The sequence below is a fragment of the Nicotiana tomentosiformis genome, chromosome 11 (assembly GCF_000390325.3).
Source record: "Nicotiana tomentosiformis chromosome 11, ASM39032v3, whole genome shotgun sequence".
NCBI classification, from domain to species: domain Eukaryota; kingdom Viridiplantae; phylum Streptophyta; class Magnoliopsida; order Solanales; family Solanaceae; genus Nicotiana; species Nicotiana tomentosiformis.
Window position 1 is genome coordinate 86217967 of NC_090822.1, and position 72089 is coordinate 86290055.

The 72089-nt window shown below is 38.8% G+C and overlaps 2 protein-coding genes across 2 annotated transcripts; one reads left to right on the top strand and one right to left on the bottom strand.

The window, feature by feature from the left end:
* Window positions 1–33782: 33782 nt before the first annotated feature.
* Window positions 33783–34804, bottom strand: LOC138901787 (uncharacterized). Its single transcript, XM_070189579.1, has 2 exons — window positions 34547–34804; window positions 33783–34430 (listed from the first exon to the last, which is right to left on the bottom strand). The coding sequence occupies exons 1-2, from the start codon at window positions 34802–34804 to the stop codon at window positions 33783–33785; spliced, it is 906 nt and encodes a 301-aa protein (XP_070045680.1).
* A 14552-nt stretch (window positions 34805–49356) lies between these two features.
* Window positions 49357–49911, top strand: LOC138901788 (uncharacterized). Its single transcript, XM_070189580.1, has one exon. It carries the CDS (start codon window positions 49357–49359, stop codon window positions 49909–49911), a length of 555 nt encoding a protein of 184 aa, XP_070045681.1.
* The last annotated feature ends 22178 nt before the right edge of the window (window positions 49912–72089 follow it).

The following is a 72089-nucleotide window of genomic DNA, read 5'->3' on the forward strand; positions in this document are numbered from 1 at the left end:
AGAGGTGGAGACCCAGCCGTTGTTATATTTATTTTATGGTATGGTGGAGGTCGTTACATCAGATGGTGTTATTATAGGTACGGCCTCGATTTAAAATAAAGGAATAATTACCTTAACTTGATTCGGTTCTGAGTATCAAGACGAGTCCTCCTATTGTGCTCCACTTATGAGTGAGCTTCGTAATTCTATAATCTACTTATGTGTTTAATTCTGTTGGGAGGTTTTATGGAGATAACTACACCTATCATTCCATGATGGACTCTAATAAGATCTGTGAGGCTAAAGGTGCCTTTCTCGTACTTATTTCGGTATGTTTAGATGTATTTCCGGATAAGTAATTACAAATTATGAATTATATGCCCTACCGGTGTGGGGTTCATTATGTGTTGTGATTTTGTTTAACGAAAGTTATTTAAAAGGAGAAAATGGAAAGTTTCGATAGGCAAGATGTGCATATTACTTGTGATTCAGAACTGAAGCTGAGGTCCTCGTATTTTAAAATAAATTGATATGTTTAAACCGGGCTATGAGCTGCGGTGGAAGTTATATAAGGACGAGATCCTTGTGATAAAAATTCTTGTGTTTAAATTCTCCCTTGTGAAATTAAATTTGTACTATAGTACTAATAGGGAGTCATGCCTGCTAGGCTTATTTAAAATAATTTGTATGAAATTCTTTGTGCATACTTGCCAAATTCATGGTGTAATATTGAGTTGTAACCTACGAGGTAGGTGCCCGCCCAGGTGGCGTTAAATGTGACTCGTTAGTTCGGGTAAATAATTATGAGGTCTTCATGCCTCGCATCTCGTTATTAGTATTGTGAAGGTTTGAAACGACATTTTTGTTAACATGAAGTTAATTGACGATTCTGTAATTGATTATGAACAACTATTAAGACCATATTGACCCAGAAGGGTGCCCCATTTAGATGGTCAGACGAGTGTGAGTTGAGCTTTCAGAAGCTCAAGACCGCTTTGACTACAATGTTAGTGTTGGTATTACCCACAGGTTCAGGATCGTATACGGTATATTGTGACGCCTCTCACATTGGGCTTAGTGCAGTATTAATGCAAGATGGCAAGGTAATTGCATATGCGTCGTGGCAATTAAAAGTTCACGAGAAGAATTATCATGTTCATGACTGAGAATTGGCAGCCATTGTTCATGCGCTGAAGATTTGGAAGCATTACCTCTACGGTGTCTCATGTGAGGTATTTACTGATCATCGTATCTTTCAGTATCTGTTCAAACAAAAGGATCTTAATTTGAGGCAGAGAAGATGGTTGGAGTCGTTGAAAGACTATGATATCACCATTTTGTATCACCCCGGAAAAGCCAATGTGGTGGCCGATGCTTGAGTAGAAAGGTTGTGAGTATGGGCAATCTTGCGTATATTCCGGTTGGTGAGAGGCCATTAGCTGCAGATGTTCAGACTTTGGCTAATCAGTTCGTGAGGTTAGATGTTTCAGAACCCAGTCGGGTTCTAGCTTGCACAGTCGCTCGGTCTTCTTTATATGAGCTCATCAGAGAGAGGCAGTATGATGATCCTCATTTACTTGTCCTTAAGGGCACGGTGCGGCACGGTGATGCCAAACAGGTTGTTGTGGGGGAAGATGGAGTTCTGCGAATGCAGGATCGTATTTATGTGCCTAATATGGATGGGCTTCGTGAATTAATTCTTGAAAAGGCACACAGTTCTAGGTATTCTATTCATCTAGGTAATCCCAAAATGTATCAAGATTTACGGCAACATTATTAGTGGAGAAGAATGAAAAAGGATATAGTTGCATATGTAGCTCGGTGTCTGAATTGTCAGCAAGTTAAGTACGAGCATTAGAGACCTGGTGGTTTGCTTCAGAAGTTAGAAATTCATGAGTGGAAGTGGGAGCGTATCACTATGGATTTTGTTGTTGGGCTCCCATGGACTCAGAGAACATTTGATGCACTTTGGGTCATTGTGGACAGGTTGACCAAATCAGCACATTTCATTCAAGTGGCAGTTACCTATTCTTCAGAGAGGTTAGTTGAAATTTACATTCGTGAGATTGTCCGCCTTCACGGGGTGCCCGTGTCTATTATTTCAAATAGAGGTATGCAGTTTACCTCACATTTCTGGAGGGCTGTACAACGTGAGTTAGGCACGCGGGTGGAGTTGAGTACAGCATTCCATCCTCAAACGGACGGGCAGTCCGAGCGTACTATTCAGATCTTGGAGTATATGCTCCGCGCCTGTGTTATTGACTTTGGAGGTTCTTGATCAGTTCTTGCCATTTGCATAGTTTGCCTATAATAATAGCTACCAATCGAGCATTCAGATGGCTCCATATGAGGCATTATACGGAAGACGATGCCAATCGCCAGTTGGTTGGTTTGAACCGGGAGAGGCTCAGTTGTTGGGTACCGATTTGGTACAGGATGCCTTGGATAAGGTCAAGATTATTCAGGATCTACTTCGCACAGCTCAGTCTAGGCAAAAGAGCTATGACAACCGTAAAGTTTGTGATATTGCATTCATGGTTGGAGAAAGAATATTGCTTCGGGTATCGCCCATGAAGGGTGTTATGAGTTTTTGGGAAGAAGGGCAAGTTGAGCCCTAGAGATATCGGGCCATTTGAGATCCTCGAGAGAGTGGGGGAGGTAGCTTATAGACTCGCGTTGCCTCCAGGGTTATCCTCAATTCATCCGGTATTCCATGTGTCTATGCCCCGAAAATATCATGGTGACTCGTCCCACGTGTTAGATTTCAGCTCTGTCCACTTGGACACGGATTTGACTTACGAGGAGGAGCCAGTGGCAATTCTAGCCCGGCAAGTTCGCCAGTTGAGATCAAAGAGTTACCCTTTAGTACGAGTGTAGTGGAGAGGTCAGCCTATTGAGGCAGCTACTTGGGAGTCCGAGTCCAATATGCAGAGTAGATATCCCCACCTTTTTACCAGCCCAGGTACTTTTCTATGTCCGTTCGAGGACGAACTGTTGTTTTAGAGGTGGAGATTGTGATGACTCAAAAGGTCATCTTATGTTTTAGAACTCGAATCTGCGCTTTAAGCCTTAAAAATCTCATTTTTTTACCCTTCTCGATTTGCATGTGCAGTCCGGGCAGGTTTCCGAAAAGCTTTTATGTTGAAAACTAATGAAAATAAGAATTTTTTCCTTAAAAGTTGATTTTAGTTGACTTCAGTCAGTATTTTTAGTAAACGGGCCCGGATTTGTGATTTGACGGTCCTAGTGGGTCCGTATCGAATTATGGGACCTGGGCGTATGCCCGGAATCGAATTCGGAGGTCCCTAGCTCAAGTTATGAATTTTTGATGAAAATTAATAGTGTGAAAATTTATTTATTTTTAAGAATTGATTGATGTTTGGCATTGTTAGTACTGGGTCCGTATTTTGGTTCCAGAGTTCGATACAGGTTCATTATGATATTTAAGATATGTCTGAGAAATTTGGTGAGAAACGGAGTTGATTTGACGTGATTCGGGCCTTCGGTTGAGAAAATAGTAATTTTAAAGTGTTCTTGAGAATTTCATTCGATTTGGTGCTAAATTCGGAGTTCTAGGTGTTATTTTGGCGATTTGATCACTCGAGCAGGTCCGTATGATGTTTTTAGACTTGTGTGCATGTTTGGTTTGGAGACCTGAGGGCTCGGGTGAGTTTCGGATAGGCTACGGGGTGATTTGCACTTAGCAAATCTGAGATTTTTGCTGCAGCAGCTGTTCTGGTGTGCCCTTCTTCGCGTTCGCGTAGGTAGTATCGCAAACGCAAAAGGTAAAATGGGGCAGGGGAAATTTCTTCTTCGCGAACGTGAAGGACTGGTCGCGAACGCGAAGCGTTGGGGGTGGTACCCTTCGCGAACGCGATAGTTTAAGGGAACTGGGGGAGGGGGTCATATTCTTCTACACGAACGCGTCCACTGGGTCACAAACGCGAAGGCTTGGGGGGAGCTACCTTACGCGAACGCGTAGAAAGACTCGCGAATGCCTTAGGCCGCTGTGCATCGCGAACGTGACAGGCCTCTCGCGAATGCAATGAAGGCCTGTCCAGTGACTTAAAACAGACTCCAAACACGGGTTTAAGCCATTTCTTCAACATTTTTCAAGAACCAAATGGATAGAGGCGATTTTCAAGAGTCATTTTCTTCCCCAAAGTGTTGGTAAGTGATTCTAAACCATTTTCTTTCAATTACCCATTACATTTTATGAATTATCAACCTAAAATCTACAGTTTTCATGTTAGAATTAGGGGTTAGGGTAGAAACTAGGGATTTCGGGAATTTGGGGATTTAGACCTCAATTTGAGGTCGGATTCCAAAACCAATTATATATTCGGGCTCAGGGATGAATGGGTAAATGGATTTTGGTCTGAACCTCGGGTTTTGACCAAACGGGCCTGGGGTCGGTTTTTCGACGCTTTGGAGGAAAATTTGGAAAATTTTAATTTATGCAATATAATTGATTCCTTTAGCAATATTTGGTATTATTGAGTCATTTTTGAATAGATACGAGTGGTTTGGAGGTGAATTCCAAAGGAAAAGTTATGATTGAGAATTAAGTGGCCTTCGGAGCGAGGTAAGTGTTGTGTCTAACCCTGACTTGAGGGAATTAAGAACCTTAGATTACTTGTTAAGTGAAATTCATGCGAGCGGCGTATATGTGAGGTGATCATCACTTATGCGCCGCCAAATTACCTGTTTTCCATGTTTCTGTGTTTTCCTTATATTGTCTCATTCCTATGCCAAATTGCTACGTGTTATACTAGTGTTGTTCAGTTTATTGTTCTTATCATATTTACGGCTTTTCTGGTGATAATTAAGTTTTTATTTCAAAGTTGAGATTGATATTATGGAACCAAATGTTGAAGTATGGTTTGTACTTGTTATTTTATCTCCCTGTTGTTATTTATGCATTGTAATATGGTAAGGGAGAGTGTTAATGCACGAAGGGTGATGCCGTGCCATATTGTGAGTGTTAATGCACGAAGAGTGATATCGTGCCATGATATGAGAGTTAATGCACGAAGGGTGATGTCGTGCCATGATATGAGAGTTAATGCACGAAGGGTGATGCCGTGTCGTTTCTATAAATTTTATGGTGAGATTGAGTAAAAGCACGAAGGGTGATGCCGTGCATTTTTCCTTACTGTATTCACTATTCCTGCTGATTCAGGGTATATTGACTGCTCCGGTGATCATTTTGTTGTAGTTCTTTATCTTGTATTCCCCTCAGTATGTTTCCCCTCCCGAAATTTCCTGTTTAGTTATTCATTTTTGTTATTTGCATATACACTGTTAAATTGTACAGGTTGATTTTTAGGTGCCTTGCCTTAGCCTCATCACTACTTCGTCGAGGTTAGGCTCGACACTTACCAGTACATGTGGTCGGTTGTACTGATACTGCACTCTGCACTTTCTGTGCAAATTTTGATACCGGCTTGGGTTGATCGAGATTTTGCTATAGGTCCGCTGTCCGGAGACTCAAGGTAGATCTGTCAGTGTTCACAGACCTTGAAGTCCCCGCCTATCTTTTCTGTTCTACTGTTTCTTTTATTTAGACGGTTGTATTTCTTTCTGACTATTACTTGTAGCAAATTCTAGAATGCTCGTGAATTGTGACTCCAGATCCGGGTGGTAGTAATTAATACAGTTTTATGATATTTCACACTTATTATATTTCATCTTAGTTAATTATTGTTATTTACTGAATGGAAATAAGGAATTGCTTTAATGATTCTCTTACGTTGGCTTGCCTGGCAAGTGAAATGTTAGGCGCCATCACGGTCACGTCGGTGGAAAATTCCGGGTCGTGACAGATTGTCACCTTTTCCTTTCATGTTTTTATTTAGTTTCATATCTCCATTTGTTTCTACACCTAATTTCTTTTATTTAATAAAACCCATAATTTCAGAAAATAATAAAATAGATAATTAAGTTGATAGTTCACCGTTGGCTTGCCTAAAGGTGACATTGGGTGCTATCACGACCTATAGCGGGAATTGGGTCACGACAACTTGGTGTCAGAGCGCTAGGTTCACTTAGGTCTCACGAGTCACGAGTAAGTCTAGTAGAGTCTTGCATATCAATATAAAGACATCTGTACTTATCTTTGAGAGGCTACAAGACTGTTAGGAGAACTTCCCTTTCTTGATTCTTTGTCGTGCGATTTAATTTCGTTGAGGCTTATGCTTTCAATTCCATTATGATCATTCATATGCAATGTTGAGTATTCAATATTAGTTGGGCATCGATGAGTTCTGGAGATGCTACAGATATGGTGCAGAATAGTTTTCCCTGCGTTTACGGGCGGGCTACTATTATCTCTTTGTGGAGGGGTGTTTTGTCATTTCAGCCCTATGTTAGTGTTGCACATGGTTTTGAGGCTATGTACAGTGTATTGTGATGTTCATGTGTTAATATCATGCAGTGTAGGTGTATATGGTGGGGTGTCTACTTATGTGTCACGACAGTGAATGATTCAGGATGAGGATTATTCGGTTCATGATTTGGAGATTTGACATTTAATTCTAGCGGAAGAGAGGCAATTGGGATATGAATGTTTAGGCGTTGGTAGACAGAGTCGCGAGGTTGGATATTTCCAAACTTGGTGGAATTCTTGTTTATGTTGTGGTGTCATCGTCTTTGTTTAAACACATTAAGGTTCGTCGGTGTGATGGTTTACATTTGGTTGCCATTGGGGTGCGACATTGTGAAATGGTGTTGCACCCTATTTTAGACGAGTCAAAACAAGATTCAACTAGTGGTTTCCTTGTTGATGATAAATGAGAGTCGACACCTAATATTTAAAGGCATACTAGGGTACCTATTTAATTACTAGGATTATTTCTCTATTAGTTTGCTAACCAGTGAGATTTTGGGTAAGAGTTCTTATTCTTCTAAGGTGAAGGTATTAGGCACCCCTTAAAATCTACCCTAGGTAGCTCCATAGGACTTAGACTAGGTTTAAGGAATTAATTATCTATACTCTTCTTAATTAGTGCTTAAAGACATGGCTTATCGTATATGTAGTTAAAGCCTATTACTTGAAAGTAATATATGTAATTTTGAAAAGGGGGTATACATTTATAAAAGCCTTTAAGAAAATGCTTGTATCTATATAATTGAAAGAGTTTTGAAGTATGTATGTAATGTTTGTATTTGCAAGAAAAACTTGAGAGATAAGGCTAAGTTTTAAAACACTTGTCTTTTAAAATGGTGTACCCATTTATAATTCTAGTAAAGTAAAGGCGTTTGAAGAAATGGGCCTTAGGTATGCCTTGATTTTCAAACCTCGTGTTTTATTTTTTTAAAGAAAACCGTATGAAAACCTTGGCTTTGCAATAGCACTTATCCGGTTTTCTTTTGTAGAAAAGCTCAACTAAAAGACCAATTTCAGGTTCCAGTTCTTCTGATTTTGAAAAAGAAAAGGACTGTCGACCTTCGCAAAGGTTGTTTTAGTTTAAAAAGACTTCATAAAAAATCGTTAGCTAAGGTTGAGAGATGAATAGTATAACTGATTAACGAATTAGAATTATCTACTACTAAGTGTCACGACCCTAAACCAACCCGTCTTGATGGCGCCTATCATAGTACTAGGCAAGCCGACTATTCAGACATTTCCAACACTTTAAATATTTGAAAGATACTAAAACAGTTTAAACAAATAAAAATCTCTTAAAACATGATAGGAAATCACAATTCAATACATAATTCTTCCCAAAACCGGGGTGTCACTGAGTACATGAACATCTACGAATTAACAAGGTCTAGTACACTGTCTGGATGTAAAAATGGAATAGATAAACTGAAAGATAAGGGAGGAGAGTCAAGGTCTGTGAACGCCACGCAGCTACCTCGATGATCTCCGAAGGTCTGGCCTCTACATATCAACAACCGCCGAAACCGGAAGCACCTGGATCTGCACACGAGGTGTAGGGTGTAGCGTGAGTACAACCAACTCAATAAGTAACAAATCTAACCTTTGGGCTAAAAGCAGTGACAAGTCCAATTATTACGGTCCACTTTCAACATTAAACAGTACGAAAAGTTACAGAAAATATAACAATGATATCTCAGATATTTATATTCTACAAGTGAAGGTCCAAGAAATTTAGACATGCTTTCAAATTTCACAACAAAACTTAACACATAACAGGGTAGATCCAGCCCACATGCAAATAAAGCAGGGCAGATCCAGCCCAAATGCAAGTAAACAGGGCAGATCCAGCCAAAATGTCATGACTGCTAGCATTGCGCCCATTGTGGGCGTGCAGACTCCGGAGGGGCCGATCCAGCCCAAGCACTATAATAAGCCAAATCCTAGCATCAATAAATAAAGCTTGTTGCGGCGTGCAGCCCGATCCCATAAATATCACTCATAATAGGCCCTCGGCCCCACTCAGTCAATAACCTCTCCAGTCTCTCGGGCTCACCAAAATCATGATAATCCGCCCACAATGATGATATTATATAACATGTAAAGACAATAGAGACTGAAACATAATATGCAAGTTATAACTGTGACTGAGTACAAATTGACAGATTAAGCAATTAATTCTACAGCAAAGAACGACCACTGTGGGGCCCAATAGTACCATCATATAGCCTAAGCTGGGTTTCTAACATGACTGACAGCTCAATAGATCTAGCACATGGTGAAAATACGGGTAACAAATTGACAGATTAAGCAATTAGTTCTACAGCAAAGAACGACCACTGTGGGTCCTAATAGTACCATCATATAGCCTAAGCTGGATTTCTAACATGACTTACAGCTCAATAGATCTAGCACATGGTGAAAATACGGGTAACAACTAGATTTAACAACTATTCTGTTCCATGGAATCGACCAAGTCACAATTCTTACAGTACACGCCTACATGCCCGTCACATAGCATATGCTTCACCTCAAAACCCATCACATATTACAAAATTCGGGGTTTCACACCCTCAGAACCAAGCTTAGAAGTGGTACTTACCTCAAACCGTGCAACTCTCTACTCCAACATGCCCTTGCCTCGCGAATCGACCTCCAAATGCCTCGAATCTAGCCACAAATAGTTTGATACAATTAACACGGGCTAAAGGAATCAATTCCATAATAAAATACTAAGTTATTAATCAAAAGTCAAAAGTCGACTCAACAGCCGGCCCCCGGGCCCACGTCTCGGAATCCGATAAAAGTCACAAACCTCGAAAACCCATTCAACCACGAGTCCAGCCATATCAAATTTACCAAATTCCGACACCAAATCATCACCCAAATCCCCTAATTCCACCCTCCAAATCCCTAGACTCAAACTACCAAATTTTACCTTAAATACACACAAACTAGGTGGGAAATCCAATGGGGAAACAAGATTATTGCTTAAAAATGAACACAAGTGACTTACCTCAAGAAACCCCTCGAAAATCCTCTCAAAAATTGCCCAATTCCGAGCTTGAAATGTTAAAAATGAAGAAAAATCGCGAACCCTTGAATTTAAGGTTCTGTCCAGCCTTTTCGCTCCTGCGGAAACTTAACCGCATCTGCGGTTCCGCTTTTGCGTAAAATCCACCGCTTTTGCAGTCTTGCCAGGGCTCCACTGCCTCCGCTTCTGCGACCCCTCGTCCGTATATACAATCACGCAGTTGCGGAATTTCTCCCGCACCTGCGGCCACTGCCCCACTCTCTCCTTTCTGCTTCTACACTCACATGCTCACTTCTGTGAGTTCGCACCTATGATCAAAAATATGCAAGTGCGATTACACGAGCAGACCCCCAGCTTCAGCAATCATCCAAACTCCAAATTCGATCTGTTAACCATCCGAAATCAACCTGAGGCCCCCAAGACCTCAACCAATCATACCAACAAGTCCTAAAACACGATACGAACTTAGTCGAGCCCTCAAATCACCTCAAACAACATTAAAAACACGAATCGCTCCCCAATTCAAGCCTATTGAAACTAAGGAAATTCTAACTTCCACAAATGATGCCGAAACCTATCAAATCATATCCGATTGACCCTATATTTTGTACACAAGTCAAAAATAACACCACAGACCTATTCCAACTCCCGGAACTTCAATCCAAGCCCGGTAGCCACAAAGTCCACTCTCGGTCAAACTTCCAAATTTCCAACTTCTGCCATTTCAAGCCTAATTCCACTACGGACCTCCAAATCACAATCCGGACACGCTCCTAAGTTCAAAATCACACATCGGAGCTAACAGAATCATCAAAATTCCATTCCAGAGTTGTTTACACATAAGTCAACATCCGGTCAATATTTTCAACTTAAACTTCCAACCTTGAGACTATGTATCTCAATTCATTCCAAAATCTCTCCGGACCTGATCCAACTACCCCGACAAGTCACATAACAACTGTAAGGCAAAAATGAGAAGTAAATGGGGGTACAGGGCTACAACTCTCAAAATTATCGGTCGGGTCATTACACTAAGTTTAATACTTCTTTTAATCCTATGTTTTTAGGGCTTTGCTAGATTGTTCACATGATTCAAAGATATAAAGTAAAGTATTCAATCAAATATTGTAAGTGTTATATATATGTGGAAAATAACCCTAAACATAAATAAAGTAGTAGAGAAGAGAAATGGACTATGGTTTGGGTCTAAAGGAAAGTATGTCAGCAGGTAACGAGGACGGACAACAGCAGCTTCAGAATCCAAAAGGTGCGGGTATAGCACTTGGGCCTGAGTTCTTTGAGAACTCGGTAGGCCCAGTTTTAAATAAATGTACAAGAATACAAGAAAGTCATTAAATATGCTACCCAATATACATAATTATATATGAATAATACTAGTATGAGCCCAAGATAAATAATAACAATCAACAGTAATATAGAATATGAAAATTAGTATGGAGTCACAAATGGTAAAGCAGTTTACAATGAAAGCCTTTGTTTTCATTGAACACTAAACCTAAAGGGATTAATAAATGTCAATAACTTAGAGGCTAAGGGTAGAATTCCATTCATGGCCAAGGTACTCTTTGGATCCCTAGTACTTCAAAGTTCCCAAGGGTCTCAAGGCCCCGGGCAGTGCTTGTGTCAGGGAGAGTAGCTCAATCAAGAACTAAACTCTACTCCCAAATACTCCTAACTACTCACACTTACTCTTCTCTATAGGTTTAGGTGCTAATGAGGCACAGGGAAAAGAGCACTAGCAGATTACCTTAGAAACCCAGACACCTGAATCATATGTCTTTAGAGTAGAGTAGGTGCATGGTTCAAACTTATAGAAGTCCATGTTCATGACTACATCCTCTTAATAGTCTTTAATTAAATCAATCAATGATTTATCTTAACTAAATCTTAACTTCTAGTATATATATAGGTTAATTGTTTCAATTGAAACCTCTAAAGAGTATTAACCGAGATGCAAGCTAACAGTCCTGTTTCATTCTGAGCAAATGACATGATTACTTATTTATAAAAGCTCTTAGCTTCATACTAGTCTCATTGGAGAATAAAGCATACTACTATACTCAAATAGAACAAGTAGCAATAGAAGATTCATCTTATGTTCATAAGTTAAGCCTAGTTCATTTAAGTGAGCTTAGTGAAGTTCAGGGATAGTGAAGGCATGTACATGATGATGCAAGATAAGCAAAATTATTGAAGAACAAGATAAGTGCAAGGTATCTAAGAGAGCATCCACATGGTACATTTAGCAGGGGTCATACCATTACAAACATGATAAGGTGTTAACATTATGAAATCAGACTAACAATATCACTACATGAGCTTCAGAAAAGGGTAGGGTATCATTATATTAGGGATGTATTATGCATATCAAGTATCGGATTTTAGGTATGATGAAACTTATTTTCAGCACTTTAACACAACAGATGAAACATCAAAACATAAACATATCTTAACCAAACTTCATAGCTTAAGTTAAGTGTATGGCAACTATCAAAATACACACAAGGCTAGTGCAGGAATCCAATTAGTTTAGGACATAGTGTGATCACATAGTCATGGGGTTTAACAGAGAATCAATGACCCTCTAAGAGTTAATAGAATCACATAGACACATTAGAAAGAGGAAATTGGTTTAAATGTCATGAGCTAGTGTACCCAAACAAAGATGATAGTCTTGTCTTTAACACTAACCAAATTCATATCCATTTGAGTCTAGTTTATTAGGTGAATCACTTCAGATGCAAATAACACCCAAGGAAGATTAGTGTAGCAATCATGAAAATTCTAATAGGACATCATGGAAGCTTAAAGATAGCTATTAAGATTGTTTGAGGGTTCCCTGGTTGTCTTCAAAGTTTAACAGTAGATATAAGTAATCAGATGTTCATTAGGATTAACTAATCAATACATAGTTGTAATTTCAATCCCTTTAGGAGCTTATGATTCTAGAATCCATTAATAAGTTATATATAATTAAAAACACATAAAAATAGTCAGCCATAGCACATTATCAATAATATCATTTAGTAAAAGATAACAGAACAAATCATGCTTACAAATTCAAACGATCAAAAGAGGAGTAGAGTTGAGGTTTTACTGACCTCCTTTAGTGCAGCAAACCAAACAAAGACTTAGTTTAGTCGTTTAGAAGCTAAAGACTCAAACTTTAGATCAGTAGGTAAACTCAAAGCCATAAAGAGAGAGGAAATCAGAAATTAAGTAAGAACTTAGACTTTAATTGAAAATATCTAAATGTTATTGCATTGTGTATTGATTTTCTTCATATCATTAGGTGTTGTTAGGTGAGAGCCATTAAGGCTCGTATTTATAGTGCCTCAAGGTCTAGGGTTCCGGCAGGTTCAAAATGGATAGTGAAAGATGATGATAGGTTGATGATGCAAGCAAATCAAGTGAAAATCAAAGAAGCAGAGGTGAATAACAGTGATAGATTTTACCTGAGTGATGAGAGGATGGCTGCTTAAGATGAAGACCCATCGAGAAAACTCTATAACCTAAAGGTCACTGCGTTTGACCTCTGAGTAATGAATTCTCATGATGAAACTTCTACAAAGTTCCCTGCATGCTCCGATTTGAAAGGCCATAAGAGAAATTCAAACGAATTCAAGTTTCACGTTTTGGTCTATGATTTCATAATTGGGGCTTTTGAAATTTCATCGGTGAAATGGAAAGAAAGCAACAGGCTTCACGGCCTAGGGACAAGATGAGTGACCATGCATGCTAGATTTGAAAGAACAAAAAAGAGTCGAATCAATGCGTTTTGAGCTTAAGGTTTCAGAACTGGTCGTTTCAATTCCATTGATGAAAGAGGAAAATAGCAACAGGATTCGCAGATAGGAAGCAGATTGAGTGTTTGGGGTTCAATTTTTGTGACTTTGCACCGATTTGTGCAAGGTTCTATGATTAATGGCGGGAGAAGGGGATGGGAGAAAAGAGAGAGTTTCAGAAAAAAGGGGCAGTGGGGTCAAAGGCAAATGATTTAGGGTTAGGGGATTAGGGTGGTCATCTCTAGGGATAAAGTTAGGAGAAATTATTTGGGCCATTGGATCTATTGATCACCAGCCCTGAAAATCAACGTCTATGATTAAATCCGATGAGTGTTTTAAATTAAAGAGAAAATGGAGACGAATCATGAGCCGTTGATCTAAGGAACGGACGACTTAGATCAGTTGTGCTTCTTTTGTGTGTGCTGGAGACAGGTGACATGGCATGATTTCATTGGATCGGAGAGGAGGTCATGGATTGCCAAGTTGGAAGGAAATAGGGTATTTGGACTGGGTCAATTTCGGATTGGGCTTGATATTTGGGCTAAGATTGATCTAAATAATAACCACTTTAAGTTTAATTAAGAAATTACAATTGTAGCCCTTTATCTTTTTAACCCTTTTGAAATTAATTTAAATAAAATTAATTATTTTTAATAAAATATAGTAAAAACTATAATTATCAAATACACTACTAATTATTGTGATTAATTATTTGTAAAATACATTGTCATCTAAATTGTGACACTGATTTTGAATTATTAATATTGTAATATAATTAACTAGAAATTAAGGAAATAATTCATTAAATTAATTATAAAGCCTATGTGATGTACATAACGGTTATTTTAATAATCCTAAAATTGTAAGTATGATATATTTGTAATTACATAATACTAAATTATTAATTTTATTACTATTAATACTTAATTATTTTGTAAAATAGGTATTATTGATAAAAATATTTTCAAAATATTTATTGCAAATTATTAAGTATAAATAAATTAATTTTAAAAGGGAGGGTCAAAATTGATCGTCAATAGTTGCCCCTCTTTGACCGGTGATGATGAAAGAGTTTTCGGGCAAAGAAATCGATCAAAGGCCAATTTATTTTTCCGATCTCTGGCATACATTGCAGAAATAACATATGGGCATAAGTAAGATTACGAGTTGTAGGATTAGGAGTTAAGGAATATTCTGGGTGGATTTAGGGGAGTTAGGGCCGAATTCTGGGTTAGAATCGCTTACATACCTCGGGCTTAACGAGGATCAGGCCTTATGTAGTTCTGGAGTGAAGATCTTTTGGGGGCGATGCTCGTAGGAATTGCCCCAGTATCGTGTTATAACGATACTGTGATACGGAAGATTTGGTACCCATGATAGCTTCCGAATTGCGGCTTGATTTGAAAAAATTAAGGAATTAGAGTTCCAATGATCATATTTGAGTTTGAGCTCGGATCCTTGGCCTGTTTATGAGTCTGTTGTCCCTCATAGCGTTGTGGCTTGCTTTGCTGCTTAGAAGGAGTTCCATGTTGTGATATTTGCTCCTGCAAAAATGAAATACATACATACCCATATATTACAATGCATAATATGTTAAAATGTAATGTAAATGATGCATGAATGATGATGCCTAGCTGCCGGCTAGCCATTATTTGGGATTGGGATTATGGGATACTTGAATTTGACTCGATTGTTAGCCAGGTTGTGTATCATTCCATAGTTGTCAAAGAATTAAGTCTCCTCGTGTTAGGAGTGTCTCTGTGCTATGGGAGTAGTTGACTTGTAATGTAGAATGCATCTCCACTGGATGGGAGAAGTTGCATTAAAATGTAAGGTATCTTCGCATGATGGGAGCGATTGCATTGAAATGTAGAGTATCTCCGCACGATGGGAGTTTCTGACTTAAAAAATGTGCTCATGCCTGTAAGTTGCATGAGAAAAATGTCAAAACATTTGGAAAAACAATAAATAAATAAATAAGGAGCATGCCCAAGAGGTACTCTTAACTGTGAAACTAAATTGCGGTAGTCGATTGGCAGAACATTGGTGACGAGGTTTGTAGCTATCTATTCTAATCCCCGATGTGGAAGAGTGGCGGTGTGGATCGCTCCCGTTGGTGAAGCGAGCAGTTTTGCTATATACAGGACTTTTATTGGCGAAACTGACAACTCGATTTGTACATGGCGCTCCGATTGATTGAGCTGACGGTTTGCTATATACATGCTCTGGTTGGCGGTTCCAGCAGCTCATTATATACAACATGCTCTATTCAATTGAGCAGATGGTTTGGTATATACAATGTGCTCGGGTTGGCGAGGCCAGTGACTTGTTATATACAACATGCTCTGTTAAGTTGAGCAGACAGTTTTCTATATACAATATGCTCCGGTTGCATTCAGTTGAGCAGACGGTTTGCTATATACAATATGCTCCGGTAGCGTCGGTAGCCTGGTTTCGAAATACCTGCAAAGGATCTTAGAGTTAGTTTTAGTTGTATGTAAGGTAAAAATTTGAATAAGGAAATAGAGATGATAGTTATGAGAAAGTGGCAGATCCGTCATTTGCCCCAGAGTGTTCCAGCATTTCCATATGTCATGTTGGCCATGCATTCAAATAAAAATTCTTAGCAAGAGGGGGTGTTGGTTTGTGTCGACTGTAGTCTTGGCTTTGCCGCAGTCCTGATGAGGTCACACCATGAAGGTCATTAGGTGGAACGAATTATGACACTTCTAGAAAACATTTTGCAAATCTTTTATCTTATGGAAAATGTCGTTGTTCCGGATTATGACATGCCTAAGAAGTTCCTTAAACGCGAACGTTGATGTCGATCCTCCAAGATGCTTCTGATGACGTGGCTTCTTGCCAGTGTGATTGCATCCTAACCTAAACTAATGTGTTACAAAGGTTTTCCTCAAGTTATGACTGAACCCTTTCAAGTTACCTACGTATCCAAAATAGAATCAGGTCTGAACGTAGTTCGTGGGTATTGACAAAAGAGAGATATGATGATGATGATCGAGCCTGACTCTGGTAGCCTACGTATCCAAATGAAACCAGGTCAACCCATAGTTTGATTACAACATATGCAAAATGATGAGATTGGAAATGAAGTGGCCGAGTCTTAGACTACCTACATATCCAAATGGAATCAGGCCAGAACATAGTTCAATTACAAAAGATGACTGAATCCGATGAGGATTGCCTATGTATTCCTTCCAAAGGAAATCAAGTCGTGGCATAGTTCCAAATACATTAAAAATGGTATTCGGTTTTCCTATTACAACAGAAGGGGGGAAGAGAGATATCGGACCCTACGTGGGTTGCCTATGTATCCCTCCATGGGAAGTCAGGTCAAGCGTAGTTCTATTACAGCCAAAACCTAACTCTATTGTCTTCAAACATAGTATCTATTGATTGGGACTAAGTTGATAGGCTTCGTGCTGACTGTTCCGTCCATCTCTACCAAGATCAGAGCTTCTCCCGACAACACTCGGTGGACCACGTAAGGACCTTGATAATTTGGCGTAAAACTTTCCTTTGGCTTCTTCTTGATGAGGGAATATTTTCTTTAAAACTAATTTCCCCGATATAAACTTGTTAGGTTTCACCTTTTTATTAAATGCATTGGCCATCTTATTTTGATACAGCTGACCATAGAATATCACGTCCATCTTATTAAATGCATTGGCCGTCAATGAGCATGAGTTGCTCTTGCCTGACCCATATCCATTCTGCGTCGTCTAACTTGGCTTCTTGAATGACCCTTAAAGAGTGTATCTCGACCTCTGCAGGTATCACAACTTTAGTTCCATATACCAACATGTATGGCGTAGCCCCAATAGATGTCCTCATAGTGGTCTGATAACCCAGTAAGGTGAAGGATAATTTCTCGTGCCATTGACTATGATTTTCCACTATCTTTTGCAGAATCCTTTTGATGTTTTTGTTGGCTACTTTAACTGTTCCATTTATCTGCGATCTGTAGGCTGTAGAGCTATGGCGGACAATTCTGAACTTCTCACAAATTTCCCTCATGAGGCCACTATTGATATTGGTTGCATTATCAGTGATGATCGACTTGGGTATCCCAAACCGGCAGACTATGTTGTTACGGACGAAATCTGGCACTACTTTTTTTGTGACGACCTTGTATGTATATACTTCGACCCATTTGGTGAAGTAGTCAATTGCTACCAAGATAAAACGATGCCCATTTGATGCAGTAGGCTTTATAGATCTAATCAAGTCCATGCCCCAAGCAGCAAACGGCCAAGGCAAGCCCATTACATTCAACTCATTAGGCGAAACTCGGATGAAATCCCCATAGATCTAAAACCGGCGACACTTCTTCACATAGAGGATACTATCGCTTTCCATGGTCATCCAAAAGTATCCATCTCTTAATATCTTCGTGGCTACGGTGAAGCTGTTCATGTGGGGTTAGCACATTCTTGCATGTATTTCTTCTGAATGCTTGCTTCTGACTATTAGTAGCATTCTCTAAATATTCTCTTGATTCAAGGAATCTTTTGATGACGTAGTACCATGGCATACCATCTGGCTCTTCGTCTACATAAAAATAGTATGCATGTTGACCCTTGATCTCTATCTCGATATGGTCGATATAATTCTTATTCGGATGCTGGATCATGGATGACAAAGTGGCGAGAGCGTTGGCAAACTCGATCTGGATCATGGGAATGTGCTTGAACTCGATATTTGTGAACTTCTTGCATAGCTCCTTTACACAGTGTAGGTATGGAAGAATCTTGACATTATTGGTAGTCCATTCTCCTTGAACTTAATGTATTAACAGATCAGAATCTCCTAAGATCAGAAGCTCCTAAATGTTCATGTCAACCGCCATCCTGATCCCGAGGATGCATGCTTCGTACTCGGCCATATTATTGGTGCAATGGAACCTTATCTTTTCAAATGCTGGGTAATATTGTCCTGATTCTGAAATTAGGACTGCACCTTGGGTATGATTCTGCAATGTCTTCTCCAGCGAATAACATTTCTTCGTCTGGGAAGTACATAGTGAGCGGTTCATAGTCCTTTTCCACTGGATTTTTTGCAAGGTGAACATCTCAATCTTGTCCTTTGATGGCCTTCTATGTTATATACACAGTGATAGATTCGCTGAGAATAATCTTCCATTTTGCTAGTTTTCCTATAGACATCGGCTTCTAAAAGATATACTTGAGCAGGTCGAGCCAGGATATTAGATGTGTGGTGTATGCTGACATGTAATGCCTCAACTTCTGGGCTATCCAAGTCCGGGCGCATCATGTGTGCTCTATCAGAGTGTATTTGGACTCACATGGTGTGAAATTCTTGCTTAAGTAATAGATGGATTGCTCATTTCTTACGATCTCATCGTGTTGTCCCAATACGCATCCAAATGCATTTTCCAAGACCGATAGGTATAACAATAGTGGCTTCCCGGGGCTCGGGAGGAACCAACACTGGTGGATTTGACAAGTATTCTTTAATTTTGTTGAAGGCTTTCTGACACTCTTCTGTCCATTTTGTAGCAGCATCCTTCTTCAACATGTTGAAGATAGGTTCATAAATTACAGTGGACTGTCTATGAAATGGCTGATGTAACTCAGCCTACCAAGGAAACTCATCACATCCTTCTTGATCTTGGGTGGTGGCAACTCTTGAATGGCTTTAATCTTTGAAGGATCCAGTTCTATCTCTTTTCAGCTTATAATGAAACCTAGCAATTTCCCAGCAGGGACGCCGAATGTGCATTTTGCAGGGCTCAACTTTAAACTATACCTACAAAAATGTTCGAAAAACTTCTTCAGGTCGTCCAAATGTTCTGAACTCTTTCGGGACTTGATGATGACATCATCCATATATACCTCGATCTCGTTAAGAATCATGTCGTGAAAAAGAGTTTTCATGGCCCTCATTAACTAGCACCAGCATTTTTGATGTCGAATGGAATGACTCTATAGCAGTAATCTCCTCAAGGCGTAGTGAATGTCGTCTTTTCTTTATCTTCTTCGTGCACCAGGATCTGATGGTACCCGGCGAAACAATCCATGAATGACTGCAACTCATGCTTTGCACAGTTGTCAATGAGGATATGAATATTTGGTAAAGGGAAATCATTCTTTGAGTTGGCCTTGTTAAGATCTCGACAATCCAATCATATTTTGATTTTCCCATCCTTCTTTGGCACCGATACAATATTTTCCAACCATGCGTGATAATTAGTGACTCTTACTACGTTCGCCTCTATTTGCTTGGTTACTTCTTCTTTTATCTTCAAACTCAAATCCGGCTTGAACTTTTTGGGTTTTAGTTTGACTGGAGGTCTAGCAGGATCGGCAGGTAATTGATATGAAATTATGTCAGTGCTTAACTCAGGCATGTCGTCATACGAACATGCGAACACTTTGATGTACTGTCGGAGGAGCTCAACCAATTCTTCTTTCTACTCTGCTTCCAGATGGATGTTGATTTATGTTTCTTTCACGTCTTCTTCGTTTCCTAGGTTGACCACTTGTGTATCCTCAAGGTTAGGCTTTTTCTGGCTTTCCAGTTGTTCGATCTGTTGTGGTAGATTATTTGGCATCATGCTTTTGTTGTATTTCTCGTAATTTGGATCGCTTTGCTCGAGGGTTTCGTTACATGTCATAATCGCGGAATGCGGATTTTTATCTTTTTGATTACTGAAAAGAAAAACTAAGTATAAATGAAGCGATAAATAAGTTTGCAATAATTTTAAGAAAGTATTTCTTTTTATTTCATCAAAAGAGAAACGTCTGAGCATCCAAAGTGGCGAATGACAAAAAAGTACATACATGGTTCAAGCCTCAATTGACCATGTGCTCTTTTCAAAGGTTTTATAGTTCCACACTACCAAGACTCCCGGCAAACCAAAGATGGGCTCGCGGTCCAATTCTACAAGTCCTCTCTTGGTTCGGCATTATAGATGGTCGGTGTCTTGATATCAACTTTGTCACAGCATTCCTCGATCATGGTCACGAGCAGCCTTCCCATTCCATTGACGGTGTCGTCCTCTGGTGTTGAGCTCTGACCCGTACCCGAAACACGCTCTGGCATAAAAGCTTTCTTCCCGAAGATACTGGTACAAGTCTTCCCAGTCGGAGGTTGATACCTTATGTCGACTCTACCTTTCTACCCACTCAGCTCAATCGGCTCTGTTATCCTGTCTAACCGGGCTCCCAGCCCGGTTCCTGGTCTGTATCCGTACTTTATCATTTCTCTCATGGTTATCTTTGATCTATATGGTGACTGCATTCCCAGATTTTTCTCGGTCTCTTCTATTTCCGTGGTCTTCATGATCTCAACTACATGGAAAGTGACCCCGTCTAATCCTTCTATGAATGGAACTGCATGTTCCAGATAAGCTGATTGGCTTCATTCATGTTATGCCCCGCAGTATTACGTTGATATTATGCCCTGCAGTATTATATTACGACGATGTTACACCCTGTAGTATTATACGTAAAATTGTCGTAAGATAATTAACCTCAGTTCAAGGACAAGATTATTTGGAGATTATAAGCATTATGCTATTTCAAATAAGTGATGAATAAATTCGTGAAGATGAGAGGGTAAGCAAATCAAAGAAAATAAATTTTCGTCGAAGTTTGACATTTTGGGATAAAATACGGCCCGAGCTAAAATACCTAGTACTTATGGACTAGTACCATGCAAGGTACCACATGACCATGATAGTAAGGTGTGTTAAAAGTGAATAGTATTCTAGGTAATTTGAGATAATTCTTAATTATGTGGATAATTGTAGAGATTATTATAATATTAGGTGGATAAGTGTCTTTTAGGGATTGCCACATGGCATAGACTAAGCCAAAGTGGCAAAATGCATAAAATGAGTCATAAGGCAAAATGCCATCTTGTTTACACGTATAGATACTTGGTCTATCTATTAGTAAGTTATGGAATTTTTCTAAGACTAAGTAAAATGACATTCCAACATTATTAAGAGAGAAATAACAATGACCAACGTGAGATTCTCTGAAATACTACAAGGTACAGCGTGAAATTCTAATTCAAAGAAGGCCCGGTACAATCTTTCTCAAGAATATCATACGGATTATTCCCTACTTCGATTCTCTGTTACGTGTTTTCACAAAAGAGAATCGGTTCAGATATGTTAAAACTAAGCTCTTCCTTCATTTTGCATGATCTCGTAATTACACAAGTTTGATAACGAGGTATACAGAAACAATTCATGTTCCAGAGTTTACATATATTTTTCCTAGTCTTGTAAGTACAATATTCAATTGAGTATTTCTTCCTTCCAGTCAAGAGAGCAGAGAGTCTATATATACAGTATTACAGTATTTGCATTACCATCGAGCTATAATCGATGGGCAGGCCCCTATTGGGCAACCTCTGATCAGATTGTAGGATATATACCGAGCCTACTATGGCCGAGCGCCTATGAGCGAGCCCAGTTGGCCGAGATACAGAGCCTAGTATGGCCGAGCGCCTATGAGCGAGCCTACTACGGCAGAGAAGTTATATATATACCGAGCCTTATAAGGACTGACATCTATTTTACTTACAATATTGAGAGAGTTGAGTCGGTATCAGCAAGTAAGCATATCTTCAGATTATATTTGACTTTCGATTGCTTCCAATTGTTATATTATCAGTTCAGTTCAACTTTCAGTATATTGCCTTACATACTCGGTACGTTATTTCGTACTGACGTCCCTTTTCTAGGGGCGCTGCATTTCATGAGTGAAGGTTCAAACAGATAGACGGGTAGACCTCCTCATTAGGTGTTGCCCGAGTTCAGCTTGATCGGTAAGCTCCATACCCTTCATAGTTGCTGGGTCTAGAGCTTTATGTACATCTTGTATATATATGTATATATGTTATGAGTAGACTGTGGCCCTGTTCCGATCATAATATATCCATCAGTAGAGGCTTGTAGACATATCCTATCAGTTAGTGCAGTATGTTGGGCTTGTAGACCTTTTATGTATATTTTGTTAGTTTGCCAGTTGTAGTAGTTATGACGGCCTTGTCGGGCCAGCATTATATTGATGTTTAGTCAGCATTTACAATTGTCTTGCAATGTGGACCATGGTCAGAGTATGACATTATATGTTCAAAGTCCCTTAGTCGCAAGTTGGTATGCAAGGATAGGTGAGGGATCGGGTGCCGGTTCCCTCCCCCCCCCTCCTCAGGTTCGGGACATGACAGAAGTGGTATCAGAGCAGTTCTGTCCTAGGGAGTCTACAAGTCGTGTCTAGTAGAGTCTTGTTTATGGGTGTGTCTTGCACCGCACTTATAAGCAGGAGGCTACAGGGCATTTAGGGCTGTCACTATTTCTTCTTACTCTAGATCGTGTTGTAGAGCTCAGTTGTAAGAATTCAAACTATTAAACTCTAATTTATTCACAATAAGACGATACCTATATCTAGAAAGAAGGTTGGTAAGAGATATGAGCTATGGAAGTGTTGAGTCAGAGGAACTCGACTTTGCATCATGCTTATGATAAGTAAATGTGAGGTCTTCAACAGATCATGTATGTACTGAAAGGTATAAGCTTCTTGATAAGTATCCCTAAGGCAAAAATATATATCCACTCTTATGGTAAAAAGTAATGAAAGAATCAGAAGATACAAGTTTCAACAAATAAAAGAAGCAAGGTGAAGAAGGGTACGAGGTACCTAATTAGTAGAGATGAACATTATCTGCAATTCAGGAAGAGAGATATAAGCATTTTAAGTTACCTTCATCAATAACAGAGGTATGTACAATTGGCCGCACCCATCTCAGTTATGCCCTATGGGGGCTAACAGGTGTAGTTTAAGAAAAGGACGGAACGTCAGGATTCGGCTGGGGTTAGAGTAACCCAAAATGGTGAATGGATTATTTGTGTTAGTTGACATTTCCGAAGGATATTACAAATGTGCTAATAGATCTTCTTGTGAGACACCCAGATGGTGTACTCTAGAATATTATAATTAGATGTGAATACTAGCATGATCAAAAAAATTCATAAGATAGACACTGAAAGCCTAGAAGAGATAAATATTACCTTAGTGTGACTCCCGTCCCTAGTAGAGCGAGGACGTTGAGCAACCTGAAGAGCCGATGAATGAAGCAAGTGGAGCTAAAAGCAAAAGAAAGTCTTGTTAAAGTTTTCACAAGAAAGGGATGCAGAAATGTTAGCAGGGTAATGAGAAGAGAGATAAGGAAGAATTATGAGTAAGATGTGATACATGGATGACAACGGTACATCAAAAAGATGACGGTATTACCGGGTCCATAGCCAGGTGAAGGAAGAGACGAGAGGTGATAGGCCTTAAGAGAACAAAGGAGTATAGGCCATAAATTCATATCCTCATTTCGAGAAATAAGTTCGTGACTCTAACGTGATTACCAATAGGAAAAAGCTAGACCCCAAAATAATAGAAATCAGTATGGGCTGGTGAACAAGATAAACTAAATATGAATTAGGGATTTAGTGATTTGATAAAGGTCGACAGCATGAGAATTTCAGATTTCATTCCGGCAATAATAGAATGGACAACAGAAGAAGATTCATGAGAAATTCAAAGAATGGTCATTCAGGAAGACGCTTCTCTAAAGTAAGCAATGTGAGCAAAGTTAAGCTTAAGAGACTATATGTGCCAGTTATAATAATTGTCACCCTCGCGAGTAAGGAATTTCATTATCCTTAGTACAGAAGGATTACCGCAAGGAGAGTAAGGGTCATCGATGATGTGAAAGGATGCCAAAAGTGAAGAGGTAAAACATCTATAGGCAGATTGTTGTAGCTCCAACTCTTAGTACTCCCATAAAGGGGGGAATATGGAGTGACGTGATATTAAGTCAGAAGTAAGTGGTTCTAGTAACTATGGAATAGTAAAGAAAGAATGCGACAAAAGTAAGAAAGGGATGAAATTGCACTTATTCAAATCCTACAGATATGCTACGATTCCAGAACATTATGCAAACGCGACGTCAAGGAAAGAAAGTAAGGGTTTCTGTCTGGGATGTTATTGATAAATAAGGAGCCAGTGCGAGAGGTAAGTTAAGACAAAGGAAATAACCCAAGAAATATCACACGAAATATTGATATGAGAATGGGCCAACGAGTGGTTAGTAGTTTATTCGGGAAGAGCCTACTTATGGCTAGATAAGAGGATACAGATAAATGAATAGATCGTGCAAGATAAATAGAGTGAACCCCAACATGGGGAATCCAGCCTCGCAGTTATGACATTATAATACTTTAGATATATTCATATAGGAGTTGGGAAAGTTAAAAAGGTACCGTATGAGTGTTACAAAAATAAAAGAGAGTGCCACTAGGAAGAAAATCAAAATATCAGTTCAGAAGAGACCCTACAATCACAAGGGCATGGAGGTAAATAACTACGAATAAGTATAGGAAAGGAAGGACATCAGAAGGTCCGTCGAGTATACAATGTAATAAGCTCACAGCTTTACAAGAGTCAGAGAGTCCTCCCTAAGTACTACAATAAAAGACTAGCTAAGGAAAATAAGGACGAAGGCTTCAACCTAAACTTAGTGACCTAAAGAGGAAATGGTATTATAACAACAGTCTCAAAACAACATTGTATGCACTCCATAAGAAAGTGGCACTTACCGTGGCTAATGAATGAGGAGTAAAATCAGAAGTGATATTCAAGATCATATGAGTTGTATGGAATTTCAATATGTGTGGACACTAAGATAAGCTAAGTATGGACGCAACAAGGGGGCAGAAAATCCAGAAAAAGTAATAGTTTAGTTTAAAGAAAGCTAAGATGGAATGAAAGGAATTATTCGATCAATGATCCAGAGTTGGTTACGTTATGAACGGACTTAAGAGTTCGGAGTATTATCCATGCAACATATATGTTGACAATCATACAGCCGTTTAAAAGGAAGAATTGAGCCCGGGTCATAAACAAAGGATTGAATTGCTAAAGGATTGTATCATGGATATTCCATAGCGCCATGAAAGGCTAAAAGTAATAACTAACACCATGAGCCGCAGATCAGAAGATAGCTCAAGCCTACATAAAGGTTGATCAGAGGAAAGAGGAAACAAAAGAGTTACATCAACTAAGTAAATCCAGAGTTTGATTATTGAACCCAGAAAATTATGGACATGGTGATTGAGAACATTGCAGAATCACTCTTAATATCAGAGGTCCAGTTAGAAGAATACCAGCCTCATAAGAAGTTAGTATAAAGCTCTCATCGAATCATGTAAAAAGGTGCAAGGTTTATAATAGAAGTTCAAGTTGTGGATGTGAATTATACCTATATGAAAGGGAGGTCATGAAAGAGATAGAACATGTGATGCGAGACTTTAAGGTGAGTAAGGTAAAGGTGAACAACGTACGAGATACTCAAATGCAGAAGGTTGTGAATAGTCCATATTTTGGATAGAAGGCTAGAAGCGCGGGGATTCAATATCCAGGAATGATAGCGGCATCGTTAGTGGTATATCTTATAGCCTATGGTTTCGAAGTATCGAGAGGTCTAATTAAGAAAGTAAAAGAAGCGTTAGAGACGATGTGATGTCTCACTTGATATTCCAGAATAACACAAGGAAATCTATGGTGCAAGGAAGTTGAAGGAAGGCTGCGAATAGTATAAATGGATATGTATGGGTCACAAGCTAAAGCATGGTAGAGCAACAAGATTGTAGGAAGACAGGAGTAAGGATAAGAAAGGGCGAGTGAGAAGGTGACGAGACTGGATAAGCCCTCGGGATTAAACCCACGAAAATGTGAGAGAGGTGATGGGTTCTCTAAATTATATAAATCCCAGTATAGCCTGAATGAGCTCAAAGGAGTCTATGACTAGTAGCATTTAGAAGAACTGGAATGCTGACCTAGTAATAAAATGAGGGTGTAATTGTGACAGATAAAAGATGGCGTTTGGGCCTTTGATTGAATAATGATTTGAAGAAAAAAAAGGAGAAGGAGAAAAGATTTCGCGGACGGCACGAGATTAGAATACCCCCATAAGGTGAATCACATTGAGATACTATGAAATGCGATTATGGAAATCACTTCAAATATTTTTCGATGCAATGAAAGCCCTAGTGGCAAGGTATTACGTAAGAAGTTTCAAATTATCAGTGGTATATTGTAGATCAATATTGAGGCGAATCATAATGGATGGACAAAAATCACAAAGTATGAGCTGAGATTAGGTCGTCATTCTTAAGATGAACAGTAATGAGGAAGCATTAAAGGACTTAGATTTATACAAATGGGATAAGCAACAAGAGTAAGCTGGAATTTGGTAACAGACCTCAATAACAATAAATCGAAGTAAGAGTTATGGTATAGTATAGCCTACTTAGGTGTAGTAAAGCTAATGACACCCAGAGAGACATCTTGACATTATTTTGTATATGTTCACAAAGTGAGGCCTAGAGATTGACTAAGAACTGGAAGAAAGAGGATAGAAGTGTTGCATAGGCGCACGTACAAAGTTTGAGTCGTATAGGCTGCATGATAGAAGGTAGCAACAATTACGAGATTAGAAGGATTCTGACTACAAGCCGTGGTGTGAGAAAGAGGCTTAATAGGGGGGGAGGGATGCCCTGGCCTTTAGATTTATTCAAAGAACAGTTGCCTAAATGGATAGCAGAATATTAAAGTATTCGCAAGAGCTATGGATTATGAGAATGATGAGTGCATCAGTCAACATTCGAGGACGAATGTTTCAAAAGGGGGAAATGATGTTATGCCCCGCAGTATTACGTCGATATTACGCCCTGCAGTATTATATTACGACGATGTTATACCCTGTAGTATTATACGTGAAATTGTCATAAGATAATTAACCTCAATTCAAGGACAAGATTATTTGGAGATTATAAGCATTATGCTATTTCAAACAAGTGATGAATAAATTCGTGAAGATGAGAGGGTAAGCAAATCGAAGAAAATAAATTTTCGTCGAAGTTTGATATTTTGGGATAAAATATGGACCGAGCTAAAATACCCGATACTTATGGACTAGTACCATGCAAGGTACCACATGACCATGATAGTAAGGTGTGTTAAAAGTGAATAGTATTCTAGGTAATTTGAGATAATTCTTAATTATGTGAATAATTGTAGAGATTATTATAATATTAGGTGGATAAGTGTCTTTTGGGGATTGCCACATGGCATAGACTAAGCCAAAGTAGCAAAATGCATAAAATGAGTCACAAGGAAAAATGCCATCTTGTTTACACGTATAGATACTTGGTCTATCTATTAGTAAGTTATGGAATTTTTCTAAGACTAAGTAAAATGACATTCCAACATTATTAAGAGAGAAATAACAATGACTAACGTGAGATTCTCTGAAATACTACAAGGTGCAACGTGAAATTCTAATTCAAAGAAGGCCCGGTACAATCTTTCTCAAGAATATCATACGGATTATTCCCTACTTCGATTCTCTGTTACGTGTTTTCACAAAAGAGAATCAGTTCAGGTATTTTAAAGCTAAGCTCTTCCTTCATTTTGCATGATCTCGTAATTACACAAGTTTGATAACGAGGTATACAGAAACAATTAATGTTCCAGAGTTTACATATATTTTTCCTACTCTTGTAAGTACAATATTCAATTAAGTATTTTCTCCTTCCAGTCAAGAGAGCAGAGAGTCTATATATACAATATTATAGTATTTGCATTACCATCGAGCTATAATCGATGGGCAGGCCCCTATTGGGCAACCTCTGATCAGATGGTAGGATATATACCGAGCCTACTATGGCCGAGCGCCTATGAGCGAGCCCAGTTGGCCGAGATACAGAGCCTTGTATGGCCGAGCGCCTATGAGCGAGCCTACTGTGGCAGAGAAGTTATATATATACCGAGCCTTATAAGGCCTGACATCTATTTTACTTACTATATTGAGAGAATTGAGTCGGTATCAGCAAGTAAGCATATCTTCAGATTATATTTGACTTTCGGTTGCTTTCAATTGTTATATTATCAATTCAGTTCAGCTTTCAGTATATTGCCTTACATACTCGGTACGTTATTTCGTACTGACATCCCTTTTCTGGGGGCACTGCATTTCATGCGTGCAGATTCAGACAGACAGACGGGTAAACCTCCTCATTAGGTATTGCCCGAGTTCAGCTTGATCGGTAAGCTCCATACCCTTCGGAGCTGCTGGGTCTAGAGCTTTATGTACATCTTGTATATATATGTATATATGTTATGAGTAGACTGTGGCCCTGTTCCGATCATAGTATATCCATCAGTAGAGGCTTGTAGACATATCCTGTCAGTTAGTGCAGTATGTTGGGCTTGTAGACCTTTTATGTATATTTTGTTGGTTTGCCAGTTGTAGTAGTTATGACGGCCTTGTTAGCCCAGCATTATATTGATGTTTAGTCAGCATTTACAATTATCTTGCAATGTGGCCCATGGTCAGAGTATGACATTATATGTTCAGAGTCCCTTAGTCGCAAGTTGGTACGCAAGGATAGGTGAGGCACCGGGTGCCGGTTCCCCCCTCCCCCAAGGTTTGGGGCATGACAATTCACCATGGATTACAATCTCTTAGCAACCCCACTTGAACATCATGCACTGGTGTAGGGTAGACGATACCCCCTGCCCCTCCCATAAAATATCCATCACTTGAAATAGTATGGGAAACTCAACTGGTCCAATTTGCATAGCCAAATAAATTTCTCTAATGACATCCTTCTGTGAAACGTCGAAATCTCTTACCCTCACATGACTTTCTTTTACTTCTCTTAGATGGATACCCAACTCTCGTAGGGTAGAGAGCGGGTAGTTATTGACTCCTGATCCTCCATCAACAAGTACTCAGGACACCACCGTATCTCCACATTTGATGGTGACGTGTAAAGCTTTGTTGTGACCCATGCCCTCTATAGGAAGTTCATCTCTGCGGAAAGTGATCATATTTTCTTTAACCATCTTCTTGATATTCGCTGCTAATGCCTCGCTGGTAGTGTTTCTCGGCACGCTAACTCCACTTTACACTTTCAGTAAGGCGTCTTTGTGATTGTCAAAACATATCAGCAAATCCATGATCTATATATGCGCAAGGGTTTTCTTCAATTGTTCCTCCACGGGGTAATATTTAGTTGACATATTCTTCCAGAATTATGTGGCCTCCAGATCTATTATATTCCTTCTCTAAATCTTCTCCCTTCCTAGATTCCCTCGATTTACTTCTTCAGGAGCGTAACCCCTCCCTAACCTAGTCATTCCATGGGCCGCTGTAGAATCCGTTGCTTGGCTTCCCCTTTCTGCTGATATGTCCACGGGACTATCTTGTATTCACAATCTTCTTCATCCCTGATAGTAGCGGTGGATTGTTGCTGGTAAGTTTGGACCATCACTGTAGGTTTTAACTGTACTATGATCATTGGAGCCCTTCGAGGTGGAACTCTCACAGCCTCAGCGTTTCCTATTGTGGCGATGGTTCCTTTCAAGTCATATTCTTTATCCAGGGTAATCATGTTAGCTCCTTGATTATGGTGGTTTGATAGCAGGTTACGGTTCACATTGGGCGGAGCTAGGGTGCACTGAATGGTTCCACTTTTGATCAGTGACTCAATTTTATTTTTTAGTTTGAAGCAATCCTCGGTATCATGCCCTGGTACGTTTGAGTAGTAGACGCACCGATTGGTTGCATCAAAGTATTTTGAAGGGAACTCATTAGTCTTTCAAAGAGTAGAGCCATAGGTTCAGCAATCAGGGTGTAGTTTCTGGGACCTCTTTCTTCAAGATTTGGGCTAGGTCGGGGTGCATAGGTGGGTCGATTTGGATGGTTGTAGTTTGGACTGGAGCATAGGGTCATTGTGGATTTAGATTTGTATGGGCGCGAGGTGGGTTAAATTGAGGTTGGGGATTGTAGTATGGTTGTGTGTTGTATACTCGAGCATAAGTAGGTGGGTGTGGGGAATGGGTGTTTGGAGAGTAAGAGGTGTTTCCATGGTGTGGATGAGACTGGTAGTAGGGAATGACTTAGTAATACCTCTTCCTTTTTCTTTTTTCCGCTGCCTATTGAACCGGATTGGATTGATTTGCTAGCTGCTTGCAATACGGCATAGATTGTACCTTGCTAGACTTTACACCTCCCTCCAAAAAGCCACCCATTTTGACAAGTCCAGGGAAATTATGTCCCATCATGCCCATCATTTTCTCAAAGTAGATCCCTTCTTGAGTCCTGATGAAATACTTAGTCAACTCATGTCATCTAACGGAGGTTATGCTCTGGCGGCGTCTGACCTCCATCGACGTGCATACTCTTGGAATGACTCGGACGGCTTCTTCTGTTAGTTTACCAGAGCGAACCTATCAAGGGTAATTTCTGTGTTGAACCGGAAGTGTTCTACCATATCCTGCCGCTCCCTCCAGTTTCAGAGATCTTGGCAAGTATACCAAGTAAGTGACTCCCCTGTCAAACTCCTTGTGAACAACTTTATCCTCAACTTCTCGTTTCTTCCCACTCCAACTAGCTTATCGCAGTAGGCTCTCAAGTGTGCGTGGGGATCACCTGTCCCATCAAATATATAAAACGTCAAAGGCTTGTACCCTATCGGCATGTCCACATCAGGGTGAATACACAGATCCTCATAATCTAGACTTTCGCTTCCTCGAGCGACCTGAAGGTTCTTCATTTTTTTTCTTAATGCTTGTAATTGTTTGGATACTGATTCTTCCTCCATGTACATAGCTTCCCTTTTCCATTGTGGCATATTGATTAATTTCATAAGGTAGCCTGATCGTAACGGGCACTGTGAAGGTGGGTTTTGAAATGGCATATATGGGAGGAACATATCGCTCATGTATAGCGGTATGTGCTGCAGGTATGTGCTGGTTTTGGCTAGTGGTAAAGGAGATGCCATCAGAAGGAGAAGTATGAACTGTGCTGGCAGCTACTGGTGGGTTTTGAGGTGTTTGAACGTAATTTGGTATGTAAGGGGTGTGTATGGGAGGGTTTGGTGGGTTTGCAGGGGTTACTAGGGGTATAATCTGGGTGATAGGGACTGAAGTTGGGGTATTGTTTGCTTGGCGAGTAGTGGAAGGAAAATGGTTGGGGTCGAATCTAGAGAAGGAAAACGAGGTGGTTGTGGGAGCGTTGTCACGGCCAGATGTGCCAATTCCCGAATGTGTTGTACTTTCTCCCTCAATGATTCCATCTCTTCGGTCATCCTAGCCACATGTTTTTCATTCCGCATATCATACTTCTCTCCCGATCGAGCCGGGCTATCAGCTATTACCAGAGCGTGTTCGGTCTGGTTATCTATCGCAGGCATCTTCCCTTTCGATCTCAAGTTGTACGGTGGTTCAACCAGTTTTGGGTCAATGTAAACCAACTTTATTTTGGGGAATAATAATACAAGAAAAGGAATAGACATCAGATTCAGTATTTGCACAACTAATATGCACACAGAGCAGTTAATTCATGTATTCAGGCAAGCAACAACAACAATAATGATGACCCAGTATATTCCCACAAGTGGGGTCTAGGAAGGGTGAGATGTACGCAGCCTTACCCCTACCCTGGACGGGCATAGAGGTTATTTCCGATAGGCCCTCAACTAGAGAAAAGATGAAAGAAGCACTGATATCAAGTAATAGCATTATAAGATATTGAGAAAAATGAGACTAAGGTATCAAGATACAAGATGAAAGAAGCATTAATAACAAGTAATACAATACAAGATATGTAGTAATAGATATCTAAGGGTAAAATAATACCATACTAACATTAATACTACTGAAACAAGAAGACATGGGGAAACACTCGACTGCCTACTAAACTTCTACCCTAATCCTCAACCTCCTCCCCCTCCTATCAAGGGTTATGTCCTAAGTTAGCTCAAGCTGCACCATGTCACGCCTGATCACCACTCCCCAAGACTTCTTTAGCCTATCTCTACCCCTCCGCTGACCCCCCAAGGACAATCTCTCACACCTCCTGATTGGGGCATATATGTTTTTCCTTTTAACATGCTTGAACCATTGAAGCCTCACCTCTCACATCTTATCCTCCACGGGGCCACTCTCACCTTGTCCCTAATAACTTCGTTCCTAACTCTATCTAATATAGTATGCCCACACATCCATCTCAACATCCTCATTTCAGCAACTTTCATCATCTGGACATGGGAGTTCTTGACTGGCCAACACTCTGCCCCATATAGCATAGTCGATCTAACCACTACTTTGTAGAACTTACCTTTAAGTCTCAATAGCACATTCTTATCGCATAAGACACCGGAAGCGAGCCTCTACTTCATCCACCCCGCTCTGATAAGATGAGTGACATCCTCATCAATCTCCCCATCACTCTGAATCACAGGCCCTATAAATGACTTCAGTATTAAGCCTCACATCCACGTCCGTTTCTTAGGTAACATCGCTGAACATTCACTACAAGTATTTTGTCTTGGTCCTGCTCAACTTAAAACCTTTAGACTCAAGGGTATGTCTCCAAGCCTCTAGCCTCTTGTTAACACCAACTCGCATCTCATCAATCAGAACTATGTCATCTGCAAATAACACGCACCAGGGCGCCTCTCTTTGAATGTGTTGCGTCAATGCATCCATCGTCAAGGAAAATAAAATGGTTCAAGTGTTGATCCCTGCAACCCCATCTCAATTAGAAAGTACTCTGAGTTTTCTCCTGCTGTCCTTACCCATGTCTTATCTCCCTCATACATATCCTTGACCGCTCTAATATAGGCTACATGCACTCCCTTAGCCTCAAAACATATCCATAGGACCTCTCGGGGGACTTTGTCGTAAGCTTTCTCTAGGTCAATGAACACCATATGCAAGTCCTTTTCCATCACCATGTATTGCTCCACCAACCTCCTTACAAGTTGAATGGCTTCTGTAGTCGATTGTCCCATCATGAAACCAAACTAGTTGTCAGAAATGGACACACTCCTCCTCATCCTCCCCTCTAACACCCTTTCCAAAAATTTCATCGTATGGCTTAGCAACTTGATACCCCTATAGTTGTTGCAGTTTTGGATATCCCCCTTGTTCTTGTACAGCAAAATCATCGTACTCCACCTATACTCCTCAGGCATATTATTTTTCCTAAAAATGACGTTAAACAACCTAGAGAGCCAATCCAAGCCTGCATTACTCGCGCTCTTCCAAAATTTAATAGGAATATCGCTTGGCCCGGTCGTTCTACCCTTACTCATTCTGTGCATAGACCATTTAACCTCCCCCACTCTTATGCATCTACAGTACCCAAAATCACGATGACACTCTAAGTACTCCAAATATCCCAAAAAAATGCTCATATCTCCCTCTTCATTCAAGAGTTTATTCAAGTAAGACTGCCATCTTCACCTGATCTATGCCTCCTTCAACAAAACTCTACCTTCCTCGTCTTTTATGCACCTTAATTGGTCCAGATCACGGGCCTTTCTTTCTCCCACTTTGGCCAGCATGTATAGCTTCTTCTCCCCGTCGTTGTCTCCAAGCTCTTTATATAAATGACCGAACGTTGTGGTCTTAGCTGCAATAACCACTAACTTTTCCTCTTTCTTAGCTTTCTTATACCATTCTCAGTTTTCTCTCTTCTCCACCTCGTCTATGCTCTCTACAAGCTTCAAATATGCCTCTTTCTTAGCTTCCACTCTCCCTTGAACCTCTTTGTTCCACCACCAATCTCCTTTATGGCCACCAGAGAAACCCTTCAAGACCCCTAACACCACTCTCACCGCCTCTTTAATACAATTCGCTATCATAGTCCACATACAACTCACGTCCCCACTACTCTCCCAGCCCCCCATAACTCGCAACTTTTCCCCCAACTCTTGAGCTTTGTCCTTAGTCAATGCACCCCACATGATCCTAGGTAGGCTAGATAGAACCCTTTTTCTCCTATTCGGCCTGATCTCCAAGTCCATAACTAATAGCCTATGCTGAGTCGTAAGATTGTCACCCGGGATGACCTTGCAATCCACGCATAGACCTCTATCACATTTCTTGAGGATTAGATAATCAATTTGAGTCTTGGACATCATACTCTGAAAGGTGATCAGGTTCCCCCTTTTCTTCAGAAAACACGAGTTAGCAATCACTAGATCAAAGCCTTTAGAACACTCCAGCAACGAAGTACCTCCTCCAGTTCTATCTCCAAAGCCGAAGCCACCATGCACAACATCGTACCCCCCCAGCCGACATCCCAATGTGTCAATTAAAGTCACCTCCTATAATAAGCTTCTCGGTGAGCAGAATGCCCCCACACTAACCCATCTAAATCTTCCCAGAAACGCCTTTAAACCTCCTCGTCCAAGCTCGCTTGAGGTGCGTAAGCGCTAATTACATTCAGGGTATACCCTCCCACGACTATCGTAATAGCCATAAACATGTCATCCACTCTCTTGACCTCTACCAATAGCTCTCTAACTTCCCTATCCAATAACATTCCTACCCCATTCTTCCCTCTCACAACCCCTGAGTACCACAACTTAAACCCATCAGCCTCCTGAGCCTTACTCCCCACCCATCTAGTCTCCTGGACACAGGTTACATTTATCTTCCTCTTGTGGAGAATCATTTCTGAATCTATCGACTTCCCCATTAAAGTCATTATGTTCTATGACCCTACTCTCAACCTAGAGGTTCATTTGTCCCCCTTGCCACCCTTAACCCCTCCCCCCCTCCCCCGAGGACATGATCTTACTCTATCATAGCTCGTCACAGCCACTAGACCAAAGCACAACAGGATGGGTAGTCTAAAAAAATACCTAAAGGTCCAAAGATGCTTATTATGGCTATAGGTAAGCAGGCACAACCTATGTATCAAACTATAAAACTCAATATAGTGACCGGAGCATAACAAGGCAGGCAAGTCCAATCTAAGACAATTTAAATACAAAAGACTGTTTATGTTATAAGAAATAGGTAATAAAATATACCGATAATAACCCACAAATATCATAGAAGGATATATAGAACTTGGGAATAGCCCTGGGATACACCGAAAAACTAAACGTAAATCGCCGGATCACGTCAGAACTTCTCAAAATTTGCTGCCCGGATGCTCGCTCGCCGTTGGAACTCGCCAGAAAATATTGTCTTGGAGTCCTTGTTTACAGCACACAAAACACAGCAAATGACCCACACCCTCACTAGGGCAGGGTATCAAGAAAAAATGGAGATGGTTCAAGAAATTAGGGGAGGGGTGCTGGATGGGGGGAGGGGCAGCGAGGAAAAAAGTGATGGGGAGAGAAGAAAGCGGTGGAGGGGCGGCGAACGGTGTGTGTTGTTGCCGGATTTGAGTGGCCATTGGTGGTTGGATGGGGGTTCGGGAAAAACAAAGAGACAGGAGATGCAAGAAAGGGTAGAAAGAGAAGAGAGGGGAAATGAGAGAGAGGGTGGGGGAATATAGAAAACATACCTTGGCAGTGGTGGTCGCCAGCGGCTTGGCTGTGCAAGCGCATTTTCCTAAAATTCATGGGACCTCTTTTTGCCATAGGTAGGCCTAAGTCGTGAATATTTGTCAAACAATTAGATTTGACACATATAGATCTGAACCAAATCTTGGTTTTTATTGATAGTATTCAGATTGTAATAGGCGGGAGCAAAGTTTACATCATTGTTTCCAATATTCATAGGATTGCATGAGCTCAAACAAAATTTCCCTTAGGGAAATGATAAAGTTAGGGATAAATATACAAAGTGGGAAAAGGGGTGAAATCAACCAACTTCTAGTAAGCATCCCCGGAATTATTCCCCATCTCTTCTTCTTCTTCCGGTTCTTCCTCTAGGTCTTCTTTAGATTCATCTTCATCATCATTGAACTCGGGCACTTCCTCTAGGTCTTCCTCAGGTTCTATCTCGGGCTCAATCTGTTTACATTCAACTACACGGTCATCATCCTCGGGAGGTCGCAACATGTGATCAATTGACCCCAGGACCACTTGGCGGTGCATGGAGGTAGTCACGAGGTAGTGCATGCAAAATCTCATTATAGATTTGCAAAGCCGCCACTGCATTCTCCAGCCAGGCTATTCCTTCCCTGCTTGGTCGGGCTAGATCGTCCTCTTCATTGATCCAGACATAGTATTCTGGAGTGCACAACGAATTCTGACCCATTGGCATTGTGACTAGATCATTCCACTCCTCCTAGAGCCTCCTTATCCTTTGTATCAAGATTTGCCCATCGTATTCATCTTCATACAGTGCCTTCCTCATCCAGAGGGGTACCTCCTGAATCAACCTGAACTGCCTGAGAACTCGTAAGGGTGAGTATGGCTGGATGCCCTTAAGTCCTATCAGCTCGATAAAATACTTCTGGGGAGTCCTTAGGATTGCCCTACCGCTTAGCCATGATAGCTTACAATTGATCCACTCTCTGCTTATGTTGGTCGGCATCTCTATCCATTCTTCCTGTCCATGTGAGGAGACCCAATGTCTCATTCTCTCAGTGTGACTTCGAATCATATTACTAACACCCACAAAGTAGTCAATTGTGGCCTCTCACTGAAAGAAGTGCTTCATGGCCCAGATTTGAAGCAATAGGTTGCAACCCTTGAAGAAATCATACCCCCAAAAATATGCGGACAATGCTTTAAGAATCTCTACTAATACTATAGGTACCAAAGTGGATTGGAGGTTGCCTCAGAATGTTGCCAAAACCACAGGCAGCAAGTTAATATTGATTTGTCCTCTTCTTTGCGGGAAAATCAGCAGTCCCAGTAGCGCCAAAGAGAATTTTATGGGTTGTAGACTTTCCTAAGTTGCCTCATCATACTGAAATTCTCCCAAGTACCAACTCTCACAATGTCCGAACATGTCAAATAATTGGTTCAGTCTTACCCATCCATCTTTAATATTTCTTAAACCCTGACTGTTTACCAGACCCAAAGCATCAATAAACCTATAGCCGGGCATGGTGACCGGTAGTATTGGCCTCCTCCCTGTAAATGGAAGCTCTGTGAAACTAGTAATTTCTTCCAACGTTTGCACCAACTCACAATCAGCAAACTTGAAAACTACTTTGGCAGGCTCCCAAAACTCTATCAGCAAGCGGGTAAGCACCGCGTCAACTCAGATGTTTAGCAAGGCAGTCAGCGCTCCTAGGTGTGTCCTGATTTTGTCTCCATTCTCTCGGCGGATGTCCTTCCACCATTGCTTTAGCTTGTGCGGTGCTCCCATCACCATATTAATCTCCGGGATATTTTGGTTGATTTCCATTTCTGAAGAGGGTAGGAAAAGGGTTTGATAAGTGTTCTCTTCGGATCTTAAGTGTCTTGTCATGATTAGTTTGTCTTTCCAAAAAAAGTCATATCGTTGGGTGCATGACCCGTTCACATTAGGGTGCATTCCTAATTGTGTGTCGATGCCAAGGACAGATCCGCCTAAGATTTATACAATATGACCTATGTTTGCTAGAGTAGAGTGTTTCCTAATTTTGAGTTGGACTGAGTATCACGAGAAGTTATGTCAGTTGACCTAACAAAGCAATTCTCTGAAACTAAAGAATTTTGAAAGAAGGTTCGGAGGAGTGTAAAAGACAACCATCGCGTGCCATTGTGTGTGATAGTATATGGCCAAGACTCCATAGGAAAGAATGTGATAACAGTATATATAAAGTGGTAACAGATAATGGGATGTTATCAATAACATTTGAAATAAGCAAATAAGTACATAACGAACAAGTAAGGCAGGTAAGCATACAATTACAAATTAAACATAGTTAAAGAAGTGTACAAACAATCCTGAATTCAAAGTCTAGTCTAAGTCTGTTAAGGTCAAAACCTAAGTGGGGTTTCCCCAGCAGAGTCACCATGTTATTTCACCTTGTTTTGCACGAGTCAAAATAAGATTCAACTTGTAGTTTCCCTGTTGATGATAAATAAGAGTCTCCGCCTAATATTTAAAGGTATACTAGGGTACCTATTTAATTACTAAGATTATTTCTCTATTAGTCTGCTAACCAGTGAGATTTTGGGTAAGGGTTCTTATTCTTCTAACAGAAAGTTGTTAGGCACCCCTTAAAATCTACCTGAGGTAGCTCCATAGGACTTAGACTAGGTTTAAGGAATTAATTGTCTATACTCTTCTTAATTAGTTCTTAAAGTCATGGCTTATCACATATCAAGTTAAAGCCTATTACTTAGAAGTAATATATGTAATTTTGAAAAGACGGTATAGATTTATAAAAGCCTTTAAGAAAATATTTGTATCTATATGATTGAAAGAGTTTTGAAGTATGTACGCAATGTTTGTATTTGCAAGAAAAACTTGTGAGATAAGGCTAGGTTTTCTTGTCTTTTAAAATGGTGTAGCCATTTATAATTCTAGTAAAGTAAAGGCGTTTGAAGAAATGGGCCTCAGGTATACCTTGATTTTCAAACCTCACATTTTATATTTTTGAAGAAAACCAACTGAAAACCTTGGCTTTGCAACAACACTTGTCCGATTTTCTTTTGTAGAAAAGCTCATTTAAAAGACCAATTTCAGATTCCAGTTCTTCTGATTTTGAAAAAAAGAGGACTGTCGACCTTCGCAAAGGCTGTTTTAGTTTCAAAAGACTTCATAAAAAATCGTTAGTAAAGGTTGAGAGATGAATAATATAATTGATTAACGGATTAGAATTATCTACTACTAAGTCTAATACTTCTTTTAATCCTATATTTTTAGGGCTTGCCTAGATTGTTCACATAATTCAAAGACATAAATTAAAAAATTTAATCAAATATTGTTAAGTGTTATATACATGTGGAAAATAACAGTAAACTTAAATAAAGCAGTAGTGGAGAGAAATGGACTCTGATTTTAGCCTGAAGGAAAGTAGGTCCAGCAGGTAACGAGGACGGACAACAGCAACTTCAGCTCCAAAAGGTGCGGGTATAATACTTGGGCCTGAGTTCTTTGAGAACTCGGCAGGCCCAATGTTAAATACATGTACAAGAAGACAAAAAAGTCATTAAATATGCTACCCAATTTACATAATTATATATGGATAACACTAGTATGAGCCCAAGATAAATTATAACAATCAACAATAATCCAGATTATGAAAATTAGTGTGGAGTCACAAATGGTAAAGCAATTTACAATGAAAGCCTTTGTTTTCATTGAACACTAAACCTAAAGGGATTAATAAGTGTCAATAAATTAGGGACTAAGGGTAGAATTCCATTCATGGCCAAGGTAAGGGTAGAATTCCATTCATGGATAAGGTACTCTTTGGATCCCTGGCACTTCATAGTTCCTAAGTGTCTCAAGACCCCGGGCGGTGCTTGTGTCAGGGAGAGTAGCTCAACCAAAAACTAAAATCTAATCCCAAATACCCCTTAACTACTCACACTTACTCTTTTCTACAAGTTTAGGTACTAACAAGGCACTCAATGTAAACCCCAATAGCACAGTGATACCAAACCACATGAATATATACATTTCTCATAACAGCTATACAGGATACCACAAGGATCATAAGACAACCAATTCACATTGTTGTAACCACAATTCAAACATAAGTACATGATTCACTATGAATATTATAACATGTTAGGCATACTCAAAGAAGTTAGCTTCAAGAACATACAGGGAAAAGAGCACTAGCAGATTACTTTAGAAACCCAGACACCTGAATCATATATCTTAAGAGTAGAGTAGGTGCATGGTTCAAACTTATAGAAGTCCATGTTCATGACTACACCCTCTTAACAGTCTTTAATTAAATCAGTCAAGGACTTGTCTTAACTAAATCTTAACTTCTAGTATATATATATATATATATATATATATATATATATATATATATATATATAGGTTAACATCTTCAATTGAAACCTCTAAAGAGTATTAACAGAGATGCAAATTAACAGTCCAGTCTCAGTCTAAGCAAATGACATGATTACTTCTTTCTAAAAGATCTTAGCTTCATACTAGTCTCATTGGAGAATAAAGCATACTACAATACTGAAACCGAACAAGTAGCAATAGAAGATTCATCTTAGGTTCATAAGTTAAGCCTTGTTCATTTAAGTGAGCTTAGTGAAGTTCAGGGATAGTGAAGGCATGTACATGATTATGAAAGACAAGCAGAATTATTAAAGAACAAGATAAGTGCAAGGTATCTAAGAGAGCACCCACAGGGGACATTTAGCAGGGGTCATACCATTACAAACATGATAGGGTGTTAACATCATAAAATCATACTAACAAAGTCACTACATGAGCTATCATTATATTAGGGAATTGTTAGGCAGATTAAGTATGGGATTTCAGGTATGATGAAACTTAATTTCAGCACTTTAACAAAATAGATGAAACTTTAAAACATAAACATATCTTAACCAAAAATCATAACTTATGTTAAGTGTATGGCAACTATCAAAATACACACAAGGCTAGTGCAGGAATCCAATTAGTTTAGGACATAGTGTGATCACACAGTCTTCGGGTTTAACAAAGAATCAATGACCCTCTAAGAGCTACTAGAATCAGAGAGACGCATCAGAAAGAAGAAATTGGTTTGAATGTCATGAGCTGGTGTACCCCAACTAAGATGACAATCTTGTCTTTAACACTAAACACATTCATATCCATTTGAGTCTAGTTTATCAGGTGAATCACTTCAGATGCAAATAACACCCAAGGCAGATTAGTATAACAATCATGAAAGTTCTATAGGATATCAGGGAAGCCTAAAGACAGCTATTAAGATTGTTTGAGGGTTCTCTGGTTGTCTTTAAAGTTTAATAGTAGATATACGTTATCGGATGTTCATTAGGATTAACTAATCAATACATAGTTCTAATTTCAACACCTTAAGGAACTTATGATTATAGAATCCATTAATCAACCATATATCATTAACAAACACAAAAACAGTCATCCATAACACATTATCAATAATATAATATTATTAGTAAAAGATAACATAACAAATCATGCTTACAAATTCAAACAATCAAAAGAGAAGCAGAGTTGAGGTTTTACTGACCTCCTTTATGGCAGCAAATAAAACAAAGACCTAGTTTAGCCGTTTAAAATCCAAACACTCAAACTTTCGTCAGTGGGTAAACTCAGAATTGGAAAGAGAGAGAAAATCAGAAATTGAGTAAGAACTTAGACTTTAATTGAAAATTTCTAAATGCTATTGTATTGTGTATTAATTTTCTTAAAATTATTAGGTGTTATTAGGTGGGAGCTATTAAGGCTCGTATTTATAGTGCCTCAAGGTCTAGGGTTCCGGCAGGTTCAAATTGGATAGTGGAAGATGATGATAGGTTGATGATGCAAGCAAATCAAGTGAAAATAAAAAGAAACAGAGGTGAATAACAGTGATAGATTTTACCTGGGTGATGAGAGGTTGACTGCTGAAGATAAAGACCATCAGGAAAACTCTATAACCTAGAGGTCACTGCATTTGACCTCTGGGTAATGAATTCTCATGATGAAACTTCTGCAAAGTTCCATGCATGCTCCGATATGAAAGGTCATAAGAGAAATTCAGAAGAATTCAAGTTTCACGTTTTGGTCTATGATTTCATAATTGGGGCTTTTGAAATTTCATTGATGAAATGAAAAGAAAAAAACAGGTTTCACAGCCCAGGGACAAGATGAGTGGTCGTGCGTGCTTGATTTGAAAGAAAAAAGAAGAATCGGATCAATGGTGTTTTGAGCTTAGGATTTCAGAACTGTTCATTTCAATTCCATTGATGAAAGAGGAAAATAGCAGCCAGATTCGTGGATAGAAAATTAGATTGAGTATGTGAGGTTCAATTTGTGACCTTACACCAATTTGTGCAAGGTTCCATGATTATGGAAGGTGAAGGGGATGGGAGAAAAGGGAGAGTTTAGGGAAAGAGGGACGGTTGGGTCAAAGGAAAATGATTTAGGGTCAGGGGATTAGGGTAGCCATCTCTAGGGATAAAGTTAGGAGAAAGAATCTGGGTCGTTGGATCTATTGATCAACGGCCCTGAAAATTCGGTCATTAAAGAGTTTTAATGAGGAATTTTGGTGGCAGTTAGATTCTTGTGATCCAACGGCTATAATTAAATCTGATGAGTGTTTTAAATAAAAGAGAAAATGGAGACAAATTGTGTTGATTTAAGGAAAGGACGGCTTAGATCAGTTGTGCTTTTGTGTGTTGGAGGCGTGTGACGTGGCGTGATTTTATTGGATCGGAGAGAAGGTCATGGATTGCCAAGTTGGAAGGGAATGGAGTGTTTGGACTAGGTTGATTCCAGATTGGGCTTGATATTTGGTCTAAGATTGATTTAAATAACAGCCACTTTATGTTTAATTAAGAAATTATAATTGTAGCCCTTTAACTTTTTAATCCTTTTGAAATTAATTTAAATAAACTTAATTATTTTCAATAAAATATAGTAAAAACTATATTTATCAAATACACTAATAATTATTGTGATTAATTATTTGTAAAATACCTTGTCTTCTAAAATATGACACTAATTTCAAATTATTAACATAATAATCTAATTAACTAGATATAAAGGAAATAGTTTATTAAATTAATTATGAAGCCTATGTGATGTATATAATGGTTATTTTAATAATCCTCAAAATTGTAAGTATGATATATTTGTAATTACATAATAATAAATTATTAATTTCATTACTATTAATACTTAATTCTTTTGTAAAATAGGTATTATTGATAAAAATATTTTCAAAATATTTATTGTAAATTATTAATTATAAATAAATTAATTTAAAAGGGAGGGTCAAAATTGGTCGTCAACAAATGGTGCCTAGGAAGCGGTCATCAGAGATGGCAGTGGTTTGCGACTTCAGGGTCATATTAGTGTTTCCAGTGTTGATGGCTAGTGGAAGATGATTTTTAAGGAAGATTATAGTTGATGGCAATCTATTTGTTCGGGTTCTACGAAGATGGATCGTGATTGGGACGACATGATTGGTGGCGGATGATGAGAAAGGACGTGGTGAAATATGTCTTGCGGTAGTTGAACTTTTAGCAGGTCAAGTATGAACATTAGAGATCGAGTAGTTTGCTTTGGGAGAGGTATCTTATTGTATGGATTTGTGGTAGGATGGTCACATGCTTATAGAAAGCTTTGTGTGATTTGGGTCATGGTGAACAAATGACCAAGCCTATGTATTTCGTTTGAGATAGTAGCTTTAATACTTGGGAAGTTCAAATGCGACGAAAAGAATTTTTTTGGGATGTAGAGTAATGTGAATGCTTGATCATCATTTGGGGATGCGATATAACTTCGAGTTGTAAACGTGTTGTTGGACCTTCAGTTGATGTTAATGGGGTGAACGGATTCTTATAGCTGGTGGACGAATGTGAGCTCAGGACAATTAACTGACTTCGTGATGGTTGTAACCAGGGCAATGACATTGGAGGATGTCGATTTACACAGGTGGGCTACCTCATGCGAGAAGGTTAGGGATTGCATAATTTCTAATAAAGTTCTTATAAATAGTTCTACTTTCTATCCAACATGATGTGTGTACTACGATGTGGGTCTGGATTTCCTGGGGAAGATGGCGCGACTGTCACGAAGTTAAGTATGTGTTTAGGACTGATAATTCGGTCTGTGTGATGATTAGTGAAATAAGAGCTTGTGAGAAATTTGGCGGTGTGATATCATGGTATCTAGGAGGAGAAGTCATTGTGGGTCCTTGAATTTTGCGATTGTGGCTTAGATCTAAGTGGGGGAGCCTATCTTTGATGATTGGTTCACGTGGTTATGTGTTTTACAGTTTCTGGTTTTCGGTACGTTAGTGGATTAGTTATAACTGGGAAAGAGAACATGGGGAGTGATTTGAGAAAGGAATTTGATGGATATGTGCTACATTTCACCTTATTGAGATGTGAATATTGTGAAATGACCCAGATTTGATATTTCTTTGTGAAGGTGATGTGCAAGGAAAGAGATTCATTTGATTGCTTCTTTTGGAGTACTCTTGTGCTAATGGAGCACTAATTGTTAGCTATATATTCGGGACCAGGTCAGAGTGGGTGACTCTCAATGATGGTTCTAGTGGGTTTGAGAAATAAAGTGTGGTGCCTAAGGATTTTCGAGTTCGTCATGTGGCTAAGTAATTAGTCTTGAAGCGGGTTGTATAAGAGACTTGGAGTATTTCTATGAGTATCACCAGGTATGAGATGCGGTGTTAGAAAGATGGAAAAAACAGCTTCGGATTCACAGAAGATCTTTCAAAATGGGTGTGTCAGTTGGAGATACTATCGAGTGCATAAGAAGGTATAAGATAGCCTATGGGATAAGATAGCCTATGGGTATTGAGACAACGTGGTGTTGTGATCCGGGGTCACTCGGTATGAGTGTCGATTGAGGTCCATTATATGCTTGAAAGGAGAGGTATTAATTCTGAAGGTAAGTCAAGAGAAAACTGAGGAGTTGAGTTAGTTTAGTAGTGGTTTAGATCAGCATGGTGAAAGAAAAGATCAGTTCCTTTGGTACTATAAGGCTATATAGGTGTTTTGTGGCTATACTTGCGGGCTTGGCAGTCTCCGTAATTTAATTTATTTGGAGGGATTCAATTTTGATGATATGGTTATGTGCAAATGGGTCTCGAAGAGTTATGGTGATTTAGACCACAACTTGATAATTGTGTTTTCTGCGGTTATGGGAAGTAGGTTGTGTGTCGCGACTTTTCCTTCTAAAATGAGTTAAGTGAACGGCTTCTATCCGATGAAGTATTAATTCTACTGGTGGTTCAGGAGCAATGATGAAATTCTTGTACTCTTGTGTAACAGCATGATAGGTGCAGTAAGCGGTATTGAATTAGAATTGAAGGATCAATGTTGCAGATCAGTTTTGACAGGGATATCACGAGCTCGGAGAAGCTGGAGAGGTTTCAGGTATTCAGAGTATGCTGGCACTATTTTTGGGCAACTTGTGGATGGTCTGTTTTGTTGAAGAAGTATTGGGTATTGATTTGCGGATGCTTGACTAGCAAAATAGAAATAGCATGGTCGGTGGCCATTGAAGTTCAGATTTTTCTATGATCGTATAAGTATGACATGTCAATCATTTAAGTGGTAGATATTGAAATCATGTATGAAGATTCCAGTACTGCCGTTGATTGGAGAGTTTATGTTTGAGAGATGCTCTATTCCTTTGGTTGTGGACTGTGGAAATTTGTTCCAGAGTTGATGGTTGATCGTATGTGTCATGGATAAGGTCGTTGTGGATATTTGGAAGGTTATTGATCTATTTTGGGATATTTTGAAGGGTATTCATTTACTGATTGTTATGTGTGGATCGGGTGGCACGCCACCATAGGTATGATGTTTGGATCGGGTTGCGCGCTACAATGGTATCATGTGTGGATCGGGTTGCACGCTGAAAAGGTGAGAATTTGGGTACGGATCCTTATACTTATTTTGTGTGTTTAGTTTCTCATCTTTGAGATAGGTTCATAGTAATGGTTTGATTTTTTTATTCGCTACGCGGGCTGGATAGTTCTATACTCGGGTTCGCTTTTCCTTATTGGTCATATTCGAGTTGTGTCTTGTTGGCGCATTGATGACGTCGTTTGAGATTTTAGATGGTTTTGATATGGTTGTCGACTGATCAGTTTGTACTGGCTGAAACGAGGTTGTTAAACCTGAATCAGCAGTTTAGAATGTGGCAATGTTTCTTGTCGGATAGAGAGACCCCATAAGTTATTGATTTGATGAGTGGATATGAGTTCTACACATCTCTTTCATCATTGCAGTATTTCAAGGGTTGGAATAGGGCTTGTATATGTTATGAGGTATATTACGGGCGTCGGATTCAAAAATTGGCTGTTATTGCGGTTGGATGATATTACTACGAGCATATGAATTATGTGGTGCATTGTATGGTTACGACTTGGGTGTATACGTATGTTTCGGTATAGCTTGTCGAGATTGATACAGTGTACGTATGCTAGAATCAGACCTTGTAGAGAATTTTGGATGTTGGAATTTAGTTCTAAGGCTTACGGGCTAAGATAGCAGGAGGGATCTTCAGTCTGGGTTGAGCTAATGTGCTCATATGGATTGTGGTGGCACGGGTAAGTCCACGAGGTGTTAAATAATAATTTTGGGTAACTCTGGAACAGGTATTGACACGTTCAAGGATGAACGTATATTTAAGTAGGGAGAATGTAACGACCCGACCTGTCATTTTGAGCTCTAGCATGTATTTCGGCGGTTTGAGACCTTGATCAGCTTCGCTTCATGTATTATGACTTGCACATGTAGTTGGTTTTGATTTTTGAGAAGTTCGGAGTTGATTTGGAAGAAGAATTCTCAATTTGGAAGCTAAGTTGGAAGAGCTGACCAAGGTTTAAATTTTGAGTAAACGACCTCGGAACGAGGATTTGAAGGTTCCTATAGGTTCGTAAGGTGATTTGGACTAGGGCGTATGTTCAGGTTGAGTATCGAATTGTTCGGAAATGATTCAGCGCTTATTGTTGAAAGTTTGCATTTTTGAAGGTTTGGCATTTGCTATGTTTGAATTAGAGTGGACTTTGGCGTTATCAGACTCCGTGTGGTGTTCCGGGACCTTGGATAGGTTTGTTTTATTTATTGGAACTTGTGAGTGAAGTTTGGTCAAGATCTGGTATGTCTATGTGTCATTCAGACGCGTGCGGCGAAGTTTGAAGGTTTTAAAGTTAAAAGAAGGATTTTGATCGTTGATTCATGGTTTTGATGTTATTCGTGATGTTTTGAGCCTTTGGATAAGTTTGGATGAGGTATTGGGATTCATTGGTGTGATTGGAGGGGGTCCCAGAGGCCTCTGGTGTGTTTTGGGATGGTTTCAGATCATTTCTCTATGTGTTACAGATGCTGGTTTCTGGTGTGTTTGGTGAGCATCGCGATCGCAGAAGCAGGGTCACGATCGCGAAGGGTTAAGTAGACTAGTGGGGACTTTGTTCTTCGCAATCACAAAGAGAGTGTCACGTTCGCGAAGCTTGTTCAGTTTTAACTTTGTGTTCGTGTGGAGATAGTCACGTACGCGCTAAGTTAGAGGGGCTAGCCTGGGTCTGGAAGGTTGTTCATCACGATCGCAGGGCTTTGTCACGATCGCGTAAGAGATTTTTTTGAGGCTAAAGGTTTTGAGCTTTGCGTTCGCGAAGGGTTGGGCAGTCTGAGCTTCGCGATCGCGAGTGTGCCCTCACATTCGCATAGTGTGATTTCATGGGCAAGGCTGGTTGGATTTCGTGATCGCGAGGAGGTTTCCGCGATCGCGAAGAAAAATGCCTAGGCAGACTTTATAAGTTGGAATTTCGGGATTTCATCTCATTTTTCATTTGGGACCAATCAGAGCCGACATTGGGGGCGATTTTGAAGGTCCATTTCACCCATCTATTGAGGAAAAGTGTTTCTAACCCACTTTTGATAATATTTTCATGAATATATATGAATTTAGGCTTGTAAATTCAAGCATTTAAGTGGAAAATGTGGGATTTTTGGTAGAGGACCTAGAATTGATATTTTCAATTTTTTACCATGATATAGGGCATGAAATTTAAAATAAATTATATATTTGAGTTCGTGGTGCTATGGGTAACAATTATCTTCAAGAATTTCGGAATCCGGGCCCGTGGGCCCGGGGGTTGACTTTTCGAACGGAGTTGGAAATTTTATAAATTGTTAAATTACGAGTATTTGAGTATATTTTGATTGGTTTTCATGTTATTTGATTAGTTTCGGATCTTTTGGCATCGGTTTGAGGTGTCAAAGAGGCGTTGGAGCCGATTATCGGATTTCGGAGCGAGGTAAGTCTCCTATCTAACCTTGTGAGGGGGAATTTACCCCGTAAGTGCTATATTTGTTATGTGCTTCATGTTGTGGGAGATACGCATGTATGAGGTGACGAGTATCTGTGCGTATGCTAGAATTTCTGTTTAGGTTCGGGTAGACATAGACTCATGTCATGCTTTAATTGTAATATTTAAGTTAAACTTGCATGTTTAATTGCTTTAATTTACATTTTTACCTGAGCCTAGACTTGTCTAAATGATAGAACTTGTGATTTTAGATACTTGGCGAGCTGCTTGATTAGCAGTAGAGATTACACTTCCTTTTACGGATTCCTCCCATGTTGTACATATTTTTTCGAAAGTTTCTTGAATTTCACAACTCACACAAACATCCGTCAGAGGGGCCAATGACCCGTCAAGTCTTTAATATTCCTATGGGATCGGGCTAAACACTTTAGCAATATCATTATGGTATCGTGCCTTTTGCCTCGACAGTATTATAAGATGCATCTATGGTTCATGCCGATCAACCCTCTATAGTGTACACGATTATGGGATCAGGATTAACGGCCTCAGTAGGGATCGGGTTGTATGCCACGGCAGTAACTCGTGCCATTACTCTTATGGGTCGCGCGTAGTACTTCTTATGAAGTCAGTGTACACGTGAGTTTCCTGACTTGAGTTATAACCGTTATTCAAAGTTGACCGTTATGTATTCCATTTGAGGAAGTACCATGTATTTGAGGACTTCGTGTTTACTCTTTAGTTGAGGATTTCATTATGTACTCACATTTGTTCCCTCTGTTTTACCTTCCATGCCTCATATCTGTTTACTTTTATTATATTTGATTTATTGGACCACTAGTAAGTGTCATTGTCGACCCCTCGTCACTACTTCTTCGAGGTTAGGCTAGATACTTACTGGGTACGCGTTGATTTACGTACTTATGCTACACTTCTGCACTGATTGTGCAGGTACTGAGATAGGTATATTTGGGGGTCATTTGGGCGCATAAGCGTAATTGCTGAGGAGACTTTGTGGTGAGCTGCTCCTTATGTTATGATCTGCAGCACATAGAGTTTCCGTCATATATCCATTTATTGTATTCTATCTATTTTCTATTTCAGACAGTTGTGTACCAGTACTGTATATTTTAGTATATACTCATGCACTTGTGACACCGATTTTTGGATATTCCTAGTGGATGTTTATGGTATTTATCTAGGATTGTCACCTTTTCCTTTCATGTTTTTATTTATGTTTCATATCTCCATGTTTTCTACGCCTAATTTCCTATTTAATAAAACCCATAATTTCAAAAATAATAAAATGGATTATTAAGTTGATAGTTCAACGCTGGTTTGCCTAATGGCGACATTGGGTGCCATCACGACCTACAGCTGGAATTGAGTTATGACATATGCCATTAACTAACAATGAAGCCGAGTACGAGGCTTTGGTTGTAGGACTTGAATTCGCTCGGGGGCTAGGCTTCCAGGTCATCGAAGTAAAGTGCGACTCCCAGCTAGTGGTAAACCAAGTAAATGGAATTTTCAATACCAAAGAGGAGTGCTTGCAACAATATTTGAACAAGGTTCAAGCATTACTAGCCTGGTTCAGGGAGTGTTCAATCATCCATATTCCAAGAGAGGAAAATGTGGAGGCAGATGCATTAGCCAATTTGGGTTCGTCCACAGAAATGAAAGGATCTGATTCCGACGCGATAGTTAAAATACTATATTCGGTATTGGATGTAGACGGCTACTCTGAAGTTGATTCAACTAACTTAATATGGGATAGGAGGAATAAGTTCATTGAATATATAAGGCATGGCAAATTGCCTAAAGACCCAAAAGCATCACGGGCATTACGGACCAAGGCTGCCCGTTATTGTCTTGTTGACGGACAGTTACACAGGAGGTCGTTCCAAGGACCATTGGCTCAGTGTTTAGGGACATTGGAGGCTGATACGTGATGAGAGAGGTTTATGAAGGAGTCTGCATGAATCATTCCGGTGCAGACTCGTTGGTTCTCAAGTTAGTCAGAGTTGGCTACTATTAGCCCTGATGGAGCAAGATGCAAAGACGTTTGCATAAAAGTGCAATAAATTTCAATGTCATGCACAATTAATGCATCAACCACCGGAGCTTTTGCATTCGGTGGTGTCTTTGTGTCCATTCATGAAATAGGGAATAGACATAATTGGTCCCTTATCACAAGAGGTCGGTAAGGTAAAATTTCTTTTGGTTTTAACTAATTATTTCACTAAATGTGTTGAAGCATGTGCTTACCAAAATATCGAATAACGAGAAGGCATTGATTTTATATAGGACAGCATCGTCTGCCGATTGGGAGTACCAAAAGAAATTACTTGTGATAACGGGCCACAATTCATAGGTTTCAAAGTCACAAAGTTTTTGAAAGGATTGAAGATCAAACGAATTACATCTTTACCATACCACCCGAGTGCTAATGGACAGGCGGAGTCAACCAATAAGATAATTATTCAAAACCTTAAAAAAAGTTATAAGATGTTAAGGGCAAAAGGCCAGATGAGCTACCATGTGTTTATGGGCATATCATACCACGGCGAAGTCAAGCACGGGTGAAACACCTTTATCACTTGTATACGGTTTAGAGGCTTTGATACTGGTAGAAGTGGGGGAACCAACCTTAATGTTTTCCCGAACAAACGAAGAAATAAATAATGAAGCCTTGCTTATTAAACTAGATTTTCTTGAGGAGCATGGGGATCTGGCATATGTGGGGATGGTAGCGCAAAAGAAAATGATAGAAAGATATTACAACTATAGAGAAAATCTCTAATATTTCAAAGTTGGAGATTTAGTTCTGAGAAATGTAACTCAAAATACTCAGGAACTTAATGCCGGGAAGCTGGGACCAATATGGGAAGGACCTTACTGGGTTTCAGCTATAACTGGTAAAGGTTCGTATGAATTGGAAGATCGAGATGGATTCAAATTTCCAAGCAATTGGAACATGACACACCTCAAAAGGTATTATTGCTAAAGATCCTTGTTGGTACTGAAAGTATACGCTGCACTCATTATCCCTTCGTCCAGTTATTGTCCCAATTTGGTTTTTCTGGCAAGATTTTTAATGAGGCGGTAAGTAAAGCACACTACAAAGGAAGGATCGTCGGCAAGGATGCCATTAGTGGTGAATCAACAACTGAAAGCTCTATTGCCTTTACTTTAGCATGAGTATAAACAATTTTGTGTAGATCAACTCGTGTGATAATCAACTTGTGGATGGTTAAATTAATCATTGCATCTACCAAAACTCTCATTATTTCCATTGGCCTCTGAAAACAGATTATTTGCCCATCAACAAGGTGTTTCCATTAATGAGGCAAACTACAAAGGTTGGTTCATCGGTGAATGCAAGGCTTCCAACGTTCGAATTCTCATACTTAGCATTCGAACAGTGGGGGGGAAAAATACATGACAAGGTACTAAAAGTGTAACAAAGACCAAGGACTGTTAGAATCGAGATCAATGTCTTATCAAAACCAGGGACTGCATGATCAGCCCCATAGAAATAAATTGTATAAGTTAGCCACATGTATTGGCAGCTTTATTTACTTAAGTAAAATAATATTTATGTAAATGTACTGTTAATGATAGAGGGAATAAATCAACTCCTTTTATTTTTATCTTATTTCTTGTCCGAATGGTAAGTTAATTTATTTTATCATTTGAAACTTAACAAAAACTTCATATACTTGTGCCGGAATGAACAAAAGACGTTTCTTCAAGAGCATCGTAAATATAAGGGCCCTTTCTTATGAAACTCTCATAGTAAAGGGTAGGTTCCGAAAGTATTTATACCCGGAATCAAAAGCTATCCGATGAGAAACGATTCCCGAAACTTTGTCAGTTAAATGAAAAGGAATATTGTTTGTACAACACTTAAGTAAAAAGTTTATTTTATTAATTAAAATGCCAAACTTATTAAAATATTTTGGCATAATTACAAAAAGTAAAAAAAAAAAATATACATCAGTTCTTGCTACCGGAACCCGAAGGAAGAGAAGGGTCTTCATTTTCTCTATTGGGAAAAGGTTGTTTCGCTTCCATTCCAAGGCCTTCATCTTCTTCAGTTTCTTCTTCGATTCCCGAATACTTAGAGTTAGTATTCAAAGAATTAGAAGCAACATGCTGAGCAGGAAGGTTTTCATGAACAGTTGTTTCTAGCTCCCGGGCCTTGGCAATGCATTCATCAATGTTTGCAATACCTTCTTTGGCCTCCTCCAAAGCCTTCCTCTTTGTGTGGTATATGGCAAAAGTCTTCTCGAAGAGAAGAGAATCCTCCTGATCTTAGAGTTTGGCTTAGAGTTTGTCAATCTTCGGTTGAAGCTTTTCATTTTTAGCTTTAACAATGTTGATACTGGAATTAAGATCAACATTTATTGCGGCATGAATTTGATTCTGCTCCATGACTCTTTTAAGTCTTTTCTCTATACTTTCTCTTTGATCCTCGGAAGCATTGGCCTTCTCGATTTTAGAATTCAAGTTAGCTTCTAAATTATTAACTTGCTCTATCAAAGTAGACTCGCGCTCGGCAGCAGCAGTCACGACGTCATGCAGTTCAACCCACTTAGCCTTTTCTTCCTTAAGGTTTTTATGTAGTTGGGTAGCTTCCTGGCTATGGGCCATTTGATCTTGCTTAAACTACTGCAACTGGGCCTCAAGATTATCCGCTCGAGCAATTTTTGCTTTTGACACCGGGAGGCGCTTGGCAAGTTGATTCCTTCAGCCAAAAGCCGATCTCGTTTCGAAATAAACTCTTGTTTGTCCAAAATCAACCTTTGCAGCCCTCGGAAGCAAGAAAGTTGACCTGAGAAAGTTTAGTAATAAGGCTATTAATGCGAAATATAAATTTGAGAGCTTATATTTATCCAATCCTTTGCTGAGGCCAGTGGCTTTAGATAATTGTCAAGCTCCACTAGCTTGGGAAGTATATGGCATTCATTCAAAACCGAAAGAATAGCACTTTGTTTTCCACGAGGGTCTTGAGTGGGTTCCGAATAAGTATCTCCCAAAAGTCCATGGTCGGGAGACCGTGGAGTAGTAGTATCTTCCATTTATTCTGATAACACCGGTAGAGAGGAAGTGACTGGTGTAGAAGGAGTAGAAATTTCTATTGGCTCAAAGGTTGGTGGCGGAGGAAGGTCAGGAATTGAACTATTTTGACCATAAGCAACTGTGGAAATTCAAAAACGAGATGAAGCTTTTTCAGCTATTTCCATTTCCCCCAGAGTTCTTGAACTTCTTATGGTGGTAGAGTTTGAATCTCTCACAGCTGAGCATCCGATTGAGCCGATGAAGATCTTCTTCTTCTCTAAAAAGGAGCCTCTTCATCATAGGCTCCTTCTTTGTCATCAAGGACCATTATGGCATGTCCAGTTGGTGTTTCTTTCATTCTCTTCTCCTGAGTCCCAATCGAGGAGGAGTGTTTCCTTTTTAGTTTCTTGTTTTTGGGTTGGGGACTCCGGGCGGAGGTACCTTCACTGGAAGTGCGAGTAGATTCTCGAGATGTCCTTCGGTTAAGGATATTTTGCAGTAACAGTTCAGCTTCAACCGAGTTATCGAGATCCTCGATGTCGGGGCAAATGACGAATCCATTTAGAAGTCCTGAGTGATACAAGAAGATAGTCAAATTGTTTACAAGATATATTGAAATATTGAAAGAAGGGAAGTAGAATTTTTGCTTACCATGGTTTTTGGATTTCCAGCCATATTCATGTGCCATTTCTTTCCACCTTCGGGATTCTGGTGAGAAGGGCATCATGACCGCGTTTGCTAAGTTTTAGCACACCCTCACGGAAGATCTTTTGTGAGTAGAGGTTCATCATGTGCGCAAGAGTCAGGGTTTTTCCAGTCTCAAAACACAGTTGGCGGAGGCAAGCCACCGTACGCCAAACAGAAGGGCCTACTTGTGCCAAACATATTTGGTACAGGTGGCAGAATTCTAAGATTATTTGGTCGATTACTTCACCTACTGTCAAAGTAAAAGGGCCCAAAGTGAAAGGGTAAGTATAAACATACATGAACCCTGGGTTGGAGAAGGTGACTCTTTCTACCTTGCTAGGGGTGAGAATTTCAATGTTATTTCATTTACAATCCTCCTTCATGACAAGAATGCTAGGGGGACTAATGGAAGAAGGATACCTATTAACAAGCCAAGATCTGTCACTTTTAGGATTTGCATGTTCTTTTTGTCTTTGAAGGTCAGATTTTGTGCTAAGATGAAGAGGTATGATGGTGTTTATGGTTGGAGGTTCAATCTCGACATCAGCCTCTGTGGTTCTGTTCTTCTTTGGACCTTCGCCAAAGAGAAGGCCAGAAATAGTGTTGAGAGAGTTGTGAAGAAAGATTTTACTGAAAAAAGAAGTTATAAAAGGTAAAGAGTAAAAATGAGGAGTAGTAGACAAGATATAGACGGCAAAAATCATGGTCATGATTACCTCAAAAATCGGCGAGAATATTTGCTGAATCACGGAACAACACATGTTCGGGTCATTAAATGCGAGAAGACGAGCGTCCTTTCAAGTGTCAGAGACTGTTGGGAACTTTCCCGACAAGAAACGAATTCTTATCAACTTCCTAGTAACACTAAATTGTGCCGTTGGAAAGTATGGGGACTATCTGTATGGGGTAAAATTGGTTAGTGACCATTGGACGAATGTCGAAGTGACACGTGGAACTGAAGACATGTGGGACGTAAATCAACAAATAACTGGCACCGGATGCAAGTATGTGAGCGGTGCTGGATGAATCCTGAAGACAAGGTAGCCGACAATAACAATTCGAAGATTTGATATCGGATAGCATTCAATGAGCAACTGTTACAGAGAGTATCAGTATTTATAGCCAACCATTAAGAAACCATAAATGACGATTTTATTCTCACTTAAGAGGAGCTTGATTTGAGGATCTTGTCTCCCTAAATAAGGCAATAAATAGTAAAATTAAATGTCACGACCCAAACCGACGGGCCGCAAAGGGCACCCGTTGCCTTACCCAATCGAGTACCAATGTAACATATTTTTCTTATCATACCATCATAGGTAAATGAGCCAGAAGGGCCGTCATGATATAACCAGAATAAAACATAAGGGAATACTCGACATAGGATGACCCAACATGGAATACAAACTTATACATGTGACATACGGGCCTATAAGACCAAAATGATCACTTGTACACTGAACATCGGCCGATAAGGCCATACAATCTTCCATATACATGACATCTGTCTACAAGCCTCTAAGAATACATAAAAATCATAAAGGTCAGCCTATGACCCCGCCATACCAATCAATATATGACCAAAGCATACTGGCCAAATAGGCAACTTCGGAGCAAGTGGAGAGCACCAACACCTTTTGCTGAGCCGATAGCTTACTAGGAGGACTATCAAATTGTCTATCGATACATACGACATGAAACTCAGCATCCCCAGGAAAAAAGGGACGTCAATACAAATAAAGTACCGAGTATGTAAGGCATGAAAAGCAGTATATAAAAGACATGAAAGAAACATGGGGTAAAGGACTCAACCGTAAGTCTGAATAGCTCAGTGAATCATGAAACCTTTATAGTGTCATGCATATGCATATAAATATCATATCATACATAGGTATATGAGTACATAACATTATCAAGCTTATGAGGGAATCCCATCATATCATCTCAGCCTTTGTGGGCGAAATCATCAGCGTATACTAACTGATCAGGTGGTGGTGCGTATATAACGCCATAAACTTTTTCCATACCCTATATACATATAATATACGTGTATATAACACCATCTGATCATGGATCAATGTACACGTATAAATAAATGCAATGCATAAGGAAGTAAGTTGATAAGATCTCTTGGAATGTCATAAGATCATTATGCCTTCGGTTAATATCATGAAATAAACTTTATCAACTTACGTATTTCTAAGACCCATGAACAGATGATATAATAATAGTACACATGGGGAATCAATAACATAGGCACCCCTATTACTTCTAAGAATAGAGTCATTTGTGAAAGTTGCGTATTTGCTCGTTCCGTTCATATCGTATGGATCATTGCTAAATGGAAAGAAGGGATAGCCTTAACATACCTTAACCCCGTTGAGTCCTTAATATCTTTCAAGCAACTCTTCAAATAACTCAATTCAATCTACCATAGCATAAGGAGATTCAAAATCAGTGCTGAGTAAAGGCTAAGTCCGTAACTTAAGTTAGTAGCTCGTTTACGTAAATTCGGCAGAATCTCCCCTGTAACAAGGGCCTCCTCCAATACCATATACCAACAACAACAACCAGAGCAATTTGAAAACATATAAGTATCAGCAACAAGACACCATATAACAACAACAAGTCACAACTACTTCACGACGAGCGACAAGCTCCGATTGGAACCCGTATACCCCATATCACCCATTATCGACTTCTTACTTTAACTTAACAATATCATTAATATGATAATGAAGTCATTCATAAATGATTTCATCCTTATACCATATATTTATAATAATAAAAATAATTCACAACTCCAATTATCCTCAATTAGCAACTTTATTCACTAGTTCATGTCTAGTCCACCCATTTAACTTAATCAACGTCAAGATAACCTTAAGCATATGCAAGAACACAATATACTTATCTCCTACAGTGGATTCAAGTGGAAATCCAAGTTATATTTAGCTTACAACATCCCTCAATGGCAACACAACACCATAGAAGTGACTTAAGCTAAGCTAAGCTTCCAATCTCAAGCTTTATATGTTTCTTTCATCAATTCACTTGATAAATATATAGAAATGCATAACAACAAAAATCATATTATAATCTAGTTATTTTCCCCAATTTCCAACATATATATAGAGCCTTAAAATGACCCAACAAAAGATAATAACATCTATTCTCCTTTCAAGTGCATCTTGTAATCTTTCACTCCAACAGCACAACCAACATGTAATTAACCTTAAACACCATCAAAAGAATGCTAATCATACCTTAGGCAGTATATAAATTTTGAACCCCAAGCTTAACTTAGCTCACCACCATCCTTATTCACATCACAACACCATAGAGGGGTTATTCTTCACCTTTGGCTAACTTTAATATTGGAGTATTGTGTATTTTTTTTGGAATTTGTTTGGACCCTTTGGGGAACTATTTGGGAGGTTTTGGAGAGTGCGAGGATGGAAGAAGGTCGAAAAATGAATAAATCTCATCCCAAAAACGAGATAAGAATAGGTGAAGGTCGGCCACCGACTAAGTGGGTCCCATAGGAGCTGACTGCGCAGTCTCGCGAAAATGCGATATTGTATTGATGAACGGTTTAATGCATTAGAAACTAGACTCATAGATATTTAATTTGGTAGGTAGATCATCCCGTAATTCCAAGTATATTGTGAGAAAAGCTCAGCTACATTTCACCTAATTTTAGCATATTTATGAATGCAACTTGTGATGACCTTTGCCAACTTTTGTTCTACAAATCGCTTGACTTAAAAACGTAATACACGACTATCATACGACTAAAATAACCCATAATATAACCTCTTTATCATCTTAAGAACCCTAATATCACCCCCAAAAGTACATGTTATAACATTTCCAACTTGTTGACATTCGACAAAACTTATTTTCTTCAATTTATTTAGCTACTAAGCCTTTAAACCCTCTTGGTACTTGTTATCCATGATCTTAAAGACTGTAACTTCCAAGGTAACATGATTAACTTACTTTATGTACTTTCAAATATAATCTTATTTCTGAGCTTACATCAATTGACTTACGACTTACTCTCACGTATGAAAATATGGGGTGCAACATTAACATCATTTGTAGTGACGAAAAATATTCAATACACAAAAGCTATATTCTGCTCTCAAAATTATAGAAATATTTACTTTCTTCTACTCTTAATATTGTTTATATCTTTGCTATCAGGAAGACTAAGCTCACAGCCAGGCTTTTATTTTCTTTAATTCTATTTTATACTCTTACTTCTATTTTTATTCATTTCATATTTTTTGGGTCAAATCGAATCACTTCTCTATAAATTACGTAACAAGTTCAACTATATTATTTTACAGGTAAACAATTAGGTCATCTTTGTAGGAAAGATTCAGAATTTGTTGACATTGTACATTTGTGAAGAAAAATTCTCCACTTTCGGTCTGTGAAGTGTCCATAGTAGCAAGTCATTAAGCATTGTTAGCTGCAGCGAGAATGCCTTTGGTTGACAGTTTGTAGTCTGGTATCCTCCTCTTTTACCTTTGAAGTCTTCATAGCCAATTATTTATTTTCTAAGATACACCAAGTAATTTGAAACAAATTTAGTTTGTTAAACTATCTATATTAAGCTGGTATAAAAGTGTCATTTCCTCCTCAGTAATTTCTATTTGATTTTTCTTTTTCTTATACATTTACAACAAGAAACTTTCACCATGTGTCCTCCGTAAGAATTAATTTTTAAATTTTGGCCCAATTAAAAAATAGTGTCAGTATATACTTCCGCCATAATTGTCCTCCTCTTCCTTCTTCTCTTCGTTTCCTTTTCCATCTTCTTCATATGTGCTGCAAAAAAAAAATTATTAATTCGGTTTGGTTGATGAAACTTTAGAAACGTCATTATTGGGTCTTGTTGAACTTGACCGTATAGAAGACAGAGTGGACTTGTTGATTTCTAAAGGTTTGTTTAATATAACCAGTTGAAATTGTTGGGACAAGTAGTAGAATATTAGATAGTATCAAATTTGAAAGTTGATTTGGACCAATTTGGATCGATTTTGAAGAAAAAATATGTGAAATTTCTCAGAAATTTTTGGTTATCTGCCAAGAATTGTGTATAACTTGTTCATATGTTACGACACGATTTGTACTAAACTTCTTGGTGATTCATCAGGACTTGTACTAAACTACTGATTCGCCATGAATTGTGGCAAGACGAGTGATCCTCCATTAATTAAAGTCCAACTTCGGTCCGGAGACTATTTTCGTACAACTTTCTAAAACGGGTCAAAAGTTAAATAGCGTTACCAAATAGCCTATTCATTCAAATCTCCCTATTTACACAAGATATTTTTACCTAGCTATACCATATTAGAAATTTATTTACTTATGTTTTTTATGTTTTGTAGTTTTTAATAAGTATCTTAGTTTTTCTTACAAATTGTATATATTGTTCCCCACCCCATTATTAGTGCCTTCAATTAAGGGATTCAATTATATCCTTCCCTTTTTTTTTCCTCTCCTCTTTTTTCTCCTTTATTTTACATCAAAATCCCTTAATCTACGCCTAGAATCTCCATCTTCTCTCTTCCCACCATTGCCGAAAATTTTATATTATTAAAAAATTCGTCAATTGCATCATTTTTTGCTGGGAGACTGGACAACACTGAAAATGAAGAAATATTCAAGAATTGTATTATAATTGAATGATAATTCTATCGTAATTGTATTTGAATTGTTTCAGATAAATCAATGCCTAAAACATAATTGTATCATAGTTGTATCACAATTTTATCTAACTTGTATATGGTACATTAATACACAAAATAATATCTTATACAATACTAATAAATTAATATACAATTATCATATATTTATGATACAAAATGTGAAATTCATCACGAACTCACAACTGCTCGTAACAATATATAATGAATATACAATTATCATACATTTGTAATACAATTCCTTCAACAATTATGAAACATATACAATTATAATACAATCGCGATACATTTCTGAAAAATTGTAATACAATTATGATCTTCATCTTCTTCAAGTTTCAAGCACAACTTTACACTAAAAATCTATATAATCATATTATAATTGTATTAATATTGTATCAAGTATTGTTTTGGGTATTGATGTATCATATACAAGTCACATACAATAAAATTTTTAGAAAGAAAGAAAGCAAGATTCAAAAGTTACCCGTGGCTTGATTCTAGAGCAATAGTCCAAATTTCAGCTGCATTGTATCAATAAAAATAGAGATTTTGGGCGATTAGTAAGAAAGAGAGCAATTGGGTTTGAAAACCTTTGGAAAAATGAAAAGAATCGAAAATTTTGTGGGGGGGGGGGGGGGGGGGAAGAAGAAGGTATAAAAATAAAAAAGAGATTTTGCGTAATTATTAAGAAAGAGAGAAAATATTTTGACATTCTTTGGAAAAGAAATAGAATCTTAAATGTAAGGGGAGTAATTGGAAATTGGGGTGGGTGTCGTGTAACTGACAGGCTAAAATTAAGGGATCTTGAATTTTTTTTTTTTATAATTTTGCATATAATTTGTAAATATAGATATATAAAGTAATTAATAAGAAACCTAAATAAAGGTGATAAATAGGTTTCTAGCACGGTAAAAATCACTTTACAATGTAAAAGTCTTGATTCCAGGCCAACTGGACTGTCATGCTTTGCCAGTATACTGATCTTACAATGTCCTCTAACATGTCCATTTGATATACATACACTACATAAGACGCGATTTTCACCAAACCCAGGACTGGTCCACACATACGACCCATACCTGTTTCTGGGCTTTGAACTGACAAAAGTTGTACTATTAGGATTGGACTGCACTGAACAAAAATGGACTGATGCGACACCAAATAGAACAAACAGAACATCATATCATAATGGGCCGCTCCTGGTTGGATTGTGACTAAAAGGGGCCCGTAACTGTACTCACCGACAGCAACCTTACTGCATCACCTGGTACCACTACTGTTGTAAATGTTAAATTCAACAGAAAACAGTTCCATTTTGCATTTAAGGCTGGCTATTCATGACAAACATAGTATTTCAATCATCCACTTCTCTTTGACCTATGCATAAAATAACTTAGGTGGATGTGACTATTACTTCCTAACAGAGGGTTTATCAAAAATAACTTCTCTGCCTACATAAAATAAGGGTAAGATCTGTTTATATATTATTCTTCATAGACTTCATTTGTGAAATTACACTGCATACTTAATGCAGTTGAACAATATCATCACTGAATTATTTGTTGAGAATTAGTTGTTACATAGCATCCACTTGACCAAATGCTTGGATATCATAAGAAGCTAGCACGGTTTAATCTTGTTTAATTTGATTAATTGCATTATTATAACCGATTTTGACAAATTTAAAACTTAAAAGTTTAAAGCATGATATGTAAGAGACAAAAAACTAAAACTAATCCAAGTGGAAGAATTTCCTTAGTGTAAAATAGACATGTATCGAACAAGTTGATAAAGTTGCAGTTGCACATCGATCCCAGGGGACAGTTCAATAGTCAAAAAATCATAATTCAAATTTTTATTAGGCATTTGGCTTAACTAATAGAATTTGCACCACTTAAATTTACTAACAGTGTAAAATGCTCTCTGCTAATTTGCACCACTTAATTCAATACACCTCAAAAGCAGAAATACATTAGGTGCCATCAGCACAATAACACTAGAGAAATTAACTGCAAAGTTCTGAAAAAGGAAACAAAAAGACACAATAACCTAAGGCAAAGTAAATACGCCAAAACCTAAGAATGCTGAGGCGTGCGGAATAGGCTTTTACTTAGATCTCTGCCTCATCTTTCGGCGCTTCCTCTTCAACCTCCTCATACGCTTCTTCTTCCAAAAACAGAGGAATTATGGAAGATTTAACTCAAATAGCCATCTACCTAATTTCTCACTAAAAATAACCGATAGATATATAATATTTACATAATTCATATATAATATATGTATAATCATGTATAATTAATCTATTTATGTCTGCTAGAAAATGTAAACATTGAATCTGACCGGCTATTTGAGTAACAATCACGGAATTATGTCCATCTCTCACCACCTCTTAAGGGTTGTTTGGTAATAAGAATAAGAGAGAACATTCCTAAGATAAAATATAAGATAATTTTATCTTGTATTTGGTTAAATTTCTTATTCTATTGCAATTGTAATATTATTTTTATATACGCTCAATGTGGGTTAACAATCTGTAATGACCCGACCGGTCATTTTGAGTATTTGCATTCCGTACGGTTGTTTGAATTCTTGAGTAGCTTCATATAACGTATTATGACTTGTGTCAATCGTTGGTTTTGATTTTCAGGTAATTCAGGATCAATTCGAAAGAAGGATTCTCATGTTAGTAGCTTTGAGTTAGAAGAGTTGACCAAGTTTGACTTTTACGTATTTGACCCCGGATCGGAGTTTTGATGGTTCCGTTAGGTACGGATGGTGATTTTATACGTGGGTGTATGCCCGGATTTGCATTTGGATATTCCTTGAAGGTTTTGGCATTAATTGGCGAAAGTTGACAATCTAGAGTTTTGGAATATTCATAAGTTTGATCGGAAGTTGACTTTGATGATATAAAGTTAGAATTTTGGTTCCAGGAGTTGGAATAGGCTCGTTATGTCATTTGAAACTTGTGTGCAAAATTTGAGGTCATTCGAGTTGATTCGACATGGTTCGGCACGACTTTTGAAAATTGAAAGTTTCAAAGTTCATTTAGTTCGATTTGAGATGTTATTCGTGATTTTGATAGTATTATGTGTAATTTGAGGTCTCGAGTAGGTCCATGTTATATTTTGAGACTTGTTGGTATGTTCGGGTGGGGTCCCGAGGAGCCCGGACGTATTTTGGATTGATTATGACCATTTCATATTCATTTTAGCATTGCTGAGAATTCTGATACCTGGTGTGACCGCACCTGCGGAACCTTTGGCATATGCGGAGCCGCAAATGCGGGAGAGGAGGTGCAGAAGCGAAAGGTCAAGATGCGGGCGTGATGTCGGAGATGCGGGGAATTAAGCGCATCTACGGGAATAATTACGCAAGAGCGGGAAGGCAAGGTGGTTAAGTGCTTCACAGAAGCGAAAGGGACATCGCACCTACGTTGTCACAGAAGCGTTTAGTGGTCCGCAGGTGCGAGATGTGGTTTTCTTCCTATGGCATTATTTGATGATTTTGAGTTACTTTTGGCTAGTTTTGAGTCGTTCGGAGGATGATTTAAGCGGGATGCTGCTTTTAGTGTATCGAATTGACTTGTTTGAGGTAAGTGCCTTGCTAACTTTGTTGGAAAAAAATTTTCTACTAATTGCCATTATTTGCTACATGCAGGGGTGATTTATATATGAGGTGACGAGCGTATATGCATGTGCCAGGGTTAATCATACTCTAAATTATACGATTAATTGTGCCTTGTAGAATTACATGACCTACTTGTTTCATGTCTTACTTGACTTCTAGATTACTAAGAATATGAAATTATATGCAAGAAACCAAGATTTAGCTTATAATAACTTGGTTCACATTTGACGGATTTTTGTGAGAATATTAATGTGTTTAAGTTAGTCATCGCTATGCTTAATCACTAATACATAGCTACGACCGTTATTTTTGAGATTGGATTCTACACTTGAGTTGAAGATCATTTTTAAGACTTCTTGAAATACTTGGACAATAAAGTCCTTGAGGTTTATTGAATTGTTATTGGCTTGAACGTTGTGATTGATGTTCATTTGGAATATTTATTTAATCACTCTCCTTAATGTTGTTCGTGCTTCCTACCTTGCTTGTCATTGATATACATATGCTTGGTGAGGAAGAGTGTAAAGCACAAATGGTGATGTTGTGCCATTGCATTTACATTATCATGTAAGGAAGAGTGTAAATCACGAAGGGTGATGCCGTGCCATTTCATTTACTTTATCATGTGAGGATGAGCATAAAAACACGAAGGGTGATGTCGTGCCATTTTATTTACATTATCTTGTGAGGATGAGAGTAAAAGCACGAAGGGACATACCGTGCCATTTCATTTACATTATCATGTGAGGATGAGGGTAAAAATACGAAGGGTGATCCCGTACCATTTTATTTATATTATCATATTTTTATTTACATTATCATGTGAGGATGAGAGTAAAAGTACGAAGGATGATGCCGTGCCATTTCATTTACATTATCGTGTTTTTATATTATCATGTGTTCATGGAACGAATGGTGTTTCTGTGCAGGCGAGGACGAGGGACATGCATTATGTTGTGATATCTTTTCCTTGTATATTCATCCATGCCTTTACCTTGAGCTGTTATTGTTACACCTATGTTTTCTATGTGACTTGTCGATGTTATTTTGTCTTTGTCCTCTATCTCAATTGTTGTTGTGTTGTTCATGCCTTCTATCTATTTAACTTCCAAATATCATATTTTTATTGTTGTTGTTATATCTACATCTAGGTCTTCTACCATGTTAGTTAGTGAAATTTATGTTCTTCTTTCCTAATTGTCGTCATTACTTCTATGCCTTCTACCTAGTTTGTTACTGTTGTCCATATGTATTGCCTTGTTCGTTAATTACTACATGTATATTTCTCACTTTGTCATTACTGTTATTGGCATTCTTTCACCTGGTTGGTACTGTTATACTAATATTTAGTGAGGATAAGATAAATGCACTAAGGATGTTGTCGTGCCATTTAATTTGACATCTTGAGTACATTTCTCACACTATGAAAGTTATGGAATCTCAGTTGGGTCAATATTTACTGCCATTCCTCCTAGCCATGCGGTGTAGTCCAAAGCCTTATCCTTTCATTATGGTTGTGGATCATGTTACTGATGAAAACATAGTCAACGGTTGCTTCCCTCTAAAAAATATATTTTGTGGCCCATATCTGGAGTAGCAAGTTGCAGCCTCTAAAGAAATCATATCCTCTCGATCATGCCGACAGTGCCCGAAATATCTCTGCCAATATCATGGGAACAAGGGTGACTTGCAAATTTACCCAAAAACTTGCCAAAACCAAGGGCAACAGGTTGATGTTGATTCGTCCCTTTCTTTCTGGGAAAACCAGCAGTCCCAACATCGCTAGAGAAACGGTTAAGGGTGTTATGGAAAGGTTGCTATGGACTTTTGGAAGGTTATTTACATGTTTAAGAATGATCGGAATTTGGTTTGGGAATTATTTGTGAGCCTAATGAGAATGTGTATTTTGTATCAGATCGGATTTACTTGCTCTTGCGCAGCTGTTACTACAGGTATATCATCGGGTGGAATGGATGTTATTCGCGCCTTGGTCTATGTTATGTGTTTCTCTCTTATATTATGACGGGTTGTGAGGATTACATGATTTTTCGCACGCATATTGTAATTCCATTTAGGCCCTATGGCGTTATGGGCGAGATGGCCCTCGTGATGTTGAATTGCTTATTGCACCATAGTTGTGCTTGTTTTTCTCAGTATTGTTTGTGCCTAATCATCTTCCACAAGTTATATTTGTGCACTCTATTGTGTTTGATGTTGATGCACATGTGATCAGTGAGACCGAGCATTATGGCTCGAGGGGTACCTTTATGTTGATTGATAGGATTGGATTGGGTTGCGTCCCGCAACTGTACTGTGATGAGATGTAACTTCTTATGCTTATTTTGTGCGTCTTACTTTTACTTGTTTGAAAATAGTTCATAGAAAAATGTTAAAATTTCCCTGCTTGCTTAACTTGCTTAGTAGTCTTCTTATTTAACTTTCTTGCTATTATTTGTCATGTCTGAATTATTACTTATTTGGTGTACGGACCGCATTGTGTGGGACTCCATGTGGCTTCTGGTATGACTTGCCGGTTGGGCTGCTTGTATTGGCGGATATGAGATTTCTGGATCTGAGATTTGTACTATCGTATTGGGATAAGGAATGTTTGGAAGCATGATACCATATTTTCGCTAAGAATTTGGGCAATGGCCCTGGTCGGACGAGTGAGCTTCTTGGCATATTGATCAGATGAGTGGTTAAGAGATTCTGCTTGTCTCTTTCATCATCGGTAGTTTACGAAGATTTTGAACGAGGTTTTATTTGATATGAGGTTTACTACCAGTACTAGGTTGGCTTTTGGGCAGCTATGGTGGTCAGCAGTTATTGCTGTGAGCATCTAAGTTATGTGGTGTACCATGTGATTACATCTTGGGTTACGGTTATGGCTTGACAAAGCCTGTTCAAACTTATACAGTGTGTGGATACGAGATTTGGGTCTTTTAATGAATTTCAGGTGTTGGAAATTGGGTTCTAAGGTTTATGGACTAAGGTCGAATTAAGGACCTCCAGTTAGGTTGTGTTGGCAGGCTTATATGGATCGGGGTGACATGGGATCACCCCCGAGTATGTGCATGGTAAGGTTACACAGTGATTTGATGGCCTTGGGACGACTCTTGGCACGTTCGAGGACGGACGTATGTTTAAATTGAGGAGGATGTAACGACCCGACCGATCATTTTGAGCATTTGCATTCCGTTCAGTTGTTTGAAGTCTTGAGTAGCTTCATATGACGAATTATGACTTGTGTCAATCGTTAGTTTTGGTTTTCAAGTGATTCGGGATCGATTCGAAAGAAGGATTCTTATGTTAGAAGCTTTGAGTTGGAAAAGTTGACCAAGTTTGACTTTTGCATATTTGACCCCGGATTGGAGTTTCGATGGTTCCGTTAGGTCCTAGTTGATAATTTTAGACTTGGTCATATGCCCAGATTTGCATATGGATGTTCCTTGAAGGTTTTGGCGTTAATTGGCGAAAGTTGACAATTTAGAGTTTTGGAATGTTCATAAGTTTGACCGAAAGTTGACTATGATGATATCGGGTTCGAATTTTGGTTACGGGAGTTGGAATAGGTCCGTTATGTCATTTAAAACTTGTGTGCGAAATTTGAGGTCATTCTAAGTTGATTTTACATGGTTCGGCACGAGTTTTGAAAGTTGAAAGTTCAAAAGTTTATTTAATTTGATTTGAGATGCGATTCATGATTTTTATGGTGTTATGTGTGATTTGAGGTCTCGAGTAGGTCCGTGTTATGTCCGAGACAAGGTGGGTTGCTCTGATGGTAAGCACCCTCCACTTCCAACCAAGAGGTTATGAGTTCGAGTCATCCCAAGAGCAAGGTGGGGAGTTCTTGGAGGGAAGGATGCCGAGGGTCTATTGGAAACAGCCTCTCTATCCCAGGGTAGGGGTAAGGTCTGCGTACACACTACCCTCCCTAGACCCCACTAGTGGGATTATACTGGATTATTGTTGTTGTTGTTGTTGTTGTTGGTATGTTCGGGCGGGGTTCCGAGGAGCTTGGGCGTGTTTCGAATTCATGTTAGCATTGCTGAGAATTCTGATACCTGGTGTGACCGCACCTGCGGAACTTTTGACACAGGTGCGGAGCCGCAAATACGGGCGAGGAGGCGCAGAAGCGAAAGTTCAAGCTGGGGGCGTGATGTCATGGATGTGGGGAATTACGCGCATCTACAGGAGCATAGATACGGGAATAATTGTGCAAGAGCGGGAAGGAAAGATGGTTAAGTGCTTCGCAGAAGCGAAAGGGACATCGCACCTGCGTTGTCGCAGAAATGGTTAATGATCCACAGGTGCGAGATGTGGGATAGCAGTGGTCTCCATAGGAGCGGGTTATTGGTCGTAGAAGCGACACTGCATAAGCGATCATTTGTTCGCACCTGCGAAAATGTTGTGCAAACCATATTTACGTGCATAAAGGGTATCACCAACATCCATTTGGTTCTGTATACACGTTCTTTTTTGCACTTTTCGTTGATGCACATAATCCTTGTTACAAACCATTTTAAATGGTTCTGGCGGCCAATAATGCTCAGCACCCACTGACTGCAATTGTCCACTATGGGTGTTTAAGTATGCAACAACACTATATTCTTTATCAACGTACCTTGTTACCGCGAAACCTGTATGTTGAAAGCACTTCATGGCATGTGAGAATGGCAAGTGATAGATTAACCATTTTCCACATGAGCATAATCTTCTAGCTTCATTGACGGTGTGTGTATTATTCCCGCAATTGTGATGTACCTCCATTGTGCTCGCTTCCTATATTTCTCAAATCGTTTCATTTGTTGTGGTATAAATTCAACATCCATTTCCATCAATGACGATACACCTCTAGATCTTTCAACAAACCTCTCTGCCATCTGCTTGAATGACATCTACACCATGGCAGTGACATGCAATCCACGTGCAGACTTTAATAACCCATTGAAAGACTCTGACACATTTGTAGTCAGAATTCTCTATCTTCTACCACCATCCGCATGCAAAGTCCACTTGTCAAACTCATGTCGCATCAACCAACGATAGGCTTCTGGGTCTTCCTGCCTAATCAATTCCATTCGCCTCCTGAATTTACACTCTTGGTGATCTGTTACAGCCATTCACATTAAATCATGCAAGTTCTTGTTCGGATAAGCCCTCTGGAAGTTGGCCTTCAAGTGCCTAACACAGTAATGGTGGTAGGTATATGGTTCCGTCCATGCACGCAAATTCTGTACATAACTTAAAATATCGCCATGCCGATCATATATTAGACAAATACTTGAACGTTGTCTGACAACGTGCTCCTTCAAGTGGTTCAAAACACGTCTCTTGGCTTTCATTGGCACAAATATCAAATTCTTGGGGAAATATACTTCCATAGCATCTACTGCAACAACGATCAACAACTTAATATCATACTTTCCATAGACCTGAGTGACGTCTATGGATATTACTGGCCCACAATGTACAAAACCATCAATGGTTGGTTTAAATGCCCAGAACACATATCTGAATATGTATTCTAGTATTTTCAGACTCCACTCAAGCTTCCATTCAACAACAGTCCCGGGGTTAAAGTGCTGCAATGCAGTCATGTACCTTGGTAGAGCGGCAAATAACTTATCCCAGTTACCATAAATAATTTCAAACGCACGTTTACACCCGAGAAATACCTTTCTTTTGGTAATGGTACATCCATATACGTGGTGGACAGATGTTATATACTCTTTAATCTTATACCTTATGGACGCTTCAATGTGTGGAATCAAGACAAGAGAAATCAAGTCAATATTCAAGTTAAAATGATTCCCACTGAATGTGTCCATTTCACAATTGTGGGTGCCAATGTATTTCTCCACAATCCACATATTTGTTTTCAACTTTCTCGCACGCAGCATCCAATTACAACCTTGAAACCATCTACGACAAATAACCTTGTATACTTTCGGAGATGACTCATGAACCACGATCTCACGACACTCTTTTATGTTGTACATTTGCACCGCCCTGCTTAGGCGCGCTTTATCAACAAAAAGCATGCCTTTTGACAGCATTGTTGCTCTATATTTATCCCATATTGCTGTTCGAATTTCGTCAAGATCCCTTGTGAGGGCATCGACATACGGCATACTTGGCAACTGATCAAGGTAGGGAATCTCCCTTGAATGAAACGGTACATGGGACTCGTACACTCTCGGTCTAACGGGAGGTGGTACATGCTCCCTCGTCAAATCAGGTTCATCATTCTCGTCCTCATCATCATCACCCTCATCAGGGAAGGGTATGTCATCTCCAGACTCATCAGTATTGTTGTCATAATCACTATCATCTTCCTGACTCTGCGCATCTGGCAGATCCCGACTAAATATGTCGTTTTGGGGCAATTGAGTAAGGACAGGATCTTCAAGTTGCTCGTTTTCACTGCACAACCAATAAAATAATGAGTTTCTCAAATTCATCCAAACATTAAATATAAACTTTATCAATTCACTTACAAATCATAATGTGTTAATATTCCATGATGCACATTTTTCTGTTCATGATGACTCCCCGATGGACCACCATGATCCAATACACCAAAACTAGGTATATTCCAACTGTCTGTTGGTTCACAACTTGTAAAATTCATATCTGGCTGGTACCCCCTGTGGAATATATGAGTGTTAATACAAATTCAATACATAAAAATAAATATCGTAACATAAAAGAAAATTAAAGTTTACCACTCGGCTTGTGGATTATGTAAACTTGGGGAGAAATTATGTCCTCGCTCCACATTCGTCCGTGGAGATAAGTTTAGATCTGGCCAAACTCTTTTACCTGGAACCTGTTCGGATAAAACTGCTCCAAAAAAATAACACGATGATTGAGGGATATTCCTATTTTGCATAACCTCATTATTGCGAACGTCTTCAGCCTTGACGTACATTTCCAGCATTTTTATCACAAGAAGTTCCCGGTGTTCATCTGAAGTCCTCAAAAAATCTGTCAGAGTTCCATCGTCTTTGATGTTAAACTCAGCATAACAAGCAACCCCTTGCGGAGTAACAGAATACAGATATCTTCTGGTACTTTAATATTCACCGAACGTTTGCTCACACTCATTTTTTTACATAACAACGATACCAATCTATCGTACTCCATTATAAGTGGCAACTTAACATGACACTATGGAGAACAACTATAACGTACTGAGTTATTCTCCGCCACAACCTCACCCCCTCCCCTCCCCCTCCCAATGTAATGAAACCCTAATTTTTTGCTCTTCGGACATTATGACAAAATGCAAAATAACTTAACGAACAAATATTTCGGAAGACTTGAAGGATCCTGAATAGATTTTTACCAAATTCTGAAATTCCTTAAATAAGAAAAAAATCAGTCTGTGGGTACAATTAATTGATGTATAACGCATACATAATATGCATTATACCCATATGAATTATTGATGGGTCAGTTAAGTGCAGATGAATTATTGGTGAGGCCACATTTTATATATAACGCAATTATTCATCGCGATATATATAAAATGGTACACAATTTTTATTTATTTATGTCATTTGAGTCCAAAAGAATCACAATTTGATTTCGGACTCGAAAAATAATGGTCCTGGCATACTGTGAATGTAAAATCCCCACCAACTGTCAAAATCGCTCTCGTTACCTTCCTGTAGTCATTGTGCAGTACTTTCAAGTCACAGAAAAAGTAAGCTTGTGGGCAAGAGAGAGAAGGTGTTACTATATTAACAGATCAGAAACACATGAATGCACTGTTACAAGTAGAAAGAAAGAGAAAAGAAGAAAAAATAACAAAGACAAAAAGGGAAGTCGAAAGTCAGACCCTTTGTGCCTTTTACTTCGAATCCTATCTTTTCTTAGCTTTTTGTTTTGTTTCTTTCCCACCCCCTTTCACTCTCTCTGTCTAACTGTGAAGGAAATAGCCAACCTTTTCTCTGTTCATTTATTCTTTTCCACTGACAGTATAGTATGCCTTTTCTCTCTGCTCTGTACTGTACATTTCTTGCAACAGTCAGCATTTTCTTTTCTTTCTTTTTTTCCCTTCCCCGTTTGCCTTAATATTGGTGGTGATAAGAGGATTTTTTTTTAATTGAGAAAGAAGTTCGAGAAAGAAAGAAAGATTTTAGAATTCTATAATGTTATATATGTCTAACATTTTTGTGTAATATTAAATCTTATGATTTTAAAAACTTGAGATTAAGAGAAAAATAAAAGTTTTAATCAGTAAAAGATTTTTTTTGTTCTTATTGTAATTCTCATCTCTCTAATTTAATTATCATGCATAAATGCAGAACACCTCTGACAAAATCAGAGATTACATTAATTGGCAGTGTATATACCTTCAGCTTTTAGACAATATTTTATTCTGATTTATCTCTAACATCCTACCAAGAATTTCCCCAGCTTTTCTAAGTTTTCTTTATTATTTTTCCCTATTACCCCTAGATCCTAATTCCTATATACTGCTCTATTTTTCAATCTTTAATGTGACCTATCGTTGTAGTATGTGTAGGTCGTATATTCTTAGGTTAGGCCCTCCTTTTATCTATCAGCTTAAAGGTTATAGTTTATTCCTTTACGTGACAATTCATGTTCTAAAGTTGCATGTCTAAGGAAAGCATTAAATAATTCGGTTAGATAGTCCAACGTCCATACAGTGATCCTAAAGTTTGTATAATATTGCATAGCAACATATATAATTTAGACGTAATAAATTTTGAGTTAAGGGCTAGTTCAGAAACATTTATCTAATTCTAATTCATTTATTTTTATTTATATAATGTGTAAGTTAAAACCAGGCATAACTGACCCTAGATGTGGCCTTGTTAGAGAAATGAATGAAACATATTATAATTTGAATACTAGAAGAAAATGACCATACAAATATCTCGTGTTTTATTTACAAATCTCTAGTGTTATTATTTGAGAAGGGTCATGTAGCTGAAATAACAATTGAAATGAACTACAAAGCCAAATCTCCTGACCAATTCTAGTAAAACTTTCTG

Excerpts from the sequence above, each read along its gene's own strand:
- LOC138901788 (XM_070189580.1), top strand. The coding sequence starts at position 49,357 with ATGCCATTAACTAACAATGAAGCCGAGTACGAGGCTTTGGTTGTAGGA.
- LOC138901787 (XM_070189579.1), bottom strand. The coding sequence starts at position 34,804 with ATGGGGAAGTCGATAGATTCAGAAATGATTCTCCACAAGAGGAAGATA. Across the intron at positions 34,431-34,546 it reads TGGGAGGGTATACCCTGAAT|GAGGTGACTTTAATTGACAC; the intron begins GTAATTAGCGCT and ends AGCTTATTATAG.